General features: G+C 32.9%; 4 protein-coding genes across 4 annotated transcripts; 3 read left to right on the top strand and 1 right to left on the bottom strand.

Moving 5' to 3' along the window:
- Positions 1–791: 791 nt before the first annotated feature.
- On the top strand, positions 792–2,089 carry LOC106712573. Its single transcript, XM_014505176.2, has 3 exons — positions 792–956; positions 1,333–1,503; positions 1,791–2,089. Exons 1-3 carry the CDS (start codon positions 899–901, stop codon positions 2,003–2,005), a joined length of 444 nt encoding a protein of 147 aa, XP_014360662.2. The 5' UTR covers positions 792–898; the 3' UTR covers positions 2,006–2,089.
- A 3,038-nt stretch (positions 2,090–5,127) lies between these two features.
- LOC106712529 (CAPA peptides) lies at positions 5,128–13,205 on the bottom strand. The gene is made up of 5 exons (XM_045683595.1): positions 13,189–13,205; positions 10,088–10,159; positions 6,181–6,288; positions 5,571–5,807; positions 5,128–5,303 (listed from the first exon to the last, which is right to left on the bottom strand). The coding sequence occupies exons 2-5, from the start codon at positions 10,152–10,154 to the stop codon at positions 5,212–5,214; spliced, it is 504 nt and encodes a 167-aa protein (XP_045539551.1). The 5' UTR covers positions 10,155–10,159; positions 13,189–13,205; the 3' UTR covers positions 5,128–5,211.
- Positions 13,206–22,100: 8,895 nt separating this feature from the next.
- On the top strand, positions 22,101–59,614 carry LOC106712565 (paired box protein Pax-6-like). The gene is made up of 10 exons (XM_045683525.1): positions 22,101–22,216; positions 25,872–25,998; positions 26,427–26,553; positions 29,070–29,250; positions 44,380–44,638; positions 57,363–57,539; positions 57,824–57,906; positions 58,267–58,493; positions 58,942–59,117; positions 59,489–59,614. The coding sequence occupies exons 2-10, from the start codon at positions 25,905–25,907 to the stop codon at positions 59,572–59,574; spliced, it is 1,410 nt and encodes a 469-aa protein (XP_045539481.1). The 5' UTR covers positions 22,101–22,216; positions 25,872–25,904; the 3' UTR covers positions 59,575–59,614.
- Positions 59,615–61,799: 2,185 nt separating this feature from the next.
- On the top strand, positions 61,800–71,687 carry LOC106712584 (zinc finger CCCH domain-containing protein 11A). The gene is made up of 7 exons (XM_014505195.2): positions 61,800–61,946; positions 62,182–62,263; positions 62,512–62,631; positions 63,592–63,729; positions 65,072–65,186; positions 65,984–66,157; positions 70,637–71,687. Exons 2-7 carry the CDS (start codon positions 62,204–62,206, stop codon positions 71,644–71,646), a joined length of 1,617 nt encoding a protein of 538 aa, XP_014360681.2. The 5' UTR covers positions 61,800–61,946; positions 62,182–62,203; the 3' UTR covers positions 71,647–71,687.
- Positions 71,688–72,089: the final 402 nt, after the last annotated feature.

Here is a 72,089-nt window from a genome sequence, read left to right as displayed (position 1 = left end):
TAATCTTATATATTTGTCGTTCCTGTAAAACTCTCGGTTTGACCTCATGTGTACTTGACCTTAAATACCCAGTTAAACCGCAATTTTGACAAGAACTAAATATGATCCGGGCTGTTTATAGTAACAAGATATTGTATTTATTTCAGGACAATAGTTGTATTACGTATCGAAATACGAATATTTCTTACGATCAAGTTAAAGTCATACAAATTATGAAATTCTGGCGTAACTATGTGTTATAAAACGTAATTAACGTGACAATTGTTATCTTTCTTCAATGATTCTAGTTTAGTGTTATAGTTATAATTAGGGAATCAAACGCGGTCGCACAAGGGTCAATGTTTGTTGATAAGCATATTTTTCTATCGTCATAAGATGTGGGTGATTTAGATACTTTATAATTTTTAAGGAGAGATTCAACTAGAACTTAAAACATGTAAGCAATAATACGGGAATAAAAATAACAATGAAATGATAGATAAAAAAATAATCCTAACCTCACCTGTGACATATCGTACTAAATCGATAGAGCCAGTAATTTCTACCTTTGTACCGGCCGTTATATTAGCTCAGGTTTGAGATTATTTTTGGCGTGGTTTTAAGGCATAATTTCAAATACCAAAGGTTAATGTTTTTATTCAAATAAATTTATATTATAAGGAAGTAAAGTAAATTAAAATATAAATATCAAGACTTTGTAGTCGTAGTATAATAAAGCTACTCATCTTATACCGTCAGTGTTATCGCATTACTCTAGTTAGCTCAGTTCAGTTACCACTCTTTACCGCAACAAACACTCACACACTCCGTTAAAATATTATTGAAATATACATTCTGTTTGAAAGAACGTGTAAATTGAGGCACAATATTTCTTTAGCAGGATTTGTGTTTAACAGAAATGATGTCTTTAAATAAATTTGTTTCCTTGCTTATTATTTTGGGCTTCATCAATGAAGGTACGTTTTACTTTGATTACTATTACATTTTCAAGTTACGTAGACATTGTAGAATTGGTGCTTCGATATTTCGAAAGTATGTACATGATTAATTTGTGGTTCACTTTATATTATACCAGCTGTCGCCGGCGACTCCGTCCGTGCGGTTTGAAAAAAAAACTTAATTTGTAGCCTATGTGTTCTTCCAGATTATGATTTACAATCTACATCTATGCCAAATTTTATCGAGATCCTATGAGGCGTTCCGGTAATACCTTCAAACAAACGTCCATCCATCCATTTATAATATTAGTAAGATTAGTTTTGAGGTTATTATTGTTATTTTTGTGAAAACCAATTGTTGCACTTTATTAAAAAGTTTTTTTATTTATTTCAGCTTGGTGTATTCGTTGTTACTACTGCAATAGTGAAAATAACACAGCCTGTCTTGATGTGAACGCTTACAGTGAGGACATAAGATCGCATATTGTACCTATAGTCGAATGCGAATCCGCCATTCCAAATCCAGGTGGATACAGTTTCTTTTGCAGAAAGATCTCTCAGACTAGTAAGTAATCGACACTAGTTTTTTTACAAAAAAACTTATTTTATTCAACCATTAATCCAACTACCTTAATACCCTAACTTATTGCAGGCTCGAGCCCCTTGTTGTGAACATGTATGCATGACGAAGATTTTTATTTAGCGAATTTGTGTCCAGCACCATTCGAACTTTATAACTTTTCACAATTTCACACGAGAATGTAAACAGCGTAGTTTGATTTTGAATAATAATGTATCGTTAGATTCATTTTCTTTTTAAATGATTGTCTAAAATTCTTGTACTATTTTCAGTTTTCCATTCTCATCGCGAGTCTGACATTCGTGTAACGCGAGGATGCGGTTGGATGCGGCATTCTCAGCCGTGCTACCGAGATGACAATACTGACCACCTCGGCATCTCCTGTCAATGTTTCGAAGACTATTGTAACTCGTCTGACAGACTTGACCCCTCCACACTTGCTATCTTGTTCTGTTTCTTTGCTGGTGTATTGTATTTTTGGCGTTGAATCAATTTACGATTGTTAGTTTTTTTATCGTGTTGTAGGTTAAACTTTCATTGAATTTTATGAACATGACATTTTTCTTTCTAACTGTTTATTTTACTTTTTAGTTAAGAAACTCTGTGCCCAAAATATCTTAGTTTTGTACACCATGAAATCTAAGAAAAATTTATAAAAACAGTAAGTATTGAAATGAAAGCTCAGTTTTTCTATTTGCTTTAAAGCACCTAATGAATTAAATCCATCCTAGAAAACACAGTACATATTAAACAAATATTAAATATGCTTAAAATAAGCTCATGCAATGAATTGGAAAATATTGTTGAATGTAGTATGGAAATAGAATATGTTTAATCCGGACAAGACAAAAGACAACAACCGGATCGTGCAGAGGGTTAGCCAGCCGGGAGCACACTGTTTTATATTTGCTCGCTGCTTATTTAATAAAATCCGTGTATGGCCATAATTTAAGCGGATCCGAAACATTTTTTTTTTGCCACTTTACCAAACCTCTGATATAATTTTATTTATCTTCTCATATGATAGGGTATGTCAAAGTACATACATCACTCAGTATAATTGTAAATATTTTTTTATTTTATTTTACTTCATTAACATTATTCATAGTCATCATCGTAGCAGAATCCGAATTCTTCAGTCGTAAAATTTTCAAACCAATTTAGCAATATTTTTTAAATTAACCTTTTTTATGGTGTAATTCTGTTTAATGTGTGTAGCTTTTTTATGGTGTCGGGGGGGAAATCTTCCAAAGATACCCTGACTTCAGAGGGGAAGATTGGGTTATGTAGGATTAGACCAACTAAAACCCTCAGTGGCCTAACTCAAGTGCAATATAGGGGGATTCCGGGATCTCCAAAGAACACACAACAATGTATGTAGCTCTAGTAATATTTTGAAATATAAAAAATTAATCAGATTTCCTGTGCTAATAGTTGTTTATTTCTTACGTACACATCATCGTATCAATTGTTTATGGATTAATTTTTCGCTATAGTACAATAATAAATGCCCTGTAGCGATAAACAAACTTGACCTTACCGAGCATTCATATTTACGTTAATAATTACAAAATGGCGGTTCCAAACACACACAATTATGAATCTTCTACGTCATAAAAGGTAAGACGAAGCAATTATTAAATTATTTATAATTACATATACTTAGCGCCATATAAATACCAACAAACGATAAAATAATAATTTTACTAAAGTGTTTGTTGTGTGTTATTTATTTCATTGTTTACTTTATCGACAAAAGAAAGGCGACGAGGCTTATCGAGCAAAATCTCCTTTATTCACTAAATTAAAAATTAAAAGTAACGGCAATACTTCTAAGTAATGAATTGTGTTTGTGGAGGTATATCAACATTACCCAATATATGTACATAAATGTACATCTCTGCACATCGTTTCCTCACTCCAGAGGGTCGCGACCTCTCCTCTTGACCATCTCGCGAAGGGTGGTTCATGAGAGAGAGGTTTTCTTGGGAGAATTATCTTGGTGGGTTATCTGGGTGTACATATATGTACATACAGAATGGTTATTTTAACTGTCTCGTAGTGTGAAATTCTCATACTAAACATATACATAAAGGGACTCTGACACATTTTGAGTTTTGTACGATATTGAGTATAACAGATATTAGAATATTTTAATGATGTTAAAAGTTTCATTGACATGAATATTATTAAACAGTGAATAACTCATCAACAGATGTAGTGGAATAGAAGCTTTGTTTATATTCTGTCGCTGCGTTCGACGAATTGCGGTCCGCTAGAGGAAATCTCTCGTAGTGGTATTTGTACACGATCCTGTGTTGTTTTACTAATCTATTTACATTGTTTGTATTATGTAATGAAACAACGTAACACGTGTAGTCTTTTGATATAAAAATATTACTCTTATAGTGTTGCATTTTAAGCTTGTACTAAGATCTGTACTGCGATATAACCTGAATCATGTTTGATCTATATGTGATATCCTTATAGTTAGACTAGCTGTTTCCTTGCGGATTCATCTGCATGAAATTCTATTTATTTTTGTCACACAGAAGAACTTTAACTTATTGTTTATATCGCGTAAAACTTTCTATTGCAAATGTCAAAATTCAAATTCTTAAATGACAACGCCTTCGCCATTGGCTGAGAATTACTGTTAGCATAGCAACCATCCATCTTTGCTGCTATTGGCTTGTGTCCCTTTCGCAAAACTATTTTTTTTTCGGCGTGAAAATATATAGACTAAAGTGTGTCGTATGTATAGGGCTTTTTATTCCAAAAAGAATTATTCATTATTATTAGAAAAATATGCTGTGCTTCTCATAATCTTTCATTGCAAAGAAGTGTGAGTTTACGCTTTATTATTTAAATATAGATAAGTTACTTAACAGTCATTATAATTTTAGTTATTTCTATTAATGTGAGAAAATATGCTGAAAATAAGCTCAGCCACGTCTTTGCAGCTATTGTGAATATGCTCATTGCAAACCCTAATATGTACGAGTATAAAATCGTCATCCCTTCAAAAGTACCTTAGGCTCGGTAAGACAATGTAGTTGAAAGGTTTCAATAAAAGACAACATATAAAGTCAAATTTGCATAACATTTTTATTTATAATCACCACAGACATCAAACAATACAGCATCTATGTTAACATATATAGTTTTTTGTTTTGACAAAGTTATTTCATGGATAGACAAAATCGTACGCAATCCACACAGCCTTCGAAATAACTTGGACAAAAATATTCAACTATTGTAATATCTTATATAAGTAAACTTTATAAAAATGGCGGAAAAGTTCCATTTTAAGTTTTTAATACAAATCCTAAATTAACTTTCACAGAAGAATTGACAGTTATATACATATTTTTAAAATAAATTTTTCAGGCAAGTGTATCTCTCTCTACCTTGTAAAAAATGTAAGAAGTAACATAAATAAAGAATGTTTATTCGTAATTACTTTAGTAAGTTTTAATTTAGCAGCTAGGGTGTTGCAAAGATAATTAAATGCATTTTTTTTATTTAATTTTTTTTACATCGCAATTATTTAAATAGTTCTTTGAAACCACAAAAAATAAATACATTTATGTTACATAACACAATCTTATGGCATTTATCAAAGCTTAATTTAAAGTCAATTTTTATTTCGCGGAGTATAAGTATTGCAGCGAAAATGTCAGGGTAATGGACTTAGGCTCGTTTCGTTTGTCTCTTCTTTCTTTCAATGCGCTCGGCTGATTCTTCGGAATCGCTATCCTTGTCCTCTTCGCGGTTAATAATATCTAAAAAATAGTACATACATAGTTGATACATGACCTCGAATACTTATTCTGTTATAACACAATTTCGGAATTATTGTATATCACTGATTTGTAAATTGTAAAATATAACCCGAGAGCAAATAATGCAATTTAAAGTTATTTAAATGTTAACGTGCAATTCCACTGTTGCCTCTTTTTTTCAACTACATTAAAAGTGATGAAAAAAGAAATTTCTAGTGTTTCGTGAGTAGAAACAAAAGAAAGATTCAAATTATCTTTCGTATTTACCATCATTATTGAACGATCTGCCGACACGGGGCCCGAACCACATCCCGCTACTGGTACTCTCGCTCTCCCTCTTCACGTAATCGTTACTCCGCGGATGGTCCAGCAGCTGCTGACCCAAGAGTAGCTCTTCTAAGCGTAAGTTGATGCGGTTCAAGTTTGACTGGTCGAAGTAACCGGAATCACCACGGCCAACGCGCGGGAACGCATACAGTTGACGTTTGGAAGCCAGCTCGGAATCTATAAGAAAAAGGTAAAGCTACATAAAACTGTTTGTGTTCATTTTCATGTTATGGTAAAGGAAAAATATTTCTACGTGCAAACATTCATCCCTTAATTTAGACCTATAGAAGATTAATAAAAAAATCTTTTTTAAGGCTCGGAAGTGTTTACCTTATTTATGAGTTCTATGATATGCTCTTTTCTAAGGACCAAATTATAATAAACTCGCATTGTATAATATCTAAGTATAAGGAAAACTTACTTATAAATGCGAAAGTTTAAAACTTGTAAGAAATATACTTATAAGAAAAACCTTATAATAAATATATTTTAAATTAATTATTGGTTTTTTAAACAGGAATATTGTTCTTTCTTAATAATCTAACATTACCTAAATATTGGTCGTTAACTGGCACCTGCCATGTGTGGTGGGCCCTCCCAACCCTTGGGAAAGGATACAGGTTTAGAACCCCGTCCCTTCGTAGTTTTGCACTGCTAGCTGCAAAAATAACAAAGGAGAAATCTAACTAATTATTCACTATCTTACTTCCCTAATCTTATCTTACTAATTTTATAAATACAAAAGTTTAGATGAGTGGATGGATGATTGTCAGAAAGCATCTCCAGGACGGCTCAACTGATCTTACTGAAATTTCGTATAGATGTAGAACATAGCCAGGAAGATCACATAGGCTACTAATTAAACTTTTGTACTAATTCCACGCGGACGGAGTCGCGGACGACAGCTAGTTTTATATAAAATTATTCAATACTAGCTGACGCCCGCAACTCCGTCCGCGCTGAATTTAAAGAAAACTTAATAAGTAGCTTATGTGTTCTTCCAGACTACGTTCTAAATCTGTGCCAAATTTCCTTAAGATCCGTTGGTCCGTTCCGGAGATACCTTCTAAAAAAATCCTTTCGTCCATCCATCTAAACTTTCACATTTGTAATATTAGTAAGATTATGATTTTTGAGTAGATTGAAGTATTAAAAATTAAAATTAAAAATTCTTTATTGAACTAAATATATTTTTACAAATTTTATAGAGCTCTGTCACCTGTGCTAGGTGTAACCTGTGTTACAGGAGACAGCGCCTTCTCTTATTTACGATCTTACGTTACTACAGTATAATTTCAGATATTACATTTGAATCTTTTTGAATCTAACAAGATGATCTGAGCTACTTTATGTAGCTTAAAAACTAATTTACCCAATGTATCCAAAAACTGAATTTGTATCAGCGGGGTTTAAATATCTACACTTTTTACTGAGAAAACGGTAATAAACATGTTTAGCAAAATGTACAGATAAAATATGTATACACATTTTCCTGTAAAACCAATTTATTGTACAAAATCCCACAAAAAGTGCGACTAATGATCCGAGGACCGCGCTACTCTATAAATAAAACTAATCCAACACCATTCGTATCAATCAGTCGTTTAACGGAATAGAACATAAATATATAACAAACACCACGATAAAGACATTTTGAAAATAATACTACATTAATTGTATTCCTGTTGTTTTTTGTTTAAAGTGAGTTTTCATTGCGTCAAAAATTTGTGAACATTTTGTTATTTCTGTCCTTTACATTCTCTTTGAAAAAACTGAGACAACAATATGCTTTAATACAAGTGTCGTGGCAGTCGAAGCCTAAGGTTGATAGATTTATTATGAACTAGCTTTTACCCGCGACTCCGTTCGCGCGGAATAAAAAATAGAAAACGGGGTAAAAATTATCCTATGTCCGACTCCTGGTTCTAAGCTACCTGCCCACCAATTTTTAGTCAAATCGATGCAGCCGTTCTTGAGTTATAAATACTGTAACTAACACGACTTTCTTTTATATATATAGATATATTCGGAGGAATCAACATTTTATAAAATATCATTGGAATGTCATGTTATTGTTCACGTGTATTGTTTAACTTTATAAAAACAAAAGCAACTGCAGACCTTTTCTATAAAAAGAAAGTCGTAATACATAAAGGGAAGTTACATTGAACAATTCAATTAATACTTCTATAGGGGAAAAACTAGGGATGCTCGTTTATAGTAAAAAATGGGATAGAAAGTGTTTCGTGCACTTAGCTTATTTTAATTAGTGGTATGCAGAAAACAAAAGGAAAAAGGAAAAAGGAAAATATAAAAAAACAATAGAATACCTAATCAGTTTTTAGGAAATAATGAAAGGAAAAGTTCTTCGCTTGAATTTAGTGATTAATTTAAGGATCATATTGTAGTATCACATATTAGCATCATTTGGTCAGTGGTATTTTGTGTATTGTGTTTTATCAATTAAAGATATTGCTCAAATTTATTAGACATAACAGCAACACTCAGAGTCACTCACTCAGGTAATCAGAGTTATATTTACATTAAGGAATTATTCTGTTACTATTTTGATTGTGGCTATATATAAATATATCAGATAATATTCATATTTGGGTAGGGAAAATTTAATCAATTTATTGCCGTCAGAAACCTTCGTCTCCTTGATGTCTAATAATGGACAAAGTTTTCGGTATCGGTGTCAAGTCATAGGTTGTCGATTGACCGCAAATAGTTCTACTTAGAATCTATAACAACTGTCTTCTAAACTTAATTCATTATGTTAAAATTTTGATATGACTTTGAAAGTTCATAGAAAGTATTAACGATTATAATATTTAATATTGATTATATTCATATAGGTGATCTTAGTAGTGGCTATTTAAATGACTTTATTAAACTTTAAATAAAGCAAATAACAATTAAAAAAACAAGTATTTTTAATGGTATTTAGGTATTATTATATACACTAAAAATAAAGACCTTTTCTGAATTATTTTTAGTTTGAAACCACAACTCAATGAAAACTTTGAAATTATATTTATTTTTAAAAGTTTCTGTACTTTATTAAAAATTCGAAACAGTAAAAACATGTTTAAAAATAAACATCACATGATACTGGAGAACAATTCCAAAGCAAATTCACGTTTTAATGCAACAGATTTGTTCGTAGCAGGATCGTAGCCGGCACGTATTGCCGTAGCGATCACGTAGCACCGCGGCGAGCTCGTAGCTAATGAATAAACATCTCATTCATCCGATGATATTTTAAAATCTTTTCATTAATACCTGGTTATGTGATTATTTATTATATGAATAATACTAGGCTAATAAAAGCAACAGTTTTAGTATTTAGACCATACCTAAAACAGCGTAGCTTACAAGCCTTAATTAAATTAAAGCGCCAATATCCTATTGGTTACAGGTACATTTATACAAATTTGTGGTCGTGAGATCGAATCCCGCTATTGGACTTGATTGTTGTGAATCATATCCTAACACAAGTATTTAAGTTTTTTGAAGCTGTTACAAGAAATATGCTTATGTTATTTAAAAAAAAAAACACTGTAAATTTTTATTTTTAAAATTGGTTTCAAACAGTGAAATTGAGTATAATGCGCAATTATTACAACCAGGAAATAAATATCACAGAGATTACGAATAACAACGACTAGCGCCCGCGGCCTAATTCATATTTACCACCGCTGTTCTACTCTCGCCCCTGTGACGTATTACTAAATATATTCTAAAATTTGATGTAAACGGCAGACAATTTCAAACTTATAACATACACAGATGAATATTTTTAATACTAGAAAAAATCTTTGTGTCTATCTTTATCTAATTTTCCTTTTTTGTTGATAATTTACTAGCAAAAAATTTTTCGTTAATTCTTGCGAACTGAGCTTAAAGCTTGATCGAAATTGTAGTTCTCACAAAATTATAAGCATGTAGTGCATAAGATAGATATTAGAACTCCAAATGTCGTTGGATACATTCAGTAAAAGGTTGTCGTAACTCCATAAAAAACTTTTAAGTTCATTTTGTTTACATTACATCGGAATAAGCCACGGGTTTTTCTTCAATCAAATAATTTGTGTTTTGTTTTGCATGTTATGCGAAGTGATTTTATGTAGCTGGGATGTCAAAGTTCAAGGGGTTTGTTGCGCTCCTAGTTAATTATAAAATTTAAATGTGTTCTATTTTTGAAGGAGTTTGTTATTGGACTACTCTATAATTGAAATAAAGATTGCTTCCAATTATTTTTTTTGATTGTTTATTTGAGTTGTGTCCGAAGTACAACAAAACTTTCATTTCTTTATTTAAGAATGATCATATAAAATTAAAATTTAAGCAAACTTAAAAATTCTTTCATCAATATAAAGCTCTTTAATTACTGAGTACCTTATACTATTTTGTATTCGGGTATCGAAGTTAATCCTGGAATAAAGTATACTCACAGGATGCAGTTGTTACTGCTGAGACCAGCACACAGATGGACAGGACGATTCTAGCTGTTGACTGCATAGTGCCTGCCAATAAAAACAAAAATGTATAAAACAGAATCTACGGTAATAAGAAAACCTATCCTGAACTGTTGTAGTCTCTAATCTTTTTGCAATAGAGCTGACGTTGAGTGGGAATATGTCCGAAAGATGGTATAAATTAGCTTAACAGACGCTTATTCACTCGACTCTTTAGCGCTCCTATTTCATACTTGAACGGAAAAATTGGTGACTCTAACTAGATAATTGCATTAAAATATGCTTCGAAAAATATGTGGACGGAACATATGTGGCTTATTTTTTCAATGAAAATTGCATTAGGATAATTCAATTATAATTCTAAATATAATCAGCTCTTAGATTTCTAGGCCATTATATAAAGACATGTTAACATTAATGTATACATTTTGTAAGCGGTTTTGTTTCAATGCTTTGTTATTACAAATCTAAGTTCAATACAATTTAAGTACATCGGAACTTTGTGAACAGTTGTAATAGAGTATTAAGGAGTTCGGAATTTTCCGAGTAAGCATAATACTTACTATTAATACCAGGAAATGTTACTGTTGAGATAATTTAAATCTTAATTTGTGACTAATATTATAAATGCCAAAGTTTAGATGAATGTATGGATGGATGTTTATTACTTCGTATATCCAGAACGGCTAAACGAATTTAGCTGGAATTTGGCATAGAAGGAGAATATAATCTGGAAGACCACGTAGGCTACTTATTATGTTTTTTTTTTTTTTAATTCTGGACGGACGGGCGACAGCTCGTGAAATTTAAACAAATATATTTTGATAAAATAAAATATTGTGTTTGTGAACTTATTAGTGTAGCTTTAATATAGCAAGTGTTAAAACCTATATTTTAGATACTTAACTCTTTCTTATAAGACGGTCAATTATTAAAATTATCTCAGCAGTAAACAGACTGTTATTTCTTTATTAGTATGGAAAAAAGTGGAAGCCTTTGCCATACTTGCAACGGGTTCACCATTAACTTGGATAATAGCTTTCGTAGCTTAGCGCAAATTAAATCTTTCTAATATACGATTATGAAGCTTAAGAAACGCATTTTATGACATCCTTATAACGTATTAATGTAATATATTAAACCAATTAAAAAAAATGAAGCGAATATATTGTACTCCATTATTAGAAAATTGATGAACCGAGGAATGTGTTACACACTGTTAAAAGTCGTATAAAGAAAGGTATTTTTAATAAAAAATCGAACAAATAATTTTTTTAGGGTTCTGTACCTCTAAAGGTCAAAACGGAACCTTTGTAGGATCACTTTGTTGTCCTTCCGTCTGTCAAGAGCCTTTTTCTCAGAAACGTTTAAAAGTATCAAGCTGGAATTTATTTAATTATGATTCGAATTTCTAATGGGCGACCACTATTATATTAGATTGTCTAACGGAAAGTTGGACTTATATTTTCCCGGTTAACACTAGGGTAAAGTTTTTCCGGGGAATGTAATATATATAGATACTGTACCCTAAAGATCGATATGAAATGCGAGATGTTTTTCGATACGTATTCTTACTTGGATTGTAGTGGAGTTTTTAAACGATTAGAATTTTAGCAAAACATTGAGTATTATTGATGACTATTAAACTCTATATTATATGCATAGTGAAGAAGTGCGGAGTAAAAGCTTTATAATATCGTTAGGGAAATATCGACAGGAATTATTTCCTGTTACTTTAACATCAACACAATTTAACGAAACATAAACCCATTTTTATCTAAGACCTATTGGAAGTTCCACTATTTGTTTCTAATCATTTCGAAACATTGTTACCGTATGTAAAGTCTCTATATTGAATGAAAAAAATCATGATGATACTTTGCCTAAAAGTAACAAGTACAATTACCATGGTATATATAGTCGAACTTGGATAAATAAAAGGTTTCTCCTCAACCCAAGTTCCCGCTTATGGAGGTCGTCCATTGAGACTAGACAATGACTCGCTTATCCAAGTTCGACTGGAATAAAAATTGTGCGATCTTCTACGTTATAAGTGCATTACTGTACCTAAATTAATGAAAACAGAGCATGATTTTAGTTATAACATAACTTTAAATAAAAGCCATTGGAGTTTGTTTCAAGTAACAATAATAATACGTTTTAAAATAGTACCATAAACTAGAATACTAAAGCCCGAGGCGTGAATTAAAAACAAACTAAAAAGAAAACGACGTTATTAAAAAGACACGACTTAACATGAAATTCTTATTATGAGTTATAAGGTAACCCAGGGCTTATCCCTCTAGGGAAGTCTTAGCTTCAATTACCTACAGTCAAACAGACTGTGTTTATACAGGGTGTATACTTTGACATTTTTAATCACTTACGAAGATCGAGATTTTTTCTCTTTTTTGGTATGTCTCGTTTGTAATATTAATGTTATTAATATTTAATCGTAGCCTCGGGTATGTTATACAGTTTTTATTTTATTTTAAATGTAATATAATAATAAAATAAATTTATTTTTATTTAGTTAGGAAAAGCGGTCATTTTATGATTGAAACAGGCGTCGGCATATTGATGTAGATAGTATACTCTTAATTGGATTAGAATTTTATATTTATTGCTACAGTTTGTTTATTTTAAGTGATAAATGTATAATTAATACGTTGATCAAAATGTTTTTTGCTTTGGTTGTAATTTCTTATTTGTGATTTTTTAAAACATGACTTTTTTAATATTTATTAACAATGTTATTTTTATCATTCTATTTACAATTTAAAAAAAAATTAAAACAACAGTCATCACACAAAACGTGATAATCACAAAGTTATACTAAACATTGTTATTTTTTTATATTAAGAATTAATATTTTAAATAGAAAATGATTGTATAACCAAATTCTATTATTTTATCCCTAATATTTTTAAATTATCCTTGAAAATTTTGAATCATATAAATTATTACACTATTCAAGAATAAAGACTACAAATATAAAACTTGGATCTACGTAAATTCGTTCAAAAAATTAAATACAAAAAATGGTCTTATAAGTGATAGGATGTGACTTGACTTACCTCTGCTTTTGTCACCTGTTGCGTAGAGAATGTTCTGTTGTGGTGGCTGCATCGAGCTTATATAGAGCCGTCCGCCCGCGCGCCTCTGGCTCTCAAACTTTGACAAATGAAAACATTTAACAAATCGGACATCGTTTAGTTGAGGCTTTTAATAGATTTTCATCTATTTGCGTTCAAGATACATTTGTTTTTTTTTTTCTGAATAGTATTTATTTCTTATTTTTCAGTATAAGTCTGTTGTTTTATTGAATATTTTGGATAATACTTGAAGTACAGAAAAAGGAAATTTCCTATTTATATTTGCCCTCCATGGCCAAATCCACTTTTAGACAAGGGTGGCGAGCAGTAAAGTAGGGCGCGTTTGAGCGACTGCTCATGACCCTAGATAGATGGGGGCGTCAAAAGTAAGGTCTGTCAATTACACAGTCTCGCGTATTAGGCCCCATCACACAAGGCATGGTAAAAAGGGGGCGCCATGTAAATTTCTCCCAGGGCCCTTGACGGAAAGTAGCACAAGAATTGGCTTCCCGCACACGTACTTATCAGACGAAATGCGAAAATACTGCCAATTCACTCTTGTCTTCTGTATATGGCACGGGTGAGTGGGTAATTCCTTCAGCAGCTAATACTGTTTGAAAACTTTTGTTAAACAGTTTGTTTATTTCTGGTTTGATAACGGTCAACAGTTTGAGAACCAGAGTCTATAGAGGTGAGGGCATCACGTCTACAGTTTAAGTTAATAAATTTACATTTCATCCGTCCTCTCCTGTTACACGAATCACAAACAAGTCACAGAATTTCGTAGACATGAATTATTTTGATATATCAAAGAACCCTATTGTTGACGACTAAAAATATCAATTATTAGATAGGGCGAGGAACGACTTATTTATTAAAATGAATGTATGTCTCGACGATGTTAAAATTCTTGTAGCTCATTATAAAAAATTCGCGAAAAAATACTTAAATGTTTGTAAAGAAAGTAAAATTTTTTTTATTAGACAAGCCCGAAATCAATAAGAATGAAATTATTATTATACGTGTTGTTATTTTCCGAAACCACTTTTAACGTGAATCGTAAACTTAATAGTTCAATTCTGAATCCAGATTAGTATTAGAGTAGTATACAATACTCTTTTGTGATGGAAAATTTAAAGCTAATTTTTAATTCCTGAGATAAAAACAAATAAAATAAAATTGGTTAAAAAAAAGTCACTCAAATAACAAGCAATATGCTTCCATTATCTATAAATATTGTGACATTGGACAGTTTTTGTAATAGTATTGTCAAAGCGATGAGTATCAGTTTAAATCCACGCAATTGCGCGCAAACTAAGTTAGGATGGTATTTGCGTAGCTTTTAGTGAACTTTATAGGGCGGGCGGCAAATGCGGCGGCGCTTACACGCTCTGCATCAATGAAAGCCTTCCGGTGCTTTGTAGGCATCATAGTAATTCGTTTATACTTATTACATGTGTACGTATGCATCTATAATGTTGTCCGTAAAATCACATTTCCGTCGTACCCAAAATAGATTGACTAGACATGCATATGAGTCTATAAAAAAATCCTTTTTTTAAATAAAAAAACTACGATTGTCGTAGTTTTGTAGGTAGACTTTGTAATCACAAAGCAATCAAAAATTATTAATTTGTTTGTATGTTAATTTACTATTATATAGGTATATCGAATATTAATTTTATAATCTAATTTCCATTCTTAATTCTTCTTCCTTTAGTCATTTCTAGGAGAAAAAAACTATGTTAACCATCTAACAATAATTTGAAATGTAACACAAAGATTGCTCAAAAGACAAAATGTTGAATTTCAGTGTTAATAAACGTATTTATTTTTTAGTATTTTTTGCCAATTTTATTGTAAAATTCCTAATACCCAGGATACTTAGCTAATTATATTAAATCTCAAAGACTGTTAAAAAATTACGTAACGAAAAGGTTCTCATTAATTGGAGAGCGAAAAAAATTAACATAATATTTTTATTGAATTTTGAAGCTTTGTTATTAAGTTCAACAAAATGTATTTCGTCATTTATTTAACGGGGATTTTTAATTTATTACAAACTAGCTTTTACCCGCGACTCCGTCCGCGCGTAATAAAAAAATAGAAAACGGGGTAAAAATTATCCTATGTCTGTTTCCTGGTTCTAAGCTACCTGCCCACCAATTTTCAGTGAAATCGATTCAGCCGTTCTTGAGTTATAAATAGTGTAACTAACACGACTTTCTTTTATATTTTTTTTATAAGAGAAGGGGGCAAACGAGCAGCGGGAACACCAAGGTGTTCATCGACGCCCATGGACATCTGCAATACCAGAGGAATCGCAGATGCGTTGCCGGCCTTTGAGAAGATGATACGCTCGCTTCTTGAAGGACCCTAAGTCGTAGCGGTTTGGAAATACCGCCGAGGACAGACCATTCCACAACGCGGCGGTACGCGGTAGAAAGCTACGCGAAAACCGCACGGTTGTGGATTAATTAATCTGGCTCACTAACGGTCTTTCTAAGTAAAAAAAAACTCTGTGAGTAAAACAGTATTACACTTAGGTGCTAACTTTAAGTTGCTAGAGTCGTAGATTCTGAAAATCAATGAAATATTTACATCGCTTAAGACACGTATACACGCAAATTGAGAGTGAGTGCCGGATGCCCCACGTGATCATATTAACATACGAACTCGTGTGGTACAAGTTAAAGGATCAAGAGATTAATAAAATAACTTTTAATTAAGATAATTCAGTGATTTTCAAAGTAATTTTAAAAAGAAATCTGTCAAAGTATTTGGATTTTTGATACACATAAATGTAAAAATATCTATTCTCACACACAACTAATGCGGTTTCGGCACCGATAAGCTTCGAGGTCATTAAAGGCCCTTCTTTAAGGTGAGTATGAGTGGGGTTGATTCGCGGTCACGACCAGTCTCACGCAAACTTGTTCCTGTTATTTAAAAAAAATACAAACGTACTAGTCTTAGTACATTTCAATCGAATACAATTTTTGTTTCCTTTTTTAGTTTCAGCCAGTCAAAGAAAATATTTCTGATTTAGGTGAATTTAAGCAACTCCCGCTTCCGCTTGAAAATTAATACAAATTTTTTTTTTTGTTTGTGCTTCGCTACAAATTTTGACAAATTACTTAATATTTCAGTAAGCAAAATAAAAAAAACACATATTGAAACAAATGCTGACGGTATATAAGCATTAAGTTTGTCGTAGTTTGAATAAAGTGGGATTAAGTTAGCCCACACGATACGCGATCTCAATTAATTATAATGTACCGTGGATTTAAGCGTCGACTATAAAGTTCTCAAAGTGTAAAAAATACAAGTTATGCATTTAACATTTGAAATTTTAATAGATAAAGCTATTTTAATCTACCTATATTAACAAGCTGACGCCCGCGACTCCGTCCGAGCGCAATTAAAAAAACTTATTAAGTAGACTATGTGTTCTTCCAGACTATGTTCTACATCTATGCCAAATTTCATCGATAACCGATGAGCCGTTCCGGAGATACCTTCAAACATCCTTCCATCCATTCATCCATGTAAACATTTGCATTTACAGTATTAGTAAGATAGTAAGATGTAAAATGGTAAAAATCTATTTGTTCGGAAAGGATAAAGTTATAAGACCATTTAAATAACTAATAAGTAGGTTATTCTTTTTTTAGTATTGGTCATCGGCTTAGGAAATGTTTACTGCTAGATATTGACCTTTCTCCCACAGCTGCCCTGATCCAGTACACTTCTGTAAACTTCGACATTGGTGCATTGTGTGGGAGCCTAAATTTACCATTTTGATTTTTAAATGTCTTATTCTTATGAATACCAATAAATTTATCATGGCTTAAAATCCATTGTAAATCTCTAACGCCTTTTAATTAAATATATCTTATATTTCATTTTATACATTGTATATGTTCGTCGTTAATTAGCTCTATATTCATTAAAACGACTATCAATGCAGGTTAGAATTCATTAAATGCAAATTCTTTTAATGAACTGCGTCAACGCGTGATAAAAGTAAAATCTTATAATGAAACAGAATCCATTCACACCATTTATAATTAAGGCAGGAAATATTTAGCTTATTCAGATTTACATCGAATTGGTGTGATTTGTTTATAACGTACTTAATCGGAACATAATTTTTATTTTATATTTATTTGTATAAGGTTAAATAAGGTTACCTGTCGCTAATCTATATATATAAAAGAAAGTTGTGTTAGTTACACCATTTATAACTCAAGAACGGCTGAATCGATTTGACTGAAAATTGGTGGGCAGCTTAGAACCAGGAATAGGACATAGGATAATTTTTACCCCGTTTTCTTTCCTTTTTTTTTTTATTCCGCGCGGACGGAGTCGCGGGAAAAAGCTAGTTACTTAATAAAAATATTTGTTAAATTATAATTTTTTATTAAAATTTAGTACAGTGCCATCTATATGCTAGCTTAAGTAACTATGCAAAACGCTTTAAGTTGGAAGAAAAGCTTCACTAGCACCATCTAGTGTGGGAGTGGAAATAAGTTAAGGAAAATGTTTTCGGGTTTCAATTATTTATGGCAATAGATGTCACTACGTTCTCGATAATTTTTCTGTGTAAATCAACCTTTATGTCATCCAATCATTCTTTTAAAAAGAAAAAGAAGAGAAAGTGGATTTGAAAGGTTTTTTTCCCACATGAACTACAAAGTTTGTTTTAAAAACAAAGTGTTTTTTTACTTACTGCATGTACTACTCTATTTGTTATTTATTTCTATTACCATATCCATTTATCTTTTTTTATAAAGTATCTTCTCAGACCAAAATCTCCGTTAAAACCATATTGTGACAAGAATGACGAGAGGTTTTCTACAAAGATATTTAAATGCGAATATTTAGATGGATGTTTGTTTGAAGGTTTCTCCAGAACGGCTGAATAGATAGCTTGATGAAATCTTGCACAGATGTAGAAAATAGTTTTCTTCTAGAAGAACACATAGGCTTCTTTTTTAATTCTAAGTTTCACACGACGACGCGGAAATTCGAGAAAAAAAATATGACCTTAACCAAATTAACCTTGACCAATTAAATGTTGATGTACATGTTGATTCTGACATATTATATTGTACTTTAGTTCACAGATCTGTTCAAATAAAATAACAATTGCATTAAAATTAACATAGACAAGATAAGACTATTTCAATGCATTTGAATCATGAGAATTGTGTAACCATGGATTTCCTCTGCACAAATACGAATACTAAAAATATGTTGCCATCACTTTCATTATTTTTAGAAAAAGATAGACGACAATATGTTTCTGTATAAATGTTTCACCAGTGAAAACTCACGGTAAATAAGTATAATATAATATTTACAATTTAATTCGCACACGCAAATTACGTCGTTTGTTTTAACGCAATATTTCCGCGCGAGTTCACAATGTAGAAGGAAGTTCACCCAATGACTGCATTAGTTGCATTTTGCCTAGCGCATTACTGAGGGTTCCCATTGTCGTAAAAATTGTATTGGCATATATTGACATCCCTATCATTTTCTTTGAAAAAACAGAGACAAATGTATTTGTTAATAACAACGTTAACAGCAGTGTAAAACCACAATCACATAGTGGGCGAAACAACATTGTTTCGCAAGCTATACTGTAATTATTTTAATATCTTTATAAAACGATCGATGACAATAGTATGTGATGTTAGGAATAGATAAATTTAATTATGTTAGACTTATTTTAATATATTTATAGCTTTTATACATTGTATAGTGGTAAACGGGCAAACGAGCCATCTAAACAGCGACCGCTGGCCACAGACAACTGCAATTGCAGATGCATTACCTACATTTAATTGAAAGAGAGCCCATGTTGTACCACTGATGTAGGTCATCTAAACATGAAATTAACTTTTAAAAATTTGTAACACCGATTCTTATAACAGTTTTTGATGATCAGTAAATTTAAGATACTACTACTTTTTACCCGCGGCTTCGGCCGCGGAAAAATACAAAAGCGTTTTTTTAGTAAGTATTCTATTAGTATATATTGTTCTTCCAGACTATGTTCTATATCATGCCAAATTTCAGCGAGATCCGTTGAGCCGCTCTGGAGATACGTAGTAACAAATATCCATCCAAACTTTCCCATCTATATATAGAAAGTCATGTTAGTTACACTATTTATAACTCAAGAACGGCTTAATTGATTTGACTGAAAATTGGTGGGCAGGTAGCTTAGAACCAGGAAAAGGACATAGGGTAATTTTTACCCCGTTTTCTATTTTTTTTTATTCCGCGCGGACGGAGTCGCGGGTAAAAGCTAGTTTATAATAAATAAAAAAGATGTATTATAAGTTACTGCTGATGTGTTCTTTCAGACTATGTTCTACATATGTGTTAAACTTCACCAAGATTCATCGAGCCATTCGGGAGATATCTTGAAACAAACATCCATCCATCCAAACATACGCTTTTATAATATTAGTAAGATAAGATTGTAATTGTATATAAGTAAGATTGATAACTGTTGTTTAAAGAAAAAAAAGCAAGTTTTGTTTATTTCTAGGTGTAAAGACATCTTTGTTAAAAAAGTATAATTCAGAGTTAAATTAGAATATAGATGTACGTAGAGTGACAAACCACGAAAGAACTGTGAACTTCTATCGAACGTTTGCGACTCACTGAGTTAAGTGTGTAATCCGGATAACATAATATGGAGACAGAAAAATAATACTTTCGTTTTAATTTTAAAACATTTAAAACAACGTGCGATTTACTTATTTTATCCATAGTATTAACTGTGAAGCTTGAAATAGATGATTTTATTCAAAGAATAAGTACGAGTATATTAGGAACTTGAGTGATGAAACTAGAAAGTTCACGTTACGATATTTTATTTATATTTAAAAAAAATAACCAAACTTTAACTATTTGATACAGTATGGACCGACAGTAAATTCATCATCTCCCTGGCCTTTTCCTACTCACGTGGGGTCGGCACACAAGGTTTTATAAATCTTAAAGTTTTGGCTTAAGTTTTTACGGCCGGCCGCCTGCCTGTCGCCAACCCTGCTTGGGAGGAATGAACCTATAAATGGACCGACAGTAAATTATATAATTAAAATGATGATAGGCTACTTTCTGTTGTGTAGGCCTTAATTTAATTCATAAAAAGGTAACTAAGTGACTAACGTTTAATTAATTATAAAAAAAAACTTTTGTATATAAAAAGTCACATCTATAGTTATCGAGCTCCAAGCTAAGTAAACAAATTACCCAGTAGCTTGAACAAGTAAACCCTTACTTTAAAAGTAAAAGTAACGGAATAAAATAGCCCTTTGAATATTATAATTATATTTTACCTTTAAGCACAACTTCGACGACATTTAATATAGGTATAGTTAAACGAAGACGAAGAGTTTTTGAGTTACACTTTTTTTAAGGAATGATTAGAATAATTTCTAAAGTAATCGTGAAATGAAATATAAGTGTATAGTTCAATATCTTTTCCATTCATGTTAATTTAATATTCATATTTTAATTAAAAAGAATATTAAAAAAAGGAAAAGGCGTTAGCTCCATTTAAAGAATAAAAAAGTCCCAGACAAAACAAACTGGCGCTTTATAAAAGGGAACCCGGCAAGTTCAAAGAAAAACAAAAGAAATTTTAAATAGAGAACTGCGAAAACTAAGCCGCAAATACGCGAGCATCATTGGCTGAAAATAGCCCACAGGCGAGCGCTATTGGTCAAAAATAATGTTTGTGGAACTAAACACTTTATGCGGGGGAGATAAACCAAAATTCGACCACAAATGTTGACAGAACGCTTTAGCTTCTTATTAAACGAATTTAATCCTTAAAGTGATTGGAATAAAGCTTAAATTTGTTTGTTTAATTCTCGATGGTTAACGGTAATGTGAATAGTAAGCGATGATATGAGACGGAAAATATATCCTTTTTCAGTTGCGAGAAAGAGATCACTTAATGAAAGAGGCTCGTGTTACATATTGTAGAAAAATAATAATTTGTTTATTGTGAAAGTTTTCGATATACATCATTTAATTAAGAATTTTTGTGTGCCAAAGCCAAAAATAAAAAGAAGAAGAATTTTTGTGCTTAGCGAAAAAAGCAAAGACTCAATTTAGTTACATAAATATGTGTAATTTAAATTTAAAAAGAAATTATACAACTTGCAAAATTAAAGATAACATTAACTCAGAAACACAACAATTTGGTGTAAAATTCCACCATTACAACGCTTAAAAAATTCATAAAAATATGATATCAGCTAAATAAATTTATTTATCATCATCAACTAAAACATAATTTCATTAATATAGTAGAACTTAAAAGATGCGAATGTCTACATGATTTTAATATAGATCGTAATAATCTGGCTTTAACACTTAAACAAATCGACATAAATGAAACGCATCATTATCAAAACCAACCCCTCATTTCGCGAAATAATTTTATTATAATAGATAATTTAAAACTGTCCAACTTCGCCCCACCACTGTGAAGACAAATGGGAGGAGCTTACCATCGAATTAGAAACTTATAAAAATCTATACATCTCTTTCTTACAAATGAGCAATTCTAAAGCAGCAAACAGCTTTACAAGGGGTTGCCGACATTAATACTATCTCACTCTGGCACATCGAATGGGGCTATCGTAATATCAGCCCTTGAGAGTCCTAAATTCACGGTAGAGTCATAGTTCCACGTGAGATTGTGTTTTGTAATCAGTGTGTTCGCGTCTTTATTCTGGCACACAGGTCACAATGTACGCGGGTTTGACAGTTTGACGTATAGTTTGGCGGGAACAAACCAATTGATGTGTTTTTTTTAATTGTCTTTGAAAAATTTTACTAAATAAGTATTACCTTTAATCTACGCAAAGTTTTATATCCCGTAAAGAAGTTTAAAAAGTGATGCATGCTGAAAGTTGAAGAAAAGTTATTGCTTTTGCTTTAACTTGGATTTTTAGAATTATTACCTTGACAAAAGGTAAAGGTAATTATGTAAATGTAAAATAAAAAATGTATACTTTCTAAATACTTAATTTACCATATTTTTAGCGATGAAATGTTTTTATTTGTGGCTAGATATTTTTATTTTCATTTCTGTAATCTTTACTTAAATAGTTTTATTATACGTAAAAACTTTTTCTTTCTGCGTATTAATTGCCTCCCATAAAGACAAGAGGTCTCTGAAATAAAATAATTTGATTAATTAAAAGAAACAGACTGGAATCAAAAAAAATTGAACTACCTTAGAGAAATTTCAATTAGATAACTCTAATGTTGTCAGATTATTTTCTTTGATCCTAGCTCATTTCATCCTAAAAATAAGCTTAAGGTCAAAATTTTAATCTAATAAGAATTTTAAAAAAATAAATTCACTATATTAAATCCATAGGTCCAGTTAAATCCTCTGCACATTATTTAATTTCAAATCTTAAAGCGTAAACACTTACCCCTAAAGTTCGTCTTGTACTCCTTGTAGTAATTGAAGTTGTGTGTTTTACTATTTCTGTTAAAATTTCTATGTCATCTATAGTTTTTTCTCTTTCTGTAATAACTTCTGTTGTAACTTTTTCAGTACTGTTTTCTTTTTGGGTTACGTCTTCTGTATGGAGAGAAGTTGAAGCCATTCTCATATTTTTTAATATATCACTTTCGTTACTTGTAGCCACTTTTGTAGCTACTTCTAAATGGATTTTAGGTAATTCTATTTCAAAGGTTTCTGTTTTATTCAAGGACTCAGTATTAATTTTAAAAGTGACTGTTGAAGAGTCTGAAATGTCAGTTAGAGAATCGGTTTTGGGATAATCTTGGGTTGTAAAATTATCAATGTTTGCTTGAGATAGTGTAACTGTAGAATTTTCAATACTTTCTTTGCTTCTTGTTACAGCATTTGTTATTTTATCGGCAAAAATTTTAGATGGTTCTGTAGTCAAAGTTTCATCACCTTTAAAGGTTTCACGGTTAATCTCAAGAGTCGTAGGGAAATCCGGTGCATTATTTGAGGTAAAGATTTTAGTAAAATTTGTTATATTCATATTTGTTGCGATTACATTTTCTAAGGTTACTTTTGTAGACAATTTTGTTACAAGTATTGACTTTGATCTTATATAATTTCTAGGATTTTTTGTAATCATTTTTGAATGTTGATTTGAAATAAATCTTGTTATTAATTCTTTACGCATTCGAAGATGTAATTTTTTAGTTGTTTCTCTCTGTGCTAAAATACGATTTGTAAGAGCTTGCTTAAATTCTTCTAAAGTGAGATACGCGTTCGGAAACTTTGATTCTACAGGATTGGTGATATAAATCAAAGGGTTCTTTTCACTTTTGATTTCCTCTTTGATCATAAGATTGTGTCTTTTAAATCCATTTACTTGTTTTAACTTATTCACGTGAATTTTATACTGACGATTTTGAGTGAAAAGTCGACGAGTTGATACAAGTGAGTCTGCAAAAGAAAAGAAGTCACCGTTGAAATGTAATTATTATCCGTCGTCCGTATTGCGCTATACCTATGCCGTGTTGTAGATTATTTTTATTTATTAACTACTGTCGCCCGCGACTCTGTACGCGTGATATTAGAATAAAACTTTATAAATAGCCTATGTGTTATTCCCGACCATGTTCTACAACCTTGCCAAATTACATCAAGATCAGTTGAGCCGTTCTGGAGATAGCTTCAAACAAACATCCATCCATCTAAACATTCGCATTTATAATATTAGTAAGAAGTAAGATGAATGCTACCACGTATTAACGTAGATTATTAAATCCGTAACATTAATGTTTTGTTAATGACAATGTTAACACGGTGTTATTTGTATTCATTAATAACTGCTTAATGATGCTTGGAAAGACACTGAATTAATTTAATTGAATAAATAGAAACCATTCGATATATTTATCACGTGAATTAATTTTACTCGTAATATCAGTGCATTTCAATACATGTTTGACGTACATCTTTATCATTTTGCTAAGTATTTCGAAAAAGAACACAAGTATCCTATATACTAAGAAGAAACTGTTTTGATTTTATAACATAAATTTAAAAATTCGTATCAAACAGATCTAAAACCAATGAAGTCTTTTATTACGTTAATTTAAATTTAAATAAAACGTCTAAATTAAAGTACGTTTCCTTGTCAATTTAAGCGGGTTTTAATAAATTAATTTTGATTTCTAAAAGTCAGAATTTTAAGTTTATAAACTACATACCATCTTCAACTGCCTCTTTGTATTTTGAATAAAGTTTCGTAATTAATTCCTGAGATACATTTAGCAATGAAGGATTGCCCAAAACACTTTGTACTATAATAATTACATAGAAAAATAAAAACGAACTCCAATAATTATTCCAACAAAAATAAATCATTTTATATATAAACTACATAACTTCACAACTTTAGTACGAATGTAAGTGATTAAAATCCTTGCTTGAATGCTTGCATGAGATTTAATTTTCAACAATATCGTGATTACATATCGATTATAAACATTTCCAATTGTTACGAATGTCAAGCTCAATAGAAATGAATTATCCTAAAACAAATCTTAATTTAAAAATTTCCGTCGATATATGCCTAAACTCCTGAGTTAATCACATTATCTTTGAAGTTCCAATATGCTTTTTAATTGCCGTTTTGGCAGTGACAACTCAATTTACAACAATAAATACAATTGTGAAAAATATGTTTTTTCTTCAATACTTATTGCAATTGTTTTCTGCAACTTCCATGTTAGGAAAAACTTTTTCGTAAAAGTAACAACGTGTTGAAGTGAAGAGTCACGTGAAGTGTCACGTAAGAGCGTCGGCCGACAACTCTCCGTGTTTGACAAACACTCGAGAGAAGTGTTTAAAATGAACAAGTCGGTTTATAGCGAGATTATACATTAAGATATAATTATGACATTACTGATAATTTTTTATTTCCCGTATTAGAATTTAAAATCATCTCTTTAAATATTTAAAAAAATAAACTAATAAAATATTTAATCAAAAAGAAATAAAATCAATTGTAACGTCTAAAATTAAACATTAGGTTTCGTTTAACTGAATTGATGGTTGTTAAACATTTTTACAAGAATTTATTTAAGCAAATAGTTGAGAAAGATTAATGGTAACTTTCCTTGAATCTAATGGATTTTTTCTTCTATGAAATGTTTGTTGTTGGTTGTTGTATTTTTTTTTTCTACATCACTTTATTTCTGTGAGTTTCCACGGTCGAGACACTCATTATCACATTGTAATATCAGGTTGACACAAGAGGTTTTTTTTATGGGAATAGAGGTCAAACGAGATGCTGTTATGTTAAGTTTTCTGACGCGAATGGACGTCCGCAACAACATCCGCAACTACAAATGCGTTGCCTGCCTTAATGTACCCTCTTTTCGTGAAAGACCATAAGTTATAACTTTGGAAATACCGCTGTGTACAGAATAATCCACAGGTTGGCACATTAAAAGACAACTTATGTTGTACAATGTTGTTAGGCTGTCATAACAAAGGAGTACTTATGTTGTACAATGCTATGTTGTCAGGTTGTCACAGCAAATGAATACTTATGTTGTACAATGCTTTGGTGTCAAGTTGTCACAACAGAGGAGTAGGCACTTATGTTGTACAATATTGTCAGGTTGTCACAATAGAAGAGTACGGGGTTTACACGATGCTGCCTGCGCAGCAGCTCGCGCCCATCAGCCCCTGGCCGCCCGACGCCAACCTGCTCGACCGCATGGACGACCTCGCCCACAAAGGTAAAGGTAATGGTGACCACCATTTTGATTTACTAACCATTGAAGAATTATTTAAAAAAAAATAACATAGAAAGATCGAACAAAAGTATGTTTTCTGTTCGGGTTTTAAGCTTCGGGTCAAAGAAACCATTAAAAAGAGTTTGATATGTCATCTAACCAAAAAATATGTCTTGGTCGTTTCATGAGTGACGCGTTAAATATCTCATGGTCATAGGATAACTATTATATTACTCCTACATAAAACGACCAGTACATATTTGAACTTTATTACAATTCAAAATGTTCTAACACCATTATTCATGACCTGTGTAACACAACCTGTTGCATTTACAGTCCATACATGAACATATGAGAGATGGTGATTAATTGGAGTAAGCAGGATTGTGGTGCGACAGGTCACAGCGGTGTTAACCAGCTCGGCGGGGTGTTTGTAGGAGGGAGACCGTTGCCCGACTCCACGCGGCAGAAGATAGTCGAGCTGGCGCATTCGGGCGCGCGCCCCTGCGATATCAGCCGCATCTTGCAGGTCTCCAATGGATGCGTCTCCAAGATACTTGGCAGGTCAGTTTATTGCACCAATAGTTTTTAGTAGGCACTACCTGACTGCGTGGCACGAGATAAACCGACGCCCTACAATCTAAACGTCTTGGCTCCTACCTTCTGTAGCCTAAATTTCAAGCCCCTTCTTTTAGGCTATATTAACCGGTGGGCATAAGTCAAACTAAACTATGACAGCTCACTGGCGCCACCTTCTTCTTCGTCGCTGCATTCTTTTCAGACTGGTCGTGGTCATCATGTATCGGTGACCCGCTGTACTAAGCGCCGCCACTCCTCCCTACTCTCTGCCTTTTTTGTGCATTCGTGCAGGGGGACAGCTACAGACGCTCTAATCTGGTCGGCCCATCTCATGGGCGACCTTCCCCGTGGTCTGGTGCCCTCTAATTTCCCCTGCGCCATCTAAACAACGTCAAAAAATGTCACAAGATCCTCGTTGAACTGTAGCTGTTGTGTTATTTTCTTTCTTTATGTCATTTATGTCAATGCCTAAATAGGTTTTATATATATTCTGACAGTACCAAATGCGTTAGGAGCGCCTCTCTCACCAGTTCATATAACTTTGTTTTACAATAAACGAATTGAAGGATTTTGAAAAGAGAGATACTCGTATCATTGCATTTGTATACTTCAATCTAGGCGCACAGTCAGATAGGATTATTAGTTTTTTAAATTAACGCTTGCTTGATCCCTATTTAAGACGATTACTGCTGTAATTGTTACCCTGATATACCAAAGACCATTATTGATAGACATTCATAGCCGTTTAGAAAAAAATAGTTATATTATTTATAAGTGGTTTATTTATATTTTATTTAAACTTTTAGTTAGTCTAATTAGAATATACCAGCAACAACCTGTCTCGTATTCGTTCAAGGTTCTAGAAATTTAATTAGTTGAATTCGATATATATAAAAATGATGACCGCAAAATAATTATCTACATCGCTCGCTGTTGGCAACATTATACTTGAAATATCTAAAAAATGCAGCTGGAATAGTACACCGGTATCTAACTGGTTGTAACCACAGAATTATAGTAAGCGACCGCACGTTATAGGAAAACACCACGTACTATGCAACAGACGCCCATTTTACTCAGACCTCTAGAAATACTAGAATACCATCTGTATTGAGATCTAGTTATTTTTGCAGACCTTGACTATGAAGGTTTTAGTTGACAAGCGTGAAATTCGAGCGGAATCTATTTTTGTAGTGACGTATGGCCTGTCCATGTATTTCTGTTTCGTACGTCTGTGGTCCTAATGTATCGAATTTATTGGTCGTTTAGTAATTGAATACTTTATTTGATTTAGATAGTGACTTCTGGTTTACACTACGCTGGACCTAATTACCTGAGCTACCAAACAGTTCGGTGATCGAAATTATATTGAAATTTCCATCCCCAGTAAAAAATGTCAAACTACTGATCGTCTATTGATGGAGTGGAAACCTTGTAAATTACAACTTTTGCATCGATCTGATTTAACCGCGTTTGATGATTTTCTTGACAGTTATTTCGATCTCTATTATTACTTTGAATCCTCATTACCGCTAATATGTATCTTCAACCGTCAGCGTCAAAATGGTTGAAATCAAATAGGCACAAAATACCACGGTTTATAGCCTGTCCATGTTTTGTGGTCAGTGTGCCAAATAAAAAATAGTTAAAGCTATGTAAATCCCTGTATCTGCAAAACATATTTTCATCTCTCGATACCTAAAATAAAACTGATAAAAATTTGTTTTTGTTCAGATGTTTTGGTAGAAGAAATTTACATGAAAGAGTATTAAAGTAAAAGTGTATTGGTAGTTTTCTTCACCTCAGTAGAATCGCTTGTTTGTGTTACAAGCAAAATTTAATTAAATTATATTACTTTTTAATTACCTCCTTAGTTATATTATTCAACGACAGCTGGCCGATAACACGTACAATGTGAATCCTGGCATCGAACTTGATACGTCCCGGTCGTAACCCAACACCGCGCTACCCCTGACATCGCTAGTACCTGTACCAACCTATCGCTTTCCTACTATAGTATCGATCAATAATTAATATAAAATACTAGCTGGTGCTCGCGAGTCGTTCGCGTGGAATTAAAACGTATTATACTTCAAAAGTATTTACCTATATACTCTATTGCTAACATGTAAAACAAAAACCAATCTAATACAACGTAACCATATATTTTTCCGACGTAAAATTTAACCTATACTATATTACAGATAGTAATTTTGTTCCGAATTTTGTCTAGATAATATGTTCAGGCCTTTTAGAGTTACCTGATTACAAACATCAATCTAAAAAATCGCATTTAATAAATAAATCATGGCAATTCCGAATAATCTTAACTTTTAGTTAGCACTCCAAAACGGATCTAAATAAAATTTGGCACAGAGATAATTTTCTGTTTCAATTAGCGCTTACTCCTTTTCTTAATTATTCCACGCCGACGAAATCGCAGGGAATAACTAGTCTGTGTAAAAATCCTTTAAAATTTCATAGAGTCAATCTTTTCGCAGGTATTACGAGACAGGGTCTATAAGACCCCGTGCGATAGGCGGCTCGAAGCCGCGCGTCGCCACCGCGGAAGTGGTCAGTAAGATCGCCCAGTACAAACGCGAGTGCCCCTCGATCTTCGCCTGGGAGATCAGGGATCGCTTGCTCAGCGAAGGAGTTTGTACTTCGGATAACATACCCAGTGTAAGTGATGTTTTAAGTAATAGTATTTTGCTTGTATAGCAACGGAAATAAATTCATGATTCTTGATCAATTGTAGACCGTTTCAGTCATTTTTAACTGAGATGATGTTAAAATATATTTCGAGGTATTTTATGAACATAATGTAAGATTTTCTTATTGCTATTCTACTATCTAGGGAGATATACTTTAGGTAGACTTAGGTAGATTTGTCTGATATTATAAACATTCCAGACGAAAAATAAATCCGATGAAGTATGTACCGTCGTTTTACCAAGACGCCATTCTAAAGTATGAAAAATACGAAAGGGCGACTCGTAAAGTACAATGGTGCAGCCATACCTATAGTGAGGCTATATACAGGATGCTATAACGCCTTATCTTCCCCGGCATTATACAGGACTCCCCTTTTTGTTTCCCCCTCCCCTCCCCCTACGCTCCGTGGCAAAACAATATGACGTTATAACTTTTTTCTTCATCTTTTTTCCTTTTTTGAATACGAAGCCGCTACGTATTGGAACATCCTTTAGACGGATCCGATATCGTACGCTATACGGACATAAAAGCTGATGCGATAATAAGAATGTCTGTATTTCTTATTTGATACATGTGGCAACACTATTCAAATAAATACTCGATGAATAAAAAACCCTCTTTCAGTGAAAACAGTTTTTTTTTAATAATTCATGTTTTATGGACAAACTCTTTACTGCCAAATGTATAAGAGTCCTTAAAGGTTATGACGCGAAAAATACTAAATTAAAGAACATAACGAAATCACAGCTCGCTCATTATGCGTCTCGAATCACGAAAAAATTCTTAAACACCCTTTCGGATGTCACCCCTAGCGAAATACTTAACATAAATTAATTAAGAAATTCGCACAATCACCCTGTTGCTGACGGTTTGAAGAAAAAAACTGTACTAAGTACTCTCCACCGAGAATATCGAGAAAAACATAAAACCGAAATGGAGGGTAAGGAACGAGACGGTATTATGAAATTATAATAAGTGCGAAAGAGTTGGGCGGCTATCTCTTTTCCCAACGTCTGAAGGGTGGTGAGGGGAAGAGGCGATTTTGACACGGTATGAATAAAGAAAATATGAAAGCTTTTGTTGCCGTAAAAATTCCTGTACAGGGGATAAAGTCTTTAAGTTATCAGAGGGAGCCTTCAAGGGAGGTTTAAGGTAGGCGCATATAGACAGGTGCTTTATGTGGGGCGGTTACGTCTCGTATTTATTGAGTATCGATATATAAATGTACATATACGTGTGTACATTATTTATGAGGGTTCTTAAGCGTTGAATATATTAACGTCGCGATCGCTCGGTGCGTGCCTCATCGACATCGACGTATGATTTCGTTACTCGCTGAGAAAATTAATATTTATGGAGAATGTGTGGGCTCCGTGTCTGGCTTATTTTGACTTGAAGTCATAAGTGACAGACTTGAGCCACCTAAATACATTAATTAATGTCGTATCAAGAGAAAATATTAACCGATGTTAATGAAAATCAATAATGGTATTTGTATTCTGTTCTTTATTAAAAACTGTTTAGAATGTTATGAAAGTTTGGTTTTTACTCTTTTTAAGATATTGCCTTATAAAAATTTAAATATTATGATTTTATTTAAGGATTTCATACTTAACGTGGTATCAACTTTTTCTATGATATTTATGATTATAAAATAAAATAATTTCTTCGTTAATTTTAACATAAGTAGAGGCCTAATGAATAACAAGTACATCCAAAGCTGATAAGCTTTTACAGTAACAACCCTTGACTAAAGCGGTACTAACAAAGCTAAACCCCGTTAAGTCACCCTTAACGATGCCTTTTGTTATTGAATTTTTGTCCTTTATGTGATAAAAATACAGTTTAGTTTCAATTATCTTGAAAAATGCGAGGTAAGGGGGTCAATTGTTGTGAGATAGCGGGGTCATATCGGTGCAGGGCATGCGTTCCCGTAGCAAATCACTTCCGGACCACTAAATCCAGGCCAAATTAATGCATTTAGCACGCTCCCTTCGACACTTTAACTGGGGTTGACAACTTTATTTTATTATAACGCGATATTTTCTTGTCATGACAGTTGTTGATTTTTTTCGGAAAGGGCGAGAAGCGCGCTACCAAAAATAACTATATTTATTTTAGAAATTAATATTTTTTTTCAGTGAATACGAAAAAAATTCGTACTCTTGATTAATAAATATAATTTAAAATGTAATAATGATATAAAGAAATAAAGAAGAAATTAGGGAAATCTAATTTACGCTTTAAGACTATCTAACCCAAGTTTTCTAAATACAATAATTAATTGTGGGTTAAAAAAGAGTTAAATTGATATAGTTTCTTGTGAGGTTCCGGTATTTTGCTGTATTAAGAAGTGACTTTAACCATTTATTAAAAATAGAGAAATTTCGTTTACAAACATTAGCGAGCCATTAAATAATCTTCCAAACAATAGAAACTATGTTGGCTGCAACATGACTTTCAATTATTTGTTATCACGTTTCACTGTTGGTCAAACTTATAATACAATTTTGGCATGTGAATCTGGAAAACTAAAGCTATCCGTTAGTTGGTCGATCTTTGGGAGCACTGAGTGATAACTGCATAGTATTTTCTTATTGAATTGCTTTTGAAACTACAGTACAAAGTAATCTCGAAGTAAAACAACGAAATAAATAGCTTGTTCGGAGCACTGATTTAAAATATCATTAAGCATCATATCAGTATCGGCGATCTCACGGCGCGAGGGGATGTGCAGCACAAATTGTAACAAAGGAGACGGGGAAAGAAGATTATCGGAGATGACGCGTGGCGGACACGTGGCATGCATGTGGTCACATATAGTTACATTTACCCTATCTCAGTACACACAAACAAAAATTTGCTTTAAAAGCCAACGTGTAGAGTTCATTTTTCATTGCATGAAAGTCAAGTCAGATTTTATAAAAAGTTACTTATGATATAAGACTATATATCAAAGACATAAGGTTGTTATTCGTTTGTGTTGTGATTTTCCGTATGTTACTTAAAAGTAAGAAGTGTTGGAGGGAAATTAATACCACAATTCGTTGGATTTAAGGCTTACATTCATGTTGAGTGCAATTGTTAGCAAATAAATAGATACAATTGTAGCGATTGTCTTGTCATTGCTATTGTTTGTTTCTGTCACTTGCCATAAGTAGCTTCGGGGCCAATAAAATGAGAATGTTTATTTTTTAAACCAAATAGCGATTCGCCCCGACATGACACGGATACCAACTTATACAGTCTTTTCTATTAGACACAAATCGAACGTAGAAATTCATACGTTTTCATTTACAAAAACAAATATTAGTGTCAATGTCGGTCTAATTGAGATCGTAAACTGTCATTTATTTTAAGTTTGATTAAATTTTATGACGTCACCAAACTTAATTCTGATCCATTTAGTATTACAATTTATCACAGACATTAATGTTTTAATGTTTGCGAAGCTAACTCTTACCATGTTACGATGTAAAATTAGTAGATATACTAGTTATAAAACTAGTACAATAAAACGTATGGGACATTTAAAAGAAATTCGTCTCAATATCTCACGATATATTCAGAATGAGTTATTTACAAGGTTCGAATCCAATAAATATGGCTCTCAATCGCGGCGGGCGGCCGGCACGCGGGCACAATGCAAAGATTATCTCAGGATTACGAATATTGTGCAATATTGCTCTGCCTATTCATATTTTTATGTACTTAAAAAGTACTTGAAATGTGTTTACATCTAAAAGATATTAAGAATATCTTTTAGATGTAAACACATTTCATATATATTAAATGTAAGTATATTTTTATCAGAAGCGGAAACGTAATTTGACCTTTAGAAAATATACGTAGAAATAAACGTAAAACAGAATAAAAAATAATAACGGAAATAAAAACGGAATAAAAAATATACGTATAAAGTAGAAAAAAAAATATTTTTCTTCTACTCTTGTTCTATGTTCTGCTCAATTTATAGAATATTTAGCTTTCATTTTTTATTAATAATATAAAATAGTGTAGACGATACTCTGACAAAGGAGCCTATTGATATTATTCAGAGCAAAAATTATAATCGGGTCAGTAGAATTTGACTTACAAGACGAACAATAATCAAATCTATTTTGAACCCTTGGGATAAACTTAAACATTTAAAATACAATAAAACATTTCAAATCATAAAGCGTAATAACAATAATGAAGGATAATGTATAAAAATTGCGTGTCCTGCGCGGAGTAGACGCGGGGTGCTGAGGGACGAGGGGGATGCACGTGTAGCTACGATGCTTATCTCGCTTCGCTTGTCACCCCACGCTGCCTACCCCGCTTTATTTCAAAATGTACGCACCGAACATTGGCCATGGTACTTTAGACATGGAATCAATATTTTGATGTTATTGCCTCTAGTATCAAGAAAGTGCGAAAAAACACTAATACCTGCACCCATTGACTTGTAATATAGAAATTAAAATTAAGATGCATCTGTGAATAATGTGGAACGTAATTTGAGATCTTTCTGTTGATATTTTTAATTCAGAATGGTATATTATCATTATAAGTTACGTGTATTTATATTGAGAAGTAGATTGCGCGTATTAAGGCGAAATCCCACAGTGTTCACCTTCGAAATGATCGTCGCTCTTTATACTGTACAGTCAACAAAATATTTATATAATTCTCAGAAGAGGATTGTAATGTACCGCTAATACTACTTCTAGATTTAAATCAATAGCCGATACCCTAATTCCTTAGCGCCGTCGATGATAAACATAGCCGAACCATTCTTTTTTCGAAGTCACTCAGGGCACCAAAACAGAGCCACATCAAAAAATCCAACCTCGTAGGGTTAGTCTTGTAACTGAATTGTGGCTAATGCTAGATCTAACATTTTAAAAATTATTTCAGGTTAATTTTTGTGTTTGTAATCATAACTTTTTTGCGGACCGTACTTACATCCCCCTTGATACAAACTTACGTATAACATCAACAGATACTTGATAAGATAAAATACCCGATTAGTATTTACTTATTACAACATATTGGGGTTTGTTCGTTTCGACTCATAGGGTGGTTTTAAAGTGAAGTATAAAATACTAGCTTTCGCCCACCTACACCTATGTGTTCTTCCAGTCCAAAATTCACCCAGATCTGTGCAGCAGTTCTAGAGTTACCTTCTAAAAACATCCATCCATCCATCACATTAATGTAATAAGTAAGAAGTATGATATTTTGCACTAATAGGAAGTAACAAATTTCATTTTATTCATTCTCAACAGTATCTATTATATATTTATAACTACTAAAAATCTTGAAATAGAAAGTACAATTTATCAAAATTTCTTACTTACAAATTTTAATTTATTTTCTTTATATCTAAATGCGTTTTACTATTTTGGATAAAGCCATATTTAATAGTTGTAAACATTGTAGGTTCACCACAAGTATTATTTAAAGCATCCTTATTTGTTTACATAGCTAAGAGTTGGCGGGAGCCGTGGCCCGCGAGGCATTCTTAGGCTGACACGGCTGACTGCACATCAAACGGTCCAAACTCCTAGCACTACATAACATCATAATCAGCCGTTTAGGCATTCTTTGATAAACAACATGAACGTCTTCAAGGGGAGAATTTAATTTGCCTGTCTCTTGGCTTTGTCTGCTCAAAGATTTAGATTTATTTATACATATTAAATTCGTCTAATTTAATTTTTGCGTTAAGGTAAAATTATTGTTAATTAATCTGAACGAATTATTGTTGGTTTCTAAGACCAAAATCCCTCAATAATACATATCGTCATTATCTTTGACAAAACAGAAATAAATAATGAATTTCGATTAATTTAATATTTTCGGAAAAAAAAATATGGGATATCATAGAAATTTATGATTTCTGTGTAGAATTCATTCCTTACTGGACCTTGTAATTTTTAATTTCATCAAATATACATTGTTAATGTTTAAAGAAAGATAAAAATTCTAAACTCGAAGATCCCCTTTTCTCATTTTTATTTGTTTTTAAACTGCTGACAACAACGCGTACGGTATTTGAATAAAATCACATAGAGTAGGGTGCCTCCCCCGGCGCGGCGCATTCAAAATATCGACATATGTTGTGCGTTTTACGCAGTTTTAATTTTAATCCACTCTCAGCACTTTACATATGAGATTCACTCCAATTATCGATTCGGCACACCACTAGTTTATACGAACATCGATACCTCTTGAATTATGTATGTTTCAAGTCTATTATTGTTGTTTTTAAATAATTACTTATTTTCATTATCAAACGTTATTATGATTTTTTTCATTTACCATTTTTCCTATTAAATAAAAATAAAAATATTTGTACTCGTATATTAGTGTTTAAACGATATATCACGTAGTAAAGATTAACCTTATTACTACACTCTTTACTGCAATCGTTAAGTGTTGATTTATTATGAGAAGTCTACACTAATAAGAACCCTTAGTGCCCCTTAAATCACCCTAAGTACGGCTGTCAACATTAATTAAACAATCAAAATTTGTAGATTTCCGAATCTCGGTAATCTGTTTTGTTAGAACAAAGCGCTCGCCGATATTGCCTTATTATCAAATGACTAATGCAAGCTTCCATTTGTGGTGCACAGACAGACGCATCAATTCATTAGCCAAATCTCGCTTTGCATTCCACACGTTCCGTGATTATAATCAACGAATAGAAAAGACAGATAGGTTAAGAAAGTCAATATACTTATATGTTTATATTATTTTAGCTTTAAATTTATTTAGAAACTAGCTTTTACCCGCGACTCCGTCCGCGCGTTATAAAAAATAGAAAACGGGTTAAAAATTATCCTATGTCCGTTTCCTGGTTCTAAGCTATCTGCCCACCAATTTTCAGTCAAATCGATTCAGCCGTTCTTGAGTTATAAAAAGTGTAACTAACACGACTTTCTTTTATATATATATATTTAATTTCCCAATCGGTTATTGATGTTAACGCATAATTTAATGTTACAAAAATAGACGTTATTTTTTATTGATTGACTTCTTTAAGTTACACGTTAAAGTCTTTTGTTCGCCGTAGCATTCTACGACGTAGATAACCGCTACGCATATATACTCATGTGTGGTTACTATCATGAAATATTTTGTTGATAATATACCCGTAAAAATAAACGTTTCTTACTAATTCATTAGCTTTAGGTGTTGTCATCTGTAATTGTTTTCCATCAAATATTATACAACAATGGAAAGAAAATCTGGAGCTTGAAAAGCTTGTTGTAGATAGCGCCAACAGCCATTGTTCTTTCTGTGTTTGTCGTCACTGATATCTATTATATGGCTAAGTTGTTACTTGAAAATAACAATATGACAACTTCTGTTTCGATTCGACTTAAAAGTGCCAGTCACCTTACTGAAAGTTTATTCTATCTTTAATATTATTTCGAATCCTCATTACCGTTACCAATGTTACTAATGGGTACAAAATACTACGGCTTATATTCCGTCCATGTATAGAGGTCAGTGTTCTGTCATTCTTATTTGCCAAATTATTATACGTTATTATTATTATTTACTTTTCAGTGGAATTTAGTTCAGCTAAACAATTAATTGCTATTCAGCACATTCGTTAACATCTTTTCTCCCCATAGTTAAATAATAAGGCAAAGAACATATTATTTAATAACATTATCAATTTAAATTTTACAAACAAAACTTGCTGATATGACTGACATAATTCCCGCGCAAAACTCGCCACTAAAATGGTATCGCAATCATTAATAGATACCATAGAATACCCTCTTCGAGTTAACACATGAATTATGACTTATTACTGCCCCAAACAGCGTGCGACGTGTAATAGCCCCTGTGCGAATCAAATGACATGTCAATGCATTGTCACCTCCGCGATTTACGTCTGTGGTAACTGCACACACTAAATAGGGATGACCTACGGTGACCATGTTATGACATTTTGAGAGTTTCGTCTTTTAGAGTTTTTTTTAATTCATGTCTATTATTTTAATAAAGGCTATTTATTGCAAAAATAGACAAAAAAATTAACTAATTATTACGAAAATAAATTCAAAAATAGAAATTTTTTAAAAGCCGGTGTAAATCTACAGTTTTATAAGTGCTGATGTAGTCGTGATCCAGGTTCATCTCTGCTTCCTTTATAATAGTTTTATATCTAGTTTAAATCTAATTTTTAAATTTATTGGATTCCAAAGAAAAAACATAGTTACTACTTACTATGTTGTAGTACTTTCATAAAATATTAACACATTTACAATTCGAATATGTCCTGATTAACTCATGGCGATCCTAGGATGACCGCTGTCTCTTTCAGTCGTATTACTCAAAGCGTATTCTCTCTCAGCAGATATTTATTATAATTTTATGCGGCGTCCACACTCCAGTGTCTCTTTTGTGTATTTAAACGATGTTCTTGTCGGGGCTTTTGTTGTTAGAGGGTGACTATAGCAATGGGTTTCGACTGTAGTGACACTTGTATTAATACATATATTCATCTCTTACATTCTATTTGAAAAAAACAGAGACAAGAATATGTGTGACGACAGTCGAAACCTGCTGTAATATGTAATAACAGCTATCGAGATCTCTCCGCTCTTGAATATTTATGATTTTTTTTAGACGAATCGGATGCTAGATTTAATTTGGCGATTATGCAGTGTCAGTTGTCCGTAATTATAGTAGTTATTGCGCCGCAAATGTGTTAATATGTTAGCGTGAAGTGCGTAGTAAGTAATTCATATTATTCTTATTATTTAATAGCTGTCGCCCGCGACTCCATCCGCGTTGAAATAAAAAACATAATAAGTAGCCTATGTGTTCTTCCAGACTGTGATTTACATCTGGGCTAAATTACATCGAGATAAGTTGAGCCGTTCTGGACATACTTTCAAACAAACATCCATCCGTCCAAACATTCGCATTTATAATATTAGTAAGATTCATATTATAATTTGTCATTTGTATAGTTTGATTCAGACCGACATGAACGATGTTTAACAATATGTATTAGACTATTAACTGAATTGGTTTTAAAATTCGTTTCTTTATCTTAAAAAGTTAATAAGTGCTAATCTTTTAAACACACCACAATTCCTTCTTCAGACTTGAGTTTCATTGTAAATTAAATTGTATGTTGTGAAATTTTTAATTTCAATTTTTCACAAAAACTAAAACTTTTCTAATTACATAAAATACACTTACATTAAAACGTTTCTAAAAATAAAACTAAACGAGTATTGTTGAAAAAAAAAATATGTTACATAAGAACCGTTATAAAGTTGTCATTCTGATTCATTCGAGCGTTCATCCCCGTGCCGGATGCAATAATACACACTATTATATTATTTTAAATAATAATAACGGTTACGTTTATTATTGTCATTAAAATAAAATTATTATTAGCGTCGATTTACACAGCAGTTGACGTGGTAAACACAATTGACTTTTGCCATTTGGTTGCCTCTCAAAGATCTTAGAATTTAATTGTAGTACCCTTCGACTGTTTTCACCTCATTATTGTTCAATATTTTATTCACAATACACCATATTGACTTTTATTTTTGCACTAAAGAATAAATAATGACCACACAAGTCTTTGAATATCTTGTAAGAATTAAGGGTCTTTCCACTGGTAACTAAGAATTGTTGGTGATAACCACGCCGCTTTAATTATATGTGGATATGGAAGACAGTTTGGATAAATTGGGTACAAGAGGTTATGCTTAAGAAGAGAGTGAATTTAGATATGACAGCTGATAGAGATGTATGGAATTGTAGTACATATTGTGCCGACCGACGATAATAATGACTGCCGTTAACATGTGATCAAAAACATGTTATCTCAGTTTGTTGTGTTTTTTTAAGAGAAACATGTTTTTGTTTTAAAGGGAACGAGTGAGATGACAACATTTTTCTGTATATGTTTTACGGCAGTGGAAACTCAAGAGCTGCTCACTCTATTGAGTTAACTCTTTATAAATGTAAAAAGTTGTAAATGTATTATTAAAAATATTGCTATTTTTTTATTTTTTTAAGACACTAAGTTCTCACAAAATTTGAGATAAAAATATTCTTGTATAAATATATATATAGTGTGTGTCTTTTATAAATTAACCAATAAAATATGTTTATTCATGCACATGTTCTAGAACATAATTGGCACAGCGTGTTCGTCTTTACAATGTTGTAACCATGACAATTACTCAGTCTCACTTCAGGACCTATTATCTCTCACCAATGACGCGTAACGCACAAATCTCCCGTCCTTCCTATAATGTCGGGATATGAAAATAAATCAATAATCAATTTTACGCCAGCCCGTTCGGTCCGAAGTATTTTTGTTGTGATTTCACTACGGCGGCACATCTACTGGAAAATCGCGATGATCCTCGCAAAATAAAATACGATGCCAATATAAAATTCGCATTTTAATTTCTTTTATCAATAATAATAAAGGAAAAATTTGAGAGATGTGTTTTAATTGTCATTTCCTAGCAGTGAATTGTTAAGGGTTTATTAAATATCGAAAAATGTTCTTTTATGCATACTTCAATTTATTTACACTTGTAGAAGGATATTAGTTAAATCTTTATTTTATGTTAATTAGAAAATAATATGAACAAGCTCAGATTCAATCGTCAGAGTAATATAGTTGAACTAAGCGAGAGTTCAAGGTACCGCAATATTTTTTCTCGTTTCTCTTTAAACCAAGTTTCTCGCTTATGGAGCCCAAACCGGATAATGACTCTCGCTTTTAGAGGTTTCTTGCTTTTTCAGGTTTGATTTTACTATGGCATTGTGCATACTGTATAATCTAATTAATTATATGTCCTCTCTTAGCAAATAAACATTGTTTTTGAATATTAAATCTAATTGTTCTCATGTCAGTTGAAATGGCATTTTATTCCAATTATTTCAAAATTGCTTCGACTTAAGGAAAACATTGAAATGTGAATCCACGTGACTCCGGTATTTTGAATACAAAATAAATTACAATTCGCCATACGTACATTACCAACGTCAAACGGTAGTCCGTAAAAAGTATGAAAGGTGCCCCTAAATACCGTGTTAGGTGAAGCGGGAAAATTATCTTATATTTGCTCAGACGCCGTGAACGTAGGGCGAGAATACTTTTCAATAAGCTTAGAGAGCGTTTTTTTTTATTTTATTTTATTTCGCAAGACCCGGTCTTGTAGCGAGGTTTTGCGAAACGGAACGCGCAAATAAAGGGTCTCTATTAATTCTATTCGATTTGCACGAACTGCATTTTATTTCAAATCTAATTAAATGGAATCAATAATTAATTTTATCAACATATCAAATATAATTCTTATTTTGAATTGATTAAACAATACATTTAAATTAATTACTTAGTTCTATTTGTACAATTCATTAACTTTAGCTTGATTTTGACAGTTAATTGATAGATTAATATAATATGGATAGATACAAATAACAATAAAAAGATAGTAAACACAGTGCACGTTTCAAACTATAAATGACGCCTCTTTAGTAGCCTAAGAGTTTATTTACTACCAAAGACTGGCTACATTTATTGCACAACGAATATAGTAATAAATTTTATTTATGTGATTAACTAGCTGTCGCCTGTGCCTCTGTCCGTGTGGTTAAAAGTCATAATATTATTTCGCGAACAAGATGTATTTGCGTTGCATATAACTAAAAAACAATTTTAAAAATGTTTGTCTATCTGTCTGTTTATCCGCAAATCCGCATTTGTTCCGGGTAATCTGGGTAAGTTATTTGAATACTAAAATATCAAATTTCAAAGTTAAATCTCAACTATCGTATACAACGCTCGCTTACTTCACTCGTAATTTTAATGTGAGCCGAATAAAAAAGCAGTGCATTAACTGGAAGCATTGTTAGGCACAGAAGGGTCGGCAACAAAAGACAACCTGCTGGGTATTGTGCGCGGAGTCGGCACTTTGCGAGTCAATATTTTGGGTGACTTTTACTCTTCTCAGATGTTTTTCGAACCTTTTGCAACGTAAGCGAACAACTGCTCACCTTTCCCTGTTCTCTTTAGCTGCATATCAAGCTTCTCTTTTGTTTTAAATTCTGAATTACATAGCTAAATTGGAGTGCACGGATTGTTCGTTTGAACGAATCTTTTGACTCTTGTGACTATTGTTTGATTATTTAAGTTAATAAACGGCAAGTGGCCAATATTCATAAAACAGGGTGTTCTTATAACGTGTAAAAGATTAAAGTCGCTTCATTAATTATAAATAATGCACTGCAAATTACAAGGTTAATTAGGAGGTCAAATAAATATTTTTTTTTTTTTTATGAATCAAGTTTATATTTATATTTTTTCATAGTAGCGTCAAAACAGTAAGTTAAGGGGAAAAGCGCCGATAAAAAATATTAGAAGTTATATTTTTATCATGTAGAGGCGTTGTTCTTTATGCCGAACCAGAACATATTTCTTCTAGTAATAATAAATTGAATAATTAATTATAATGATTTTTTCTTAAGCATTGGGAACGGAGTGCAAAAATAATTCTACGATAATTCCAAAAATATCTGTGAAAAATAAAACGCGAACAATTAAAATAAAAGCGACCACAATGCTAGCCGGAAAGAAAGGCCGCAAGTAGCGACACACCCATCGCTTAGACAAAAAAAAATAATTTAGCCACTCGAACGTAAGATGTCAGCGCGCGCCTTACTTAATTCGCACCATTCCCACGATGTGAAATTTAAATTTAATTGTTGATTCGTGCATTGTTGTGTGCAATCAAAGAAACGGGTCAATAGATTTTATACAGGAATACCATTGTTTGATTGAGACTTATAGGCAGTTTGTCAATAAATGTGTATTATTGTGGCGCGTCACAGGGGGCGTTCTATTTGGGGCACTGTATACTCCAAGTCTAAGGTGCTGCGCTCGCCCTTACAATTGTGTATTCGGAATCATTTGAGAGTGAAATGATATGCGGCGATTTATTAGGTGCGTTCTCATGAACGGCCTCTTGAATGGAACATTAATTTAATGAAGAACGTATATTGAAATCAACAGTGAATGTAAACCGATGGGCGTTTTATTGAATAAAATGCTTTATAACCATGTTATTTTGTATAAGTTTAAATTGTAGTTGTTTAATTTTTATCTGTTTGTTTGTATTAACAAGAAAATTTAACTACCATAGAAGGGAAATTAAAAAAAATTAACTGTCTTACGATTTTAGCTGTCAGCTATTTCAAAATGTTGGATAGTCTATGGGAAAATGAAATAAATTATATTTAAGACGTATTTTTTTATCAACTCAACGGACTCTACTAAACTAGTGAATGATTCATAACTCTACTACTTCCTCTGATAAAATACTAATTTCATAATAGCTGGTAGATATCATTGGCGATATGTCTGGCCACCCAAAACCCAGTACCACCCGTGAAGAAAAACCAAAAATGTCTCACCAATCTGCCAACTGTCATACGGCCATGTGACAGCGCATCGAGCGGACGTGGCGCGTAACTTAGACGTAGGGCAGGAAGGCAGTAAGACGATAGATGGTATGGTAACTCGAGACGTTGCCGCGCGGTGGTCTTCGCTACTCTGTGACGGGCAGCTGACGCGATGCCCGATGGACCGAGAAAGCGAGCCGCGTACGACGAACGAATGTAGATTAAAAAAAAACTAAAACATTTTTTCAGTCTATTATCCGACCATTTGACAGTTGACAGTTTTCGATTGGATTTTTTATTTTTATCTGTTAACAAAAGTTTGGATAATTTAATCGCCGTTACATCGACAACATTTTATCGAAATTTATTTAAAAAAGTGTATATAAGAAAGTCAAGTACAACTATAGTGTTATTACTTTATCCACTAGGATAGTTAAATTTATTGTATTAGAAATTTATAACAAGCTATCACAATCTTTGCCGTGAGCGTCCGAACGGAAAAGTTGTTACTTATTTGCTTATTAGCCTTGCCGAGTTCTGTAACAAAATGAAATGGAAGTTTTTAACAAGCTGGACGAATTAACAAAGAGTTGTAGCCGATGGCTCGTGACAATTAAATGTTATTTTATTCCGCTCAAAAGAAAACAAACAATATTTAACGTTCAATTGTCACTTTTCTTTATCATTTATTTATTAATTAACTCTTTGATTTTAACTATTTTTTAACCAGAATAAATTAATACAAAAACAAAACAAATTATCTTATCATTCCATTTTTTCAATAGTATACGAGTATTTTTAGGTAAAATCATTAATCATTATCCAGTTGATAAAAAAAACGTATTATGTGACTAAATGTGTACCTACTTTTTGAGAGTACAATGCACGGGAAAACCTCTTAATCCTTCTTAAATCGTAATCCAACTAGTTAAGACTCTTGGCGAATTTCAGGTAGCTTTATTAAAGTCCATTAAAATGGTCCATTAAATCTAATGCGGCGTGAACTCGCGGTAAACCATAAAAAATCATTTAAATCCATTCGAATGAGAAACACGGTCATTGTTAACGAATATTGTCTATGTTCAAGCCTTTGAAGGAATTAATTCGTGTAAACATATACAAACAAGATTTTAGTACAAGGGTTATTTACTAATTGGTGCATTAAGCCAGTACAATCGCGGAAACCAGTCAATGGATGTGTATGATTCGAATTAAAGGGACCTATTTTACAGGTCCGCTTCGAGCAAAGAGGTTTTTTATTTTTTTTTAACGGGCAAAGGTTTCACACATGACCACGTTTATGCGCGTGTTCGTTGTTTATACAATAATTTTATATGATTAAAAATAGTCCTCAGAAATATTACACTTATTTATGCATTCTTTCAATTTATTTCTTTTAGTTTCTATATTTTTTTTTTAATGTTGACAAATTCTAAATTCAAATTTTCAATCTTTTTTTGTACATCATTCGTGCGGAACTAAAAAGGGTTTGAAAGAATCAAACAGCACACTACACAGGATTTTAATAGTATATTATTATTTTCCTAGTACTTACATGGAGGATGTATTAAAAATATATAAATATATATATTTTAACCTATTCCTATTCCTTTTCAACGTTATAAAAAATAACATTATCCTCAGGTGTCATCAATAAACCGCGTACTCCGTAACCTCGCCGCTCAAAAGGAGAAGTCTAGCAATCAGCAAACAGGTTCTGATTGTTCTACGCCAGTATACGAGCGTCTGCGGTTGCTCGGAGCCCCGGCCTCCGCACCCGCATGGCCGAGGGCGCCGTGGCCCACGCAGATCGACACGAGGACTCCGCCTTACCAGCTGCACAGCCTTAGCCCCGGACCACAAGCTATAAACTGCGGTGCTGATATGCCAGTTATGAAGAAAGGTAAGTGTTGACTTGTCAGCTATTTTATTATTAAAAGTAACCAAAATAAAAATGTGATAAATTCATCTGCCTATGTCACTCAGAATAAAACTCCGATGATATCCATATTACTTTCAATTGAGACATCATTAAAAAATTGTTTTATAAAATTAATGAAACGTGTCCGATTACAAGGAAGGTAAAATAATCTTAAATAGACCGGTTTATCTAGTCATCTAACACGTACTTACTAGAACGTAAGATTATAAACCATACAGTTTTTTATTTCGTCACATAACATCTTAGAATAAGTAACAAACATAAAATTTTTGTTACTTTTAATAACTGCAAGAATCTCCGTTGGCATTGAGTGCAAATTCCTTTATCGAGAAAATGAATTTTAAAACTTAAATAAACTGCCTATAGTATAACCACATCTCGACTGACATCAGAAAAGAATAAAAAAAGCAAAGCCGCCAAAAAGAACCAAACAGCCGGTCGCACTGTCTACGTCGAAACATAACTTTTTTTAGCAGCATTTTGATAGTCGATTTGCGGCATCCTCCCCCACGGTCTAGGGTGGGGGGATGGAATCCCGCCTCAGTACCGTCAAAAACATTACTCTGCCCATCCGCGTGGAAGATTTAATTTTCATTTTTATCTCAAACATCCCTCTTTGTAGTGGTCTGTAGTCTGTATCCAATTAGGTGGCTTTGAGAATTTTTCTTCGAGCACTGTATAAGTTATATAAAGTTATGGAATTTTTAATTTCGATCACAAAAACCTATAATTATTAGAATTTGGTAACGCGATCCGATTATTATGTTTAAGAGTTTAAACGATAATAAAATGATTAGGTAAAACTATGTAGAGAACATAAATTCTAGGCGTCTTGTCTTTTCAACCAAGTTATTTGTAGCGCGTTGGTTAAACCCAATCTACACCTACTTACCTTTTTCTCTTAATTTTAATTAACTTTCATCTGGACATTATTTTTTACTCTCGTATCAGCTCACAAGTGACAGGTACGACGCTGGCCGGGCCACGGAGCGTGAAAGTGCCGACAAATCTGTAAGGCGATCGTCGCCACACGCCCCAATGATTATTTCATTCGATACACATACGATTCCTTACACCAACACGAACCTAAAAAAAAAAAAAAAACTTGCAATGACATTCGAAATTTAAATCTACTAAATTATAAAAATAATGTCAGTTGTAGCAGTAAAAGAAGTGTAGACATAATAAATCGACTAGACCTGAACAAAAAATATTTGTGAATTGTGGTAAACAAAAAACATATTGAATTCAGAATTCCTAGTGGTTTCTCTTTACATTTAGTATAAAAAACTCACACTAAGGCCATTTTAGTAACCAGTAAATGTGTCTCAGTGCGGTAGTTATTAATGATAAATATTTAATTTATGTTTGCGTTTCTATTAGCAACACTATATTTTAGATAATTGAGTGGCGCCGAAACAAACTGAGGTACATCGGGCTAGTAATTGTTAGTATAACAAAGCGTGCCCGCGGGCAACCGTCTGCCGCCGAAGAGCGCGCTTTGTGTGCCTGATAGTGATACATAACGCTTATATACTTTATACCTTTTACTGAATAAATAAACAGTGATAACGTATATAGAGGTGATTTCGAACGTTTAAAACGTAACACACAAGTTCTTGATCACTCAAACAATTGAAAGTGAACTTGCTTACACACGTTTAAGTCACGTAACTAATTAGTACTAATTCTACACTAAGGGTCTTTCCTTACATTTCCATTAATGAGGCTTTTGGTAAAGAAAATATCTATAAGAGTAACAATATGTTAGCAGTTTTAGATGGTTTGGCCAAGTTAGTTAGGGCTAGGTAAAGTGATAAAATCTTGCTTATTCTATAAAATTTCGAAGGTCTACAGACGGAGTTCAGAAACTTGAAAGACTTAGCAATCGACAAGACAAACAGACAAGGTCAGAGCACGCAAGATAAATCCATTAAGGGGCGAAAACTAAATAAAACGCGCCGAATAAAGGGCGGCGGGAAGTCGCGTCTTTAAGCTTAAGAAAAGAGATAGTTTGATATAAGAAGTTGTGCATTGAAAAGAGATAGAAAAATTTATCACCGAGTGACCAAATTTTTGTTTTATCAGCTGAGACAAGACACAAAGAGTCAGAATGCTTTAATAAGATATTTTTATCAAACAGGGTAAATAATTGTTCACTGTAAGTTATTAAGTACTTGTTTCCTTTAACTTTTGAACCGATAATAAGAAGACTACATTTTAAAACTTAAATCACAGGTTGGATATAAAATAGTTTCTAAAAAAAACTTGAGAGGAGTCAAGGGACGCCCGGATGGAACGAAGTTCCTTTCGATTAATTAGTGAAGGAACTAATGTTTATTCTATGAATAAAAAACTTAAGTCTTCACAAGAAGTACATTTTATTTCTATGAATTTTCGTTATATATTGTCACGTCGTTGCCATGGTTACTATAGCAAAAAGTGTCGTGACAACTTTTCGTAAGAATTTTTCCGTCTAGCCCCCTTTCACAACGCGCGATAAGGAACTTCGTTCCAATAAACAATAAAATATGTTACAGACTACAAACCAAAAGACGACAAGAAAAAAGACAAAATATTGTAAAGTCATGGTCACCGTAGCGTCTGGCAACATACGATAAGGCAAAGAAAAATGTCGCAGGATATTTTATTCGCAGGGTCCGGGATAGATGGTTATTATGGGGTCCTGTAGTGTTAAATTAGTGAGATGTATGGCCTTCGTTGAATATTTATTTACCGGTCACAAGAGTTATCGTGGTGACGTATATTCTGAGGTCATTGTGCAGATGTTCGGACCCGGATTATCATTGCCACATTTAGGGGCTACTATTATGCATTAGAAGTAAATTTCATTCGGCCTTGATAGTTTTAGTACTGAAACGAAGTATTAAGAGCACAGTAATCGATGACTATGCACAGATATATGAATGTGGAAGAAATGTAGTGTGCCAGTGCATCGAATGGAAATTTACCAGGATAACAGATGCTACGGGGCTTGAGGCTACGGGCGTGACTTGTTTTACTTTTGATGAACAGAAGTTGCGGCATAGTCTTTGTTAGCCAATCCCATTTAAATTAACTCAATTAGGAAACAGTACACTAAATCTTAAATTTTATGCAACTTGTATCGAACGTTCGACCATAATCTTATCTTGGCTGCTTTACTTTAACTAATACTAGCTTTTACCCGCGACTCCGTCCGCGCGGAATAAAAAATAAAAAACGGGGTAAAAATTATCCTATGTCCTTTTCCTGGTTCTAAACTATCTGCCCACCAATTTTCAGTCAAATCAATTCAGCCGTTCTTGAGTTATAAATAGTGTAACTAACACGACTATCTTTTATATATATAGATAGATGAGAGTGAAAAGATTTTCCTAATTGTTTTGTAAGTTATTAAATCTGTTAGCAATGTCTGCAATCTGCATACAATTGGTCAATGTAATCAGGCAATATTATAAGATGTTTATGCCAATACGTATCACGTCCGGTCCGGCATGTCACACGCGGGTGGTCCACACATAAGTGTAGCGTAACGAGATATAATGGCGGCTGACAACATCTTTGATATCAAATTAATAAAGTTCATTCCGGTTACAAACGAAACTTTTTATTTTGCAATTTAAACAACCTTTAACGAATTAAACTGCAATTCATTTCGGTATTCTTTAATATTAGAAATACTTTAACTTAAGTCTAAAACATAAAAGTAAAGGTGAAAAAAATCATTGAGGGCACACTTTTGCCCACCGCCGCACCAGACGAAGGTTTAAGATTTTACTTGCCGCAGCTAAGGTGTTAATTATAAACATCGTGTTAAACATTCTATTTTTAACGAAATATTTCAACTGTTTAGTATTTAAATACCAAAGTAGAGGTAAAATCATATTATGAACATTATGGTAGAGTAGTTTTACCATTTAACCAAAGAAAACATAGATGAAACTTAACATAAATAAATACAATTTTAACTGAACAACCCCAAGACAGTCTACCGAAATAGAAGGGCTTTCAGCTTTAGGTTCAGATTATACCTAAACCGTATGAGCGGCAGATCAAAGGGCCGGCGCCGCGCCCGCCGCTTTGAGCGCGCCGACACGCCGCGCCATGCCGTGTACGGAAAACGTTATATATTATGTGAACTTGCACAGGTTGTGTCTACGCCACCAATTAAGTATATATAAGTATATGTAATGAACACATTACGAATATATTATTAATTCTCTTAAATAAATTCAAGGAGTTTTTACCGCCTACTGGAATTAAACAACAAACAGTAGGCAATGTAGTGGTCAATTCTTAAACTCGGCATCGATATATTCATGGCTGTATTAAAGAAACTTTTCACCTAAAGAGTGGTGAAAAATTAGGAATCAAAAATTCCAAAACAATACTTTTTACAATATAAAATTACGTTAACTACTGATACCAATTGGTAAAAACTGAAAAAAATTGGTTTTGTAAGATTATCTTTCGTTATTACACAATATATAATTTTAGATACCTACCCATAAGCACCTAACGAAGTTTAAACGTTTAAATCTTAAATCTCATTTGAAGATGTTAGGGTAAATACGTTAATAGGTACAACAACACCGCATGAATAAGATCTAATATCGCAAATGAAATAAACAGCGTAGAGTCGACTGGGACAGGGACGTATCGAGATAAAAGGCCCGGGACCCTCCGCGGGATGGAAGCGTACACGCGAGCAAAATAGCAATTAAATGCGCCTTCATTACGTATCACCCTTTCAGAGGTATTCTACGTTCTGACAGGGGTTCATTTAAATCCTCTGCTATGGTTATTATTTAAAACATTAATAAATAATTATTGAAAGACTAGATGTCGACCACGACTTTTTAAAATTTTATCTATATTTCTCTGTCTGCAAGTCCGCGTTTTTTGCTTGTACTCTTTGAAACGGCTGGACCGATTTTGAAGGAATTTGGACTTTCCAAGTATCTAATGTACGCGGGTATAATTTCGGCTATTTTTTATCCGAGCTGACGAAGAAGCGGGCGACCGCTAGATGTAAATAAATTTAATTTAAAATAAATTAAAACTTCATAAACATAATTACGGAGACTGATAGAATATTAAACAATTAGATATTAAAATTGCGAAAAGAAGTAAATTAATCACTAATTAAAATCAACATGTCCTTCGTCTAATTAAAAACAAAAACTAAACGATGTTAAAACAAAACATACAGAGCGCTTGGCAATTGGCATTCATTACGTCACAGATACTCGTAGCTATAAGACCGCAGCGTCCGGACGGGCGGACAAGCGCACAAAGGGTTTACCGAGGCCAATAACGCATGAAACAGGATTATAAAACATGAAAACGCTCACTAAAGGGCTGTTTCGGTGCGTCCCCTCTCTGTTCATACGTTTTACATGTAATTATAGCTGTTAATTTGCTCACAGGACGTAGACGCCTACTCGTCTGTAATCCGTGTGTCCGAATTAACTCAACATCGTGGGGTTTGAAGCATTTGCTACTGAGTCTAAATAATGAATTCATCTTTTTTACTAATAGTACCTATAGATGGATTGATGGATGTTATTACATATCTATCGAAAAGGATAAACGGATCTCGCTGAAATTTGGTATAGATGTAACATATTTAGGAAGAACACATAGGCTACTAAATTATCTTCCAATACAAAGCGGACGGAGTCGCGTGCTACAACTAGTATGAAAATGTTTTCACTAAATTGATTTATGAAAACAAATCTACTAATTGATGAAATAAAATTATACATTTCTTGACATTTTCGTGTGTATTTCTAATGGGAAAATTTCTTGCTCTGTTAAGTTAATGGATTAAAAATATGAAATCATGCTAAAAAAAATATAAAATATATACACATTCAAGATCGAATCAATAAAACTTTATTCAACGTATTAAACATAGACCATTGAAAACATAAGCGCCTGAAACCTCCATTTATAAAAAGTGACTTCAATTTAATATTTTTATACCAAAAGCCTTAGACCATAAACTTTGAACCCAACATAAAAACTTAAGAAAAGACATAAGCATCATTCATGCGTCATTATCATGCCTTAAATTACCCGTTGAGACTTACATAAAAAAAAAGAATTTTCTTCATCGTACTACTTTTTACACACTCAAGAGCCTAAAAACTTATACTTTTCCAACATATTTCGTTTCGTTTAGTATCGGCATAATTCATACACGGCGAACAAGAGATGTAAAAAGGCCTGGAGGGGCGTAGGCGGTCCCCTACGCGTTAGTTCCGCCCCGCTGCGCCGCCCGTGTAAACAACACACATATAATTACGCTATGACATATGCGGATATTCCCCGACGGTTATGTGCGCGACTCGAGTATACATACACTCTATATAACTGTGACACGTTTGTCGTTTCTGTTTGTCTATGATTTAGTTAAATACTCATTTTAATATGCTTTTGTTTGAGGTAGTATTTTTTACTACGTTCTGGTAGTACACGAGCACTAAGAAAAGATTTTACAAAATTCCTAAAGATCTAAAGTAGGGGTGATAGTTAGAATTTGGAGAATTATGTTTTATTGATTCAAAAGAATTGAATCAATAAAATATAATTCAAAACAAATGATTATCTACGTACGTTAGGGTTTTCTCAAGTTCATGATGTTTTTATAGCAGGTTTAAAATGAAGCATGAAAGTTGGTTATAAACTTTTGAACTTCACGCGGTTGAACTCGCTGGAAATAGCTAATTGAGTGTATAAAAGTCTCAAATTATTTAGAACTATCAAATTATTCAAAATAGCTGAATTGATTTCTAAATATGAAAACTAATATCTAAATTAAACTTTCTAAACGTAACGTATGAAAACGTATTCTATCAAAAAGACTTTTAAAAAAAATGTTGCTAAAAATAAAGATTTATCTATCTTCTATAGTCAAACCTAAAGAGTAAAAATTAAAAATCCTAATAAATTGATTATGCAAGTCAGGCTATGCTCGTATCACTTACAAAACACCTGTGCGCGTTCGAGCGTCATTTCTGCCCTTTTCGCGCCATTTTCTGACAAAATGGCCGGCGCGTGACTTGAATCTGAATTCATTTATATTGCCCTTTTTATGTTATCTGTAACTTGATAGTCAATAATTGAAATATGAAAAACATGATACAGTGATGTGTAAAGTCAGATGCTTTAATATGTTCACTTTTATAAAACTTTAGAAATTTGTATAGGCCTTCTGTTACAAAAATATGTATGAACATAACCGTCAATAACATGTATTCGAGATCGCGTGAAGCAAATGAGCGGATATATGCATACATATTTTTGACACAAAAATCCTGTACAAGTTTTGTAAATGACTACATATTTAAGAAGCCATAACCATTTTATTAGTTTTTGTTAAATATGTATATCAAAATAATTTTATGTATATCAAAATTAATATTTACTAGCAACACCTAATGTAATGTAATCTATGATTAACTCTGCTAAATAAAGTTGTCTGTGAAAAAGCCAACGAAGTTTTAATAGTTTTGCTATTTTAGAATGACAAATCTGAGCGCACGATTAAATGTTGTGTTTTCTTTGCAATCTTCAAAGTAACAAGTATGCAACAAATGACGGAAAACTATAGTATTTTTAGTCATACATTGCATAAATCTTTAACCATATCAGTAGGTAATATTTATCGCTATGAACAAAACATTCTCTCCCCAAGCAAAGGGAAGTCACCGGGGAATATCCCCGAATGAAATACACGTCATATGAGTAGCGATGACATTTCTCCCGATAAGGCAACACCGCACGTTTTGTTTATGGTCCGAACGCCATCTTTTCTTCGGTTTCGAGGAACGTTTCCAGTATTCTATATTATTTGTACTATAAAGTTTTCTAAGTAGTAAAACTTTATAAGTAGTCTATGTGTTCTTCCAGATCCGTTTAGCCGTTCAGGGGATACCTTCAAAACATTCGCATTTATAATATTAGTAAGATTAGTTGCGCGGCAGATATTAAAGTTTCACCTTTTGTGTTTTGACCCTTTGCTACCTCTTTATCTGGTATTAAAATTATCAATTACAAAATGCATACATCGAAACATAATGGTGATTTGATATAAAACATATGTTCTTTCCTAAGTACCTATAATACTAAATCCTTAAAAGGTCTTGAAACATATATCTAGGAGACAGGCGGTTCAGTTTTTTTAGCAAACTAACGTATTTAGTGAATGTATAAATAGCGAAAATCTATGTCCTCGTTACCTTTATGTTTTAATGGGATACAAATTTAACTTAAGAAACTGGCCACATTTTAATTTTCGTCCTTGTCTATGATTTTATAATTGATATAATTAAATCTATACCACAACAGACTATCATAAATATTTATAACTCCGTGCCGATGCTACTATCACGCCCCATCCCGTTTGAGTGACGTTAAATAGAGACACGTCCATTATATGATAGGGATCTCAATACATTATTACATGGCGAGCCTTCATGAAACATTAATGTTTTCTCGCGCTACTGACAGATGGGCCTCAGACACGCCGAGTGACATCCAGTGACATCTAGTTGTCGACGTAACAAATTGCCAGGGGAATTCTTACTTTCGTTTCGCTTGAAACGAATAAAGTTATGCGCTTCTACTCTAGTGAAAAGTTTCAAAATGATATGTCTGCTTTTCGTTGTAACTCTTTTGCCTAAGATATTATGGACTCTTTATAAAGTAAGTATAACACTACGAATTGTGGCCATTCTGAATCAGTGGGCCTCGCATGAATTATTGTGACAGTTGCCTTCGTCTCGCCATCGTTAATTATGTCAAAATAAGTATGAGATTTTAGGTGTACCTTACCCCCGATGACGCGCTACAAAAATTTTAATTAAAAAAATTTCGACGAAGGTACGATGGAGATTGTCTCAAATATTCGTGCTAATCTCACAGGTCATTAATTACTGCCTCACTCGACTCGGAGCTAGTAAGTACGTCTTATATCTTAGCATCAATTTTGAAAAACAAATATAAACTAAGGGCTGCATATAAGAACTTAGACTCTGAGTATGACAGTTACTTATCCTCTATATGTTAAAACTTATAATTGTTAATCAAGGTTTCTTTAAAAATATATTGGTTATAATTGTATCCTAAATACGACAAAAGATCATCTTTTTTCTGAACATATTAAGCACAAATACGCACTCGCCATTAATATTTATTTTTGACCATGAAATTGAAATTTTCAGCCACAAAACCTTGACTGTTTTAGGTTAAGTGACACTTTTTAATCTACTACTCGCAACGAGATTTTAATATTTTTTTTCCTATGACACTCGACGCAGTTGGTTTTAACAAAAAAAAATGTGTCGTATTTTTAGCGTGGCACCTTTGCCGTTTTGAGAACGCTATGTTATGAATGGAGGAGATTTTTAAGAGCTGGTTATTCTGCGGCGTGTCCGCTATAGTAATCCGCTGAGGAGTCGCGCTCGCGGCCGCATCGTCTCGTACCACCCACTGTCAGGGGAGGTATACCGCGACTAACAATACTTAATATTTGCAGATTTTTGTGGTAATTTTAACCTAACTTTTTCTTTCCTAACTATTAATAACTTAATTTTTTTGTAGAAAAGACAAGATTCTACATTTTTGTACATAATGTTTTTTATGAGATGTTATTACTTCTAATATAAATTTGATTGCCCGTGACTTCGTCATAACTGAATAAAGAAAAGTATGCTGTATTACTTCCGCACACATAAGCTATCTTTCAATAAAAGTCCGGTAAAAATCGGTCCAGTCGCTTCTGAAATAACCCGGTACAAACGCCGATTTGCGGACAGACAGACAAGAATTAAAACAGATGGATTTAAACGATACCATAACCAAAAACATTATGTACCCGACATATAATTTTTATTTTTTTCTTCATATTATCTACAGACACTCCAATTGTATTAATTGTATAGATAGACAACTGCACTGTGTAACTCCATTCTTAAAAGTATTCTAATCTTTTGGTTCCTCGATTAGATTGTTTTTTTACTGTCACAGACATAGTTGTAATAATTATTTAAGATATCTCATATAAATTTATCATATTAAGGGTACACTAAGAGGCAAGTCTAATAACTGATTAACACATCTGAGTGTGGTAGAATTCACAGAGCTTATAAACAATGATAACTAACTTTGGTTTTAAATCATTAAAACTTGTAACCAGTTCAAATGTTTACTGGATAGTTTCTACATAACGTTACCTAAGCAAACTGAACGGAATAAATTAAGTTCAAGTGTCAAGAGTGTTCAGTTTTCGCGACGCCACACTACTGGGAGGTGGCGGGGGCTTACTGCGGGTGAGTCAGGGGAGTGGGGGGAGACCGTAACGCGCGCGTTCATGCAGAAACTGACGATAACGCGGCCCGGCCTACCACGTAACCCTGCCGAGTGCGATAGCGTTATCGCGCGCTTAAAAATGTATGGCCAATAATGGTGTCGCAGTTTTGACAAGGTGCAATTTAGTCGACGTTTCGAGAATTAAGAGTACCTGGTTCAGATAACGGTTAATTTGAATTTTCGTGACTGAATTATTTAATGTGAAAGTCTTTTAAGAGTATATTGAAAATCCTTATTATAAGTAAGTACTACACAGCACATAATGTAGACGTCTAATATTGAACTGGGTTAAAAAGTGATATTGCAAAAGTTTAAATTTTGTTACCTGTTAACCTTAAAATTGTTTTTTAAACGCAACATTTATGAAATAGGTGACAAAAATGGATGTTTTTCTTTGGGCCGACGGCCAAATAATTTTCGATATTGAAGATATAGATTGAAATATTATATAAAATATTGTGTATTCAACCGGCCCAATAGGATTTTTTTCTCATTGATCGGCCGTTTGATCGATAGCGTGAACGGCCAAAAGGGAAAGACAAAGTACCTCGAGGTTTATCCATTTACAAGGTTTTATGTAATTATTTAATATTTATAAAAATTACATCAAAAAAGTAAATTACTGATCAGAACTTTAAGTGAAAATTAGCAGTGTATAACGCCATCTCGTGGGAAATAGCGGATACAACTGCGTTCTCAAGAATTTGTGTACATCAAGAAAAAAAAATATTAATTAATTCCTTCTTTTACATATTATGTATTATTTCGTCGGAAGTATTGTAAGAAAAAATAAAAAGGAAACGAATAAGTGAGCATATTATAACAAGTTGAATTCGATAAAATAAATAACCATAAAATAAAATAAGACCCTACCATTTCTGTACATAACTCTACAAAGTAACATTGTAGATAAGAATCTCGGCAAGTCGTATAAATCCCGGAGGTATCAAGAGTTTGTTTTGAGAATTAATTATTAGTTACTTAGCGGTCGTAACTTTTGGCAACTTTCACCACTCTCTCCGTTTGCCATACTTTGTTTCTTTGAATGTTGGAATATTTATTACAAATTAAATCTTGCAAATGTGAAATTATTATACTGAAAACTAAATATTTAAAGAATATTAAGATTAATGTCTATGTTGCTGACTGTACTCAATGTTAACCCTTTCACGAAAAATTACATTTGAAAAGTGAATATGACATTGTTCAGAATACGACATTGTAAGGATAGACAGCTTAATTACAACATACTTACGTGTGCGTTGTTATTCATAAAAAATTTAGATTTAGTTATATGATCAATTTCGACATGTATACATTTACGTATGTATCGTATATTTGTATTATATACATATACGATATACAAATAAGATACATCTATATATATAAAAGAAAGTCGTGTTAGTTACACCATTTATAACTCAAGAACGGCTGAATCGATTTGACTGAAAATTGGTGGGCAGGTAGCTTAGGACCAGGAAAAGGACATAGGATAATTTTTACCCCGTTTTCTATTTTTTATTCCGCGCGGACGGAGTCGCGGGTAAAAGCTAGTTTTGTATAAACATTTCATTTTACCCGCTGTTTTCCTAAACGTTTTAAGTAGTGTCTACATCCAAAGTTAGTTGTATAACAGTCGATGAGTTATGCGAACCAACTTTACCTCAACAAGCATCAGATAGTAGAGTGGTTGCGGGGGAAGAGGTTCTGATAACGACGTCAACTGAAAGTGCCCAGCCAACAATTTCACTTAATTTAATATCCTGATTGCCTTTCACTTTGTTAACCCTCTTGAAGTTATTATCAATTAAAACACTTTTTGATTCTCTGGCACTCATTACGATTTCAAAATTATATTCAATACTAGCTTTCGCCCGCGACTCCGTCCGCGCGCAGTTAAAAAAAACTTAATAGGGGTATGAAAAATAGATGTTGGCCGATTCTCAGACCTACTGAATATGCTCACAAAATTTCATGAGAATCGGTCAAGCCGTTTCGGAGGAGTACGGGAACGAAAACTGTGACACGAGAATTTTATATACCTATTAGATTTTCTAGTATAATTTTAACTGCTATCACATATTCAAACATCTAATACAAAAAAGGGGAAGGATGTAAAAATTGTTTTCAATTGATAAACTTCGAAACGATGCTTTGTCTATTTTTTGTGGTACAAAATGTGTCCATTTAGGAAACTAACCATATGGAAAACATTTTGTTGACAAAGCTATGGCCTATATTATTTTTCTAATTGGTAATTTTATAATTCTTACAATCCAACAATCTCTTTGCACACTTTTTTTAGGTGAAGAAGCAATAGAAGGTCTAGAAGGTCTGCACTCCGATGAGACGGGTTCCGGTGACAATTCTAACGCGGGGTCGAGCGGCGCGGATGATGACGCAGCTCGTCTCCGGCTCAAGCGCAAGCTGCAGCGCAACCGCACTAGCTTCACTAACGAACAGATAGATAGCTTGGAGCGAGGTAAGCTATACAAGGTGTTTGCACACGGCTATGTCTCGATTATTAAGGTACTTTCAAATACGATGACCCTTTGTTCTACACTTTACTGTAATATAGAACATGCTGTAAACACGAGTACGAGCAAATTCAATCGAACACTTCACTCGTCAAAATCCCATCAGCCGTTAAGGATATAGAAGGTCACAATGTAACATAAATACATTGAAACATCGTTCCATAGCAACTTCACTACTGTGATTAGACCTTCATGGTATAAAAATCTATAATCTTAATGCGTTTCGCAGAATTCGAGAGAACGCATTATCCAGACGTATTCGCCAGAGAGCGGCTGGCTGCTAAGATAGGATTGCCTGAGGCGAGGATACAGGTGAGCTGACACAGATTATTATAAATTCAATATAAACTGCTTTATTTTACTATAAATTAAGTAATTTTACGATACACCGATGTTAAATAATTTTTCATTAAGCTCTTAATTTTTATTGAGAATCAAATACACTTGTAGACAAATAACCTGGACAAGTGGACATAATTTCTTAAAATTTGTTTATTTTCATTGGAATAACGGATTACAAAATTAGGACCTCATCATTGACAACGACCTTAATCCTTTTTTTTAAACAACAAATGAAGTTTTGATGCAAATTAAAAAAAAAAAACAGTACGTAAATAGCAATCAATTAGCGCGTAAAAACCGCGCGTCTTGTTAACCTTCGCCGACCTTAAGGTGTGGTTCTCGAATCGACGCGCGAAGTGGCGGCGGGAGGAGAAGATACGGTCGCAGCGACGCAGCCCGGAGTGCGCGTTCGCCGCCCAGACGCACGTGCCCACGCATGCCGCGCATCCCACGCATCCCGCGCATCCCACGCATCCGGCGCATCCCACGCACCCGGCGCATCCCACGCAGCCGCCGCATCCCACTTACCAGCCGCCGCTCAATGTTGATACATACAGGTAAAATTATATTAACATTAAATCATGCGTGATTTTTCCTTAAATCATGTTCCAAATATACGATGACTGTTTATTTTTTAGCCGACTTCAAAAAGAAGGAGGTTATCAATTCGACTGAATTTTTTTTTTTATGTGTGTTACTGCGAATCTCCGCCCCTGGTGGTCCGATTTTGATAAAAATTATTTTAATCGAAAGGAAGTGCTTGCAGATGGGTCCCATTTTTTTTTTTTTTTTTTATTAGGACTAAATCGCGAATCTTTTTGCCCAAACAAGTTGTTTCCTACCCAATCGAGTATTTTCTACTTTTAGATACTTTTCTTCTAAGTAATCCACTAGTGACTGCAATTTCCATTACATTAACTCCATACTACTTAATTCCATTTCCTTTGACGACTGCTATACGAATTGCCAGCTATTGGAAAAGTGATTAAAGCATCCTTTTTACAGTCCCCTGACTCCAATGGGCTATGGCAGTGGTCTACCAGAGGGTCCGCTATGCGAGAGCGGAGAGACGGACCTGTGCAAGAGCGGGTTTGGATACCCGCGCTACGAGCTTGGTTACCGCGCGCCGCACGCCTACGTCAACCATAACTACCAACACGAAGCTGCGTCGCCCACACCAGGTAATTTATTGACAAGTATAAACCAATCCAAAGTAATGTACCATCCACTTAGTAATCTAAAAGGTGCGGAGGCCATTTGCGGGTTGTGGCTTTCCGGAAATCACACATTAAGGCTGCTTTCCACTATGCAATAAACTGCGTGACTCAGACCGCGCGTGTTCTAATTCCGCAGTGGCGCGAGGTCAGTATTGCGCGTCTAGACGCGCGATACTGACCTGACGGTCTAGACGTGGAAAAAGCTCTTAATACTTTAATTTCGAATAAATAATCAACATAATGTAAAAGTTAAACTTTAATATATAAGATTCCTTTCTTTGTTACTTAAGTACTTCTAGATTTATTAATTAACTATTTTCTGATGTTCTTTCCAGAATTAGGAGGTCTCCTCGGTGCCGGTGTGTCTGTTCCTCTGGCAGTACCAGGTCACGACGCGCAATACTGGTCGCGCCTGCAGTGACCTTGGTGGCACTAGCTTAGCACTTGCTTACCGCACGCACACAAGCCATTAGTCAACTTATACAACCAACTACAAAATGTAACGTTTATAGAAATAAAATATTTAGTTGTTTTTTTGGTTTAGATATCAGATATAATCCAATAAGAAAAATGTGTTCTTAAAATAAACCACGAAACACTGTCTTCATTCATTTTCCTTCATTGCGCTATTGTAATAGTCAAAATCTTAAATGTACTCATGCAAGACAATTGTAAATGCAACAAGCACAAATGTAAAGGAATGTCGCCAGATTGTATTTAACGCGTCAAAAAACTCTGTATTTTTAAGCTAGTTACGAAATGCGAAATTTGTACGAAATAAAAGAAACGGATATACAAGAATATAATGCGAAAGAAAGAGATAGATGATATTCCACTTTTGCGTCGATTTCAAAACACTGCATGCGTTGCTCACTTCAGACTCATGGGGTTCGTAACGTAATTCCTAGTATATTATTATTTGAAGTTTTATTACATTGTATAGTATTAAAAAATAACCTATCCACACAAAGATGCAACAGAGCACAAAAAAACAGGCTCAAATTTTATTTAACGGGAATCAAATTATTTCATTCAATGCACTTCTTAAGAAGTAAGAATTTACAAGATATGTTTCATTTATTACTGTTAGAAGTGAATTTGAATGAAATATTTTCATAATTAACTTTATTTTGTAATTTATTTAGAATTAAATTAAATATAATAGCGCTTAGACATAGTTTAATAAATTAAAAAAAAAAGGATTCTCTCTGTACATGTTGTTAATGTAAATAAAATAAAATTTAGCTGTAACATAAGGTCTAAAACACAAACTATCGGTATTTTTACCATTTAAATCGCCAATAATTATATGTAAACAAGAAAGGACAGATATTTAAAAGTAACAGTAGACAGTAGTCTTAATCAAATTTTGTATATTTCATTTGAAATATTGAAAAAATCATAGGACCTAAATAGGTTTGTCCTACAATGTATTGTTTATGGGTCTAACCAAATCAAATGGGCTAACTCCGGTAGCAGGAATGCAACCATGCATTTGTAAAACGATGAAAGCGATGGTTTCCTTAAACTCTAGTTAAGTAATTAATATTTTCGCCTGTCACAAAAAGTAAATTTATTGTTTAGAACATCTTTAAGTGTATACTGTATATGTTTATATTTAAATGTAATTACTTAAGTTTATGCACAGTAATATTGATGTACTTTTGTGAAAATAACCACCGTCAAATGTTTCAATTATATAGGATATTAATTTCGAATTTATTAATATTAGATGTAAAATGTATAGGTAGATCCGTAAATCATTAAAAAAAATATGTGAATAATTGTGTGATGTCAAAAAAAAAGGTTTTAATAAATTGCATTATATTACATAACACATTTTTGGATCAAATCATTGTATGTGTTTGATTTTTCACTGCAGAACCTTTAAAATATAGTTTATATTCCTCAATCCTTTGACTCTGAAATCTATCATAATTATATTACCATCTTTAACCATCCGCTCTTGGCTGTTAGTAAATATAGGTATAGATGGTATATAAGATAGTAAATGTGCTAGGTATTAACAGTAAGCTGTAGTAACTAATACTGCCGCTGCTGCGCATGACTTGTAGTAATTTACTTGGTAGTATAGTCTTACAAGACTGTCTGAACCGGTGGAAAAAGAAACTAAATTGTAACAGCTCACTAGCGCCCCCCTGTCAACATCAAAAAATATCACAAGATCCACTTTGTACTGTGGCTGTCATGTAATTTTTTCCTCATAAGCCTTTTTCTATGAACAAGTAGGTTTAGTATAATATTCTGAAAGAACCAACCATGATAGAAGCGCCTCTCTCACCGGTTCAAATATATTGTTATTGTTTGATTATAGTCAAAATTGGTAAACAGCATATTAATTAGTAGTTATATAGCATTGCGCTGAAAGAAGAAATTTTTAAGCGCAGACACTTTGATCATTACAATTTAATTATTTAGGTTGTAACGTTCAATGTTATAAACAAAAATAAATAATTGATTAATAAATAAATAATTAATTGGTAAATGAATATCTAATAGATTGGTGTTTTCCCTTTGCTACCCTTTTCCTGATAAAACTGCCTGAAGCACAGATAAGTAAATATAATATTCAGCCTGTGGATAACCATAGACAACATATTATTAGGAGAGTTAGCCGACGAAATGAAATGAAAGTCCGCCTTCCGCCACATGTCCGCCATATCTAGTACATTTTCTTTCTAAAAGTGACGTCCATATTATTTTTAATTATATAGAACAGTTGTATAGACATTTGTTGTTAATTTAATTATTCTTGAGTTTATTCGTAAGACGGTGAGTAAAATGTGGTGTGAGAAAACCCTGTATTTTTAGATTTATTCGGTAATTTTGACGCCGCTCCGTGGTTGTCATATTGTCAATTTGAAATATTAACTTTCTTGGCGTTGAAAATATTAATTTGGTGAAATATTGGTGTTATTTTGGTATCGGTATGGTGGATCAATATATTAACGTGCCTAGAGTGCCAACAGTTATAAGAAATACTCGCACAATGCGCTTTTTTTCTCAGGCCCTGGACGGCTGATTACACCATGGAGTCTCCTAGAAAATTTAACGATTGTTACTTTTACTACTATTCCACATGCATTAAGGTACGTTTATGTTATCAATTTATTTCATTAAATAACCTACACCATTAAAACAATTTATTTTCAATGATATATTTTTCTGTCATTGGGCGTCCTTGCATGGTCGTTCGTAGTTTTATTTAAACTAAAAAATAATGCTTACTTTCTTATTAGACGTTAAAAAGAAAAATCTGTTATGCAATAAATTTGAGTAGCAAGATCTGTTGGTATATATCAAGCCATAAATAAAAATTTTGTTATTTAAATTTCAGGGTGATAATTGCGTTTTCCGCCATGAGCCATCCGCTCTTGGCTGTGAGACAATGTGCACCGCATGGCAGCAGGGAAAATGCCTGGACAAGCGTTGTAAACTGCGCCATATGGAACTGAGGGTAAGTTTGAGGAAACTTACTAGATTTCTTATCAACAACTCATGATGACTGTTAACTGGGATTCCCAATTTGTACTTACTAATCTTATAACTTAACAATCAGGGTTAATGATTTGAATAGCTTTACTTGGAGTGACCCAGTATTAAATAATATTTGTCTAGTGATTTTGATTTAGAATGCCAAAATTATGTAAAAAATGAATATTTTCAATGTCAATACTATTATCTCATTTGCCAAGGTCAACATTATGACAACATTTGTGACAGACTACACTCTTGTAAATGTGTGGGTACTTTCAAATTTATTGTCTAGATGTTTTAAGAAGTTAAGTCACAATTAAAAACATAAAAAGGTTTTTAACTTGTGTTGTGTGTGTGTTGTGTTACTGAGAGAAGCTGTATAAATTAGTTGCGACATATATGAGTTAATGACATCCAAGCAAGGCTTAGTTACTTGACAAATGTATTGCAGGCCTTATTAAGTACCCTTTTCCCTACCCTTTTTTTTATAAGGACATGGTGAGAAGGGGAAGTGAATTTGATGGAGAAGGGTGAATATTCTCTTTCTATTACGGATGTCTATGGGCAGTGGTTGCTTTGTAATTATGGCGAATCTAGGTGGCTGTTTGCCACTTCATAATATATAAAAAATATGTGTATCAAAACTGCCAGCCCACAGCTTCTTAAACATGTTTTGTGTCAACATTATCTAAGATACTGAAGCTATCTAATGTAGACTATTAAGTTGGAAAAAAAAAATTAACGGCAGACTACAAAATTTGATTATTGGTCATATTTAAATTGTAAATAAAACCTTATCTGACATCAAGGTCATTCAATTAAAAAATTATGAATTGAATTATGTTCATCTAATCAATTTATCATACATCTGACCTTGATAAATTTCATAAGGTGTTATCTATAATTAATGTGAGATTATTACATTCCTATTGTGTTTCAGAAAAATCGTAAGCAGATTCCATGCTACTGGGAGAATCAGCCGGGCGGCTGTCGTAAGAAACATTGCCCTTTCATGCACAAGAACCCTGATGCACGCACGGACGGCATCGCTCCTAGTCAACCTGCGCCTATTGTTGTGGTGAGTACAGTAGTGTAATAATTTTATAAAAGGTAGTTTTAGTTTTCTTAGATGGCAGCACTGCTCGACCCCCCCACTCTTTTGTGACAACTTCCGGCGAATGGATTGAGAGTGGTGGGGTTGAAACAGCGTTTGATTATTGAGTCAGGAGCTCGGCCAGTCGTTGGATATCCGTCGATGTGATAAGTCGTCTAGTGGAAAGACAGTCGTCTAGTAGAATTGACCGTTAGAAATGTTGAGGATGGAATAAAAGTGTTCACTGTGCAATGAATTGGAGTTTTTCTTGACAGTAGAAAATGCTTCATGATCATGATTGAATGACATATAGTCTGAAGCTGTATATCCTCGTTGAATGTCTGCCACATAAACAGTACAGTACCATTTATAGACTATCAGTAATTACAGCTGAATATTGGTCCCTTTGTTGACTATATAACTGTACTATGTCAGTTAAATTTCATAACCTGTTGTAAACAGATAAAGCATTTTCAAAGTTTGAGGTGTTTTGAGACACCACCATTTTCCCTTAGATGTTTTTTAAATCAAAAGGTGGCTAACAAACAAACGGCCATCTGGATTCGCCGAAATAGCGATACGATTGTTGCCCATAGATATGCGCAAATGCAGATGCGATGCCTACCTTTAATCAAGGGAGAAAGGGATGCGCAGAACAAGGATATTTCCTCTTATGCGTCCCCTCTTTATTATTGCAAGCCATTTTTTTTAATATGTTAAATTATCTCTAGTACTATTACAACTATGCCTAAGGCTTGTGCTAGGATATAGTTTACAAAAATAGTCGAATGTTGGGATACAAATCCTTGATTACATAATTGGATGTCCATTCTCATAACCATTAGGCTATTGGTGTTAATATTTTATTAAGAGATTAAGAGAGAACACGATTTTGTAGGAATATTTTAGTGGTGACAATATTTTATAGTTTAATTTGCGACTATACCATAAATTTTTATTACACAGAAAAACTTTTTTATTATTTACATTCCATAAAATGTTTAATTGCAAATGTTAAAATTTAAATGGCTAAATGACACTGAAGGCCTTTGCCATTGACTGAAATTACCGTTACCATGGCAACCATCAATCTTTGCCGCTATTGACTTGCAATTTGTGTCCCTTTCTCGCATAACAATTTTTTTCAATTTACTGACCCCGTAAGTTTAATGGCTTGAAAATATATAGCCTGAAGCGTGTTGTAAGTATACGGCTTTTTGTTACAAAAAGAATTAATCATAAATATGTCGCTAAGATTGTGCGTAATAAAGAAGTGTTTTTTTTTCACTTTATTTTTTTAGTATAGATGCAATTTGTGCATTTTCAGGCGACCCCCGCAGTACCCGAGGCGTCGGTGGAGCCCGCCCCAATGAACGCTGGAGTGCCCGCGCCTGTACCTGCGCCTGCACCCATGCCGTTGCTGTGGCAACAGCAAAGACAAGGTATGATAGAATGAAGGAAAGAGATATCATATTGCATTATGTGACAAACTTCATAATTATGTAAAGAAATATCAAATCCTATACAAGGTTTTAACAGTGGTAGACCAAAAACATAGGTTACAGGAATTACCATCTCGCCTGGTGTAATACAATGCCATACAAAATACAAGTGTGAAGTGGAAGCAATTTCACGTTTCGTCTGATAACAGCATGGCAGAGGCCTAACTTTAGTTCTCTTTTAATATAAAAAGAGATGACAAATAGCAATTTTATTATTTAGGTAATTTTTGAAAATTTGTGAAGTGATATTGCATAAATTGTTGACAAATATAAAGTTATTTGTAGACTGTGTTTTGGAAATTCTGATATTTAAAAGTTTGAGTGAAGTTCTTATTGCTCTTTTAATTTTATGCTTTTATCGATCATATCATATTTTTTTTACACTAGCTTTAACCCGCGACTCCGTCCGCGCGGAATAAAAAATAAAAAATGGAGTAAAAATTATCCTATGTCCGTTTCCTGGTTCTAAGCTACCTGCCCACCAATTTTCAGTCAAATTGATTCAGCCGTTCTTGAGTTATAAATAGTGTAACTAACACGACTTTCTTTTATATATATAATATAGATATGTAGATTTAATAAGCTTTAAAACCTACTAAACCGATTTGTAAAATTATTTTTCCCTTGGGAAGCTACACTATCCCTGGATGACATAAGCTATATTGAATACTAGATTTTTTTTTAGTTCTCCCCAGATGAAGTTGCGGACAGTTACTTTAATAATTTTCCATCAACAGTGGTTCTAGACTCTGCAATCCTGGGCGTGCTGCCGTCCAGTGATCTGCTGGGCGCGCGCCGCGTGCTGCCGCCGCACGCGCACGCGCACGCACACGCGCACGCGCACGCGCACGACGCGCCCGGCCCCTACGCGCCGCTGCCGGTCGACCCTCTCGTTGTTAACTTTGAAGAAGGTATGCGTCTCTACTGAAATTACATGTACTAAGCACCTATTGTAACAGTTTGGGAACTTTGCTTCTTAATATTGTGAGCTTAAATTGATAGTCCATCGAAAATTTCAATCTTTTTCTTTTAATTAATAGTGAATCCTATCGTTTTTTCTATGATTTCGCTAACTTCTTGAACTTGAAGATAAATAAAAATGTAAAGTGTGTGTGATCTAAAGGGTTCAGGTATTCTCTGACAAATGACCGGTAGCTGATGATGTCAATTGACACATTGAAAAATGACAACACAATTGTTAGTAGGTTACTTAAAAATTTCAATCATTAGTGTGAAAATTCTCTCCTAACGACGTGTGGTTTAGTTTACTTTTTAATACATTAGTGGGTCTTAAGTGGCATTAAGTTAACTTAATTAAAAATGTAAGTGTATTTTTACATTGTAATGAATTCAATATTCTTGAAATTGTTTTAATATGTTTTTTTTAGAAGTACAAAGATGTTATTCAATTGAGCTGAGTTGAAATGCGTTAATTATTTGTTAAATAACAAAATTACATTTTTGTAATTTTTAAAACAAGCTTAGTTCTTTTTTCAGGTTTAGTACTTTTAATTAATATTTCTACATTTATATATCTTATATATAAAATTCTCGTGTCACGGGGTTCGAACTTGAACTCCTCCGAAACGGCTTGACCGATTTTCATGAAATTTTGTGAGCATATTCAGTAGGTCTGAGAATCGGACAACATCTATTTTTCATATCCCTATTAAGTTTTTTTTAACTGCGCGCAGACGGAGTCACGGGCGACAGCTAGTACTCGTAAAATAGGAATTGTCTTTTCGATGGACTTTATCAATATATAGTTGCTTTACTAGATTTAGTAATGCTCACAAGATTCCTAAACTGTTGGGTGCTTTTAGTACATTCGAAATGAAAACGTCATAAATATTGACTTTTTTAGTGAGGAAAGTGTTTTACGACCGATTGTAATTTATATCGGCTTATATATGATATAATTGAAACGTTACTCAGTCTCACAATATGACGGAATTTAACATAATTTGTATTGTAAAATATTCCTAGGGGCAAGGTAAAAAGTCAATTTTTTTTTTAGTATTTTTCGTGAAACATTTTTTTTATTTCCATAGAAATACAATATAAATAATAGGAAATGTATTTTATTATAATTTATTAAACACTTTAAGATGATAAAAATTGATGTACGCTTCGAGATATATTAAAAAAAATCTTACAGATTTAAAAATGTCAAATATTAGAGAGTAGATAATTTAATGAATAAAATATTAAATAAAGATTTATTATTATTTATTTATCAAGAACTAAAACTTTAAGATATTAATGTAAATAATGGTAAATTCTTTTTTTATTGAAAAATTTCTAGTCAGAGATTTCATTACAGAATTTTACTTATTCTCAAAATATGTTTATAAAAAAATAGAAAGACATAAAAATTACATTTCTATGTATGTACATTAAACAATATTTATCTTGTTGTATTTTTTGGTACAGTAAAAAAAAATAGCTGTAAAAAGAAATTGATTCTTATAACTTTGTTGTGATTATGAAGTAAGACAAATGGAAAGAAATAAATAATAATAAAATACTCTACTAATATAAAGTTTTTAATTTTACTGATGTTAAGAAACTTTTTACAATGCCCCTAATGAATATATATATATATATATATGTTAAAAAAATACTTGTATTTGTGAGACTGGTACGTTTTTCTTTGAGCGATTATAGCGTAGAGCTGTAAGATGTTTTAGTTCCATCGCTCACTTACTATTGTAATGTTATCACTTTGCTTAAGTGTAAGGCACTAACTGCATTAATATCTGTCTTATAATGTCTATTATATTAATATTATATATAAAATAATATATAATTAGACAGAATTATTGCCTAATTTTTATGTGCCAATACAATACCCTCAATATATAATTCTAAGAGGGTTGTATGTTAGTGCGTTAGTTTGTAAAGCAATATTTATTTTTTGTTTTTAGTTTTTAATTCATTAAGATTGTTTAATTTTACATTTTATAAAGAACTGGGAAGTTTTTTTTTTTTTTAGATAGATTTCAATGATTTTTTACTTATTATAAAGGTGTATAGTTTTGTTTTACTTCTCAGTTTTTTTTTTTTTTTTAATAAATATTAGTCGGTTTTAGTATTTATAAATATTTTTCATTTGGATTCAGTTTCTCTGATCGCTTTATATGTTGGGGGAAAAAAAATGTTTTTTTTTTTATATGAGACTGAATCCGGAAAAATATTCAAGTATGTTACAGTTAATTTTTAAAATAGTAAAGTTTTTTCGTTTGCCAGAGGAGGAGGGGACATTTTCGTTATCCTTATATGGAAAGTTTATCTTTAAAATGCAATAAATCGAGAGCACTATAACTATGTCAGCTGTCTTCGCTCTCGTTTCCGACACATTTTTAGTGAAATGTCGAGTCGGTATTTTTGTATGTGCAATAAATTAATTATATAAAAATGTAACCCTTTTTTCATATCTTAGCTAAATTAGATTCATAATTATCTCGCTTTAACATATAGCGATATATATAATATATAAAGAAGCAGTCATATTTTTAATATATCGATTTGACTGAATTTTGAAAATATGACTGCAATAGATCTTTTTTGTTTTTTTTTTTTATATATATAGATGTTGATATAATCCTTGTCTATGATAGAAAAAGTACATAATAAAATAGGTTAATATATTGAAATATAAATAAAAATATATATACACGAATATTGTAACTCATTAAATGTAAGAAGAGAAGAGAAACAAAAAGTAAAAAAAAAAAGCTTAATGCCTTTAAATTGTTTGTATGTTAGTTGAGTAGGATGTTAAAGGGGCTTGGTATTTTAGAGGTTGCTGTTTGTCCCCTTTCACTTAGTATTCCGCACCTTGAGGGTAGCTAGAAAAAAAAAAGTGTAAAATGTTTTAGATAATAAATTTAATCAATGTCACATCACTATCTGACTGAAATGCGACAACTTTGTACAGATTATAAAAAAAAAAAAGTATATTAACTGTGCTCTCTATTAAATAAAAAAAATATCCCCGCTTTTTGATAGGTATTACAGTATTTCGAAGGAAAAAAAATTGAAAAAAAAAATTAAGCGTAAACTAGTTAGAAATCTATTTGTTAATACAATTAAAGCTTATTGGATTAGCACGATATTATGATTTTTTTTTATTCTTTCAGTCGTAAACCGGTTATTTTTTTTTTATATTTTGCACTGAGAGAAAAAGTTCCTAATATACTATGATCACAAAAAAAAAAACAACAAATAGCAAAAAGTTGAATAGTTGAATTTATTTAGGGTCCATCGTACCTAGTCATTATTTATTGTATGGAAAATATGGTCAATTTTTTTAAAAAGGAATGATACAAAAAAAAATTAAACTGATGTCTCGAGTAAATTTTTTAACATTATTCGATGTCCCAAAATTTTTTCCTTTAAAAAATATAAATTTTCATAATAAAAGTCATATTTTTTTATATTTTGTTAAATTGAAGAATGTTTGAAAGTTGTTTATTTAACTTGTTTGTACACAGATTTGATTTTATCTGTGTATCTTTTGACAGACAGTTGCTTAACTTTTACTGTCTTTTGGGGGCCTAGTATGAATATTCGTAACGATATCGACAAGTTTTGTATTAGAATTTGTATAGAGCATAAAGTACATCAACAAATGTCATACAAATTGTCAATAATGTTACGAATATGTTCTCGCAATTGATACGCAAATATTCATAGTAGACCCTCTGTTTGTACTAATTAAGTCTTTACCTAAATATATATTGTTCGAGATTTTATGGGAAAACTGTATAATTTTGTGTAATTGATACGGTTTTTTTCACATTTCAAGTTAAATCAGCGGTTTTTTCATACATTTTTTGTATACAGGTGGATACTAAAAGTTGATACAAAGTATCCACATTTATAATTTTAATGTGTGCAATTCGTTTAACTTTCACTTCTTTCTTTAATTCATACAAACTGATAGAAAAGACAGAGGTGGAGATTTATTAGTCAATTGGAACTTATTGCACCCATTCCGAGTCCTGTTCGCGCCGCATCGGGTTGTTGTTTGTTAATTTAAACTTAGGTCTACAGTTATTTAAATATTTACGTACATTAAATAGCGTTGAGTGTGTTAGGCGATTTTCATTTAAGCTAGTTACTGTTTAGGAACAGGTATTTGGAGAAGAAAATGTATTTCGGCTTTGTTTTTCGATTTTAAATTTGTATTTTAATTATCGAACCACTAAATAAAAATGTTTCGTAACATGATTTTTGTAATTATTTTTGACCGCCCTTTCCCGCGACGCTTTCAGTACGTCTTCGGCAGGAACACGCGGCGGCCGCGCGACGGGCACAAAACTAATTACGAAAATCATACGCGAACGTTGCCCGCCGCTAACTAAGGCCGCTTCGTGTTCTTGCAGAATCCGACAACGAGAGTGCACCTTCCACCACACCGACCAAGACCGCCTCGCCAGATGACCATCACAGGATCGCACGCACCAAGTCCCAGGAGCTACTACTGTTGGAAAAGATTCAGGCCGAAGCCGCAGCTTTCTACAGCTACGAAACACAAGCACCTGAAACAACCAATGAAAGAAAAATCGTAAGAACCAATCTCACGTCGAAGTACGATCGGATATCACTCGATGAACTCTCAGGTAAGAAACAGAACACCGAGACAAGGAACACTTTAGATTTTAAAATTCTATCACTCGATGAGATCAGAGCGAAGAAAAAAGGTAGCGAAGTGTTACAGACCACGCCGATAACATTAAATTTAAATAGGAAAAGAAAATTATCCACCCAAGAGATTAATACAACAACAGGTAATAAAATAATCAAAGTTGTAAGAAGTAATTCTATAGTTTATAAAAAAGTTGACAAAAACGCACCTCAACAACATAATCAAAATAAAACGGGAGTCAAACGTAATGACAACTTGAATAGAAAACGTACGTTGTCAGAACAGAGCGATGTTTACGAGCAAGAAGATATAGAATTGGTTGATAATTGTTATGAATTTAAACGAATTAAAATAGGCGAGCAAACATCGAAACCTAGACTGATTAGGAATAGACAATCAAGTAATTGTACAACGAATAGTGAGAGTAAAGATGACGATATTGAATGTAGCAATAAAACTGACAATGATTCAGATTCCGAAGTTCAATTCGTTAGTATAGAGATATCTGAATGTGAAGATAAATTATCAGATACTGAAGTAATAGATGTAGATACAACAAAGATGGCGGATACTGTTGATATTGTTGATTTATGTGAAGATGTTGAAGAAACAGAGATGTCTATAACTAATTTAGATTTAGTTAAAAATGTTCCAGATGTAGTCGCAAGCTGTCGTAAAAAAATAACAGATAGTAACGAAAAAGATTTACTTAATGATATCGACGCTTTGCTAGACGATGATTTATGATTGTTTATATATTTTAGTATATTATCATTGGTTTCTGAGACCAAAATCCCTGTATAAAACATATTGTTATCTTTGTTTTGTCAAAGATATTGAGAGGGACAACGATATGTTTTATACAAGGGTTTTTGATCTCAGAAACCAACGATTAGTCTCCACTTTCATAACACCTGTGTAAGAACCATATTACCATCTCTTTCTTGCTCTTAGAAAAGGATAGAGAATAATACCTTAAACAGATGTTAGGACAAGTCGAAATTTGCGGAAAGGATCGTACAAATTTTCATATAGTTGAAATTCTAGTTACATAAATAAATAAAAATGTTCAATTTGAACTTGAAATGTCATAATAGAAGTATTGTAGAGTAAGTTTTTATGAAAAAAATCTACATTTTGTAGATAATTGTTTACATACGAGACAAGGATTTTTAAAGTGTTCAGAATTT

Source organism: Papilio machaon, chromosome 22, assembly GCF_912999745.1.
Source record: "Papilio machaon chromosome 22, ilPapMach1.1, whole genome shotgun sequence".
Lineage (NCBI taxonomy): Eukaryota > Metazoa > Arthropoda > Insecta > Lepidoptera > Papilionidae > Papilio > Papilio machaon.
This window is presented reverse-complemented; position numbering and strand designations above follow the sequence as displayed.

Excerpts from the sequence above, each read along its gene's own strand:
- LOC106712573 (XM_014505176.2), top strand. The coding sequence starts at position 899 with ATGATGTCTTTAAATAAATTTGTTTCCTTGCTTATTATTTTGGGCTTC. Across the intron at positions 957-1,332 it reads TTTGGGCTTCATCAATGAAG|CTTGGTGTATTCGTTGTTAC; the intron begins GTACGTTTTACT and ends TATTTATTTCAG. Across the intron at positions 1,504-1,790 it reads CAGAAAGATCTCTCAGACTA|TTTTCCATTCTCATCGCGAG; the intron begins GTAAGTAATCGA and ends TACTATTTTCAG.
- LOC106712584 (XM_014505195.2), top strand. The coding sequence starts at position 62,204 with ATGGAGTCTCCTAGAAAATTTAACGATTGTTACTTTTACTACTATTCC. Across the intron at positions 63,730-65,071 it reads AACCTGCGCCTATTGTTGTG|GCGACCCCCGCAGTACCCGA; the intron begins GTGAGTACAGTA and ends GTGCATTTTCAG. Across the intron at positions 66,158-70,636 it reads CGTTGTTAACTTTGAAGAAG|AATCCGACAACGAGAGTGCA; the intron begins GTATGCGTCTCT and ends GTGTTCTTGCAG.
- LOC106712565 (XM_045683525.1), top strand. The coding sequence starts at position 25,905 with ATGCTGCCTGCGCAGCAGCTCGCGCCCATCAGCCCCTGGCCGCCCGAC. Across the intron at positions 26,554-29,069 it reads GTCTCCAAGATACTTGGCAG|GTATTACGAGACAGGGTCTA; the intron begins GTCAGTTTATTG and ends ATCTTTTCGCAG. Across the intron at positions 44,639-57,362 it reads TATGCCAGTTATGAAGAAAG|GTGAAGAAGCAATAGAAGGT; the intron begins GTAAGTGTTGAC and ends CACTTTTTTTAG.
- LOC106712529 (XM_045683595.1), bottom strand. The coding sequence starts at position 10,154 with ATGCAGTCAACAGCTAGAATCGTCCTGTCCATCTGTGTGCTGGTCTCA. Across the intron at positions 5,808-6,180 it reads AGTTAACGACCAATATTTAG|ATTCCGAGCTGGCTTCCAAA; the intron begins GTAATGTTAGAT and ends TTTTTCTTATAG. Across the intron at positions 5,304-5,570 it reads CAGATCGTTCAATAATGATG|ATATTATTAACCGCGAAGAG; the intron begins GTAAATACGAAA and ends ACTATTTTTTAG.